This window comes from Emydura macquarii, unplaced genomic scaffold, assembly GCF_026122565.2.
Source record: "Emydura macquarii macquarii isolate MOO-44397 ecotype Brisbane River unplaced genomic scaffold, CSIRO-AGI_Emac_v2 contig_3345, whole genome shotgun sequence".
NCBI classification, from domain to species: Eukaryota; Metazoa; Chordata; order Testudines; family Chelidae; genus Emydura; species Emydura macquarii.
The window spans coordinates 3,642,467-3,700,620 of record NW_027133482.1 but is presented as its reverse complement, the minus strand read 5'-3'; the positions used below and the strand labels follow the sequence as shown (position 1 = coordinate 3,700,620).

Sequence of the window (58,154 nt, the reverse complement as noted above, 5' to 3'; positions counted from 1 at the left end):
TAGGTTGTGTGGGGAGCACAGGGCTGGAATAGTAGGGGGCTGTGGGTCTGGATTGAGGGGTGCTGGCAGAGCGGTGTGTGGGAAATACACAATTTCCTCAAGATAATGAGGCAGTTGTAACCACCATTGCTGAGGATCTGTAAGGAAAGCATCATTTACCAAATTAAATGCTTCTTCCCTTTCGGATGGGGGAGGGAAGGAAGGGAATGTAATCAAGTGTGAAATTGACATCTGCCTTGGGCAAACACAGCAGACCCCCGCCTGATCCTCGTTAACTAACGCTAGGGAAGCCTCAGCGTAGAGACCTATCAGAAACCAGGCAGAACGGATCACGTGCCAGCACTGGAAATGCATTAGTTATTCAGCGTGGCTTTCTTTTGCCTGGCTTCTTATTCTGGGGACTGGTGGGATTTTCTTTGTGACAACAGCCTGGAAATGACCTATTAGATCTCTTAGTCCATCCCCTTCAACTGGATCGTCCCCTGAAATTCTCCTCGAGAGTGCCTTTTCCCAGGCAACTTTGCCCAGTCCGACTTGAAATGTCCCAAACAAATGGGACTTCCGCCTCTTCCACGGCGGGACCATCCCACTGCCTAATAGACGTCAGTCGGGCTGCCCAGCTTCCTGCTACCCAGCCGCAATTTCCCTTTACTTGATTTCCTCACAAGGCGCTTTGCCTCAGCCGGTCTCAATCTTTCCCTTCCCCTTCAGTGGGGTGCACGTAAGCCAGTCATTCTTCCGAGTCGTCTGCTCCTTTAGCTAAGGGCTAGAGAAAAAAAAATAACCCAATGCCCGTGGTGAACACTGACCATTTATTCCTGCTGTTCGCTCTTCTGTCTCAGCTCCTGGGCCCAGCTGACAACGTAAGTGGGGCAAACGCTAGCTAGCTGTAGTTGTTCCATTTCCCTCTTTAGAAATGGGGTGTCCTTGGTCACCTACACAGCCCATGCTATACACCACCTCCCCCGTACCTTAGTCTTCTCCTACGGGAGCTAACACCCTGGCACACAAAGAGGCCGTATTCCCGCACAGTCCAGGAATGACGGGGCATTGTATTATAATGGGGAAGAACCTGATATCTCGGAGCGAAGGGTAACACTCCTGAAAGGTTCTGGAGTAACGGCCCTGGAGACTGGTCTCCTCTGTTTCTGGCACAGCACGGGCAGTGACAATGCAAACGGCCCACGTGCACACACAGAGCCCCTCACCTTGGCGTGGTGGGAACACCTCTAGGCATCAGGGGGACGACTTGACCTCCATGGGTCTTTGAGTCCTCCAGCACCACGCCCAGGTTGAGGTGAGCCTCCTGTCCCCTCATCGACCCCACAGAACGATACCAGCCAGGAGCGTTGATCGTGACACAGACAAACAACCAACACCTGGTAGGCTAATGACATGCTAGACATTTCTCCTTGTTCATCTGAAATCTAGCAGACCCTGACCTGGATCTCCGTGCCCGTCTGAGGGAGATCCTGCAGACAGAGGAACCTGACCTGACTTCCAAAGCTTGTCTGCGGTGGATACGGAGGAGCAGTTCTTCTTCGAGTAATTGCTCATGTCCATTCCATTATAGGTGAGTGCAAGCCACCGTGCTCGGTTCCTGAAACTTTTTTCCCTTTAGCAGATCCCGTAGGGCTGGCTCTGGTGCCCCTTGCAGCCCCACACGCATGCTGCGGTATATGAGGCGCTGCCGATATATAAGGCCCCCTCAGTCCCTTCTTTCTGCCCGTGACGGTTGCTGGAACTAGCCTTGCTCTCTGCAAGTACTATTCCCCATTGTTTGAACTCTTTGTTATTCGTAGTCCTTTAGTTAGTTTAAGTAGTTGTTCAGTAGTGTTGAGTTTAGTTAGATTAGAAGTCCCTGAGGGGCTTAGAGTGGCCGGGCCATGCCCCATCACCTGGATTTAAGCCATGTGCCTCCTGCGGGAAGGTTTTCCCGCTCAGCGACCCCCACAATCGGTGCCTTAAGTGCCTGGGGGAAGAGCACAGGAAAGACAAATGTAAGACACGCAGGGCTTTTAACCCGCGGACCCAGAAGGACCGGGAGATTTGGTTAAAAGCCCTGCTTATGGAGGCAGCGCTCTGCCCGGTGTCCGAGCTGTCCCAATCTACCTCGGTGCCAACCGTATCCTCGGTGCAGAGCGCACCGCCGGCACCGACATCAACTCGGCACCGAGCGACATCGCTGGTGCCGAAGAAGAAGAGGCAGCACTCGGAGCGCAGACACTCCCCTGCACCACCGGTACGGGCAGGGTCAGGTGCGGAGATGCACCAGACCCGGCCTGTTGTGTCTTTTCCAGTGCTGGCATCTCCAGGCAGGGAGCCTCCCCTGACTCCTGGGAGAAGGAGAGTGCCCCTGCCAGTGCCGTCAACACCGGAGGCTTTTCAGGCAGCAAGAGCCTTGTTGGCCTTGCCCACACCATCTCCACCCTGCCTCTGCCGAGGGAGAAGGGGCCGGTGTCCTGGGCCAAACCTGCACTGGGTCCCCCTGAATGGTGGTGGAGACCTCTGGTAAGGGTGGAAAGGTCCCCCGCCTGATGGCCACTGGTGATAGAGCGAGGACACTCCCCTAGCAGTCGCTCCAGGTCGGTGTCATTGAGCTGGTCTGCGTTGACTCAGGACGAGTCCCCCTCTCGGCACTGAAGTTGGTCCCTGACACCGGAGGCAGTGCAGACCAGAAGGCGGCACCAGTAGAGGTCCGCCAGGTGGTGTTTGGACAGCTCCAGTTCCCGATTCCCAGCACCGAGGAGTTCGCCTGCACCAAGGCGGCGCAGAACCCGGTCGCCATCGGAGAGTCCGGCACCGAGGAGTTCGCCCGCACCAATGCGGCGCAGAACCCGGTCGCCTTCAAAGGATCCGGCACCGCGGAGCCCCCGACGTGGAACCCGGTCACCGGAGTCTGGTTCGGCCCCGTGAAGCTCTGAGCGGCACCGATCCTAATCACCGAAGGGCAGAGGGCACCGTAAGTCGTCGGTGCCGAGCTCTTCCGAGAGCACCTCCGTCCGCCGGTACCGATTGTGGAGATGGAGGCTGTCCTCGTTGTCCTCCAAGTCAGAGGCATCGAGAGGGCAGTCCCCGGCACGGAGCGACACCGAAGACATGCTTGGCACCGCCGCTCCAGTGGCTCGGGGTCCCATAAGGGGGGCAGTCGTCGGGACAGCCGTAAGGACAGCCAACGCCCCCACGAGGCACCACAGCCGGTGGCGCAGCCAACTCTTGGTTGGCCACAGGGTCCATGGCTGCAGCAATGGCCTTATTGGGCCCCATTGGGCATCCAGGTGGGACTGGGGCCCCAGTCCGTCCTATCATCGGGGGTTCAGTCTGTGCCTCCCACACTGGACAAAGCCCATAGACACCACTCCTCAGACGAGGAATTGGACCCCATGGAGGGACCCTCCATGGGTGCACCCGACTGCCATGGGGGGGAACAGCCACAGGTTGCACCTTGGTAGTCCTCCTCCTCCGCCCCACACGACGCAGTCTGCAGGGACCACATGGCGCCACTGGAAGATTTCAGGGCGCACCAGGAGCTGCTTAAGAGGGTGGCCTCTAACCTAGGGCTGGAGGTTAAGGAGTTAGAGGAGGACGAGGATACCCTCTTCAACGTGCTGGCGGCAGCTGCCCCAGTAAGAGTGGCTCTCCCAGTCCATCACAGGATCCTCAAAATTGTCAAGGCCTGTGGCAGACCCCCTCCTCGGTTGCCCCTACATCGAGGGTGGACTTGTTTGGGAGGAAGGTTTATTGGACGGCAGCCCTGCAGTTCAGGATTGCCAACCACCAGGCCTTACTGGGCAGGTACAATTTTAATTTGTGGGACTCCCGCAGGCGGTTCGCTGAGACCCTGCTCCAGGACCAGGCCGCAGACTTCGCCACCATCCTGGATGAAGGAATCACAGTGGCTAGGGCGGCGCTACAGACGTCCAGTGACACTGCAGACTTGGTGGGTAGTGCCATGCCTCTGCCATCGCCATGAGGCGGTGCTCGTGGCTGCAATCCTCGGGGCTGTCACAGGAGGTGCAGCAGTCCATTCAGGACCTCCCCTTTGATGGGTCAGGCCTGTTTTCGGGTCAGACCGATGCAAAGCTGCACTGATCTTAAGGACTTCAGGGCCACGCTTCGCTCCCTGGGCCTGTACACGCCCCAGGCTTCCAGGCGGCAGTCACGGCCCCAGGCGCAGCAGCGACCAAGGCCTCCACCTAGGCCCTTCCAGCCGTACAGGACCAGGGACAGAAATAGGGGGTTTAGAAGGTGAAATCAGCCCCCCAGCTCGTCCTCAGCCTCCCAGCAGGGGCCCCCCAAGGGATCAGGCAATCAGAAAAGGCAATTTTAATGGTGCGCCCAAGGGTGGCACCCCTACCGCCTCCCTGGATCTGCCCCGCCCCTTCCTAGACAGGTTAAGGCCCTTCTACGCCAAATGGGTAAACATCACGTCGGATCGTTGGGTCCTCGGGATAGTTCTTCGGGGCTACGCCCTACAATTTACATCTACCCCCCACAACAACCCTCCCCCCCGTCCCCCTTCAGGGACCCTCTCACGAGCAACTCCTCCTGCAGGAGTTCGCCACACTCCTCAACATAGGGGCGGTGGAAATGGTCCCCCAAGACAGAAAGGGGAAGGGGTTCTATGCCAGGTACTTCCTCATCCCAAGGCGAAGGGGGGTCTGAGACCCATATTAGACCTGCCTCGTCTAAACAAATACATCAAACAACTCAGTTTTGCATGGTCTTCCTAGCCTCCATTATCCCTTCCCTGGATCCAGGAGACTGGTATGCTGCCCTCGATCTCAAGGACGCATACTTTCATGTCTCCATCCTCCCCAGACACAGGCGCTTCCTCCGTTTCACAGTGGCTGGCTCCCATTACCAATTTACAGCCCTACCCTTTGGTCTCTTGTCAGCTCCCAGGGTGTTCACCAAATGCATGGCGGTAGCGGCTGCCCACCTGAGACGAAAGGGTATGCAAATCTTCCCTTACCTGGAGGACTGGTTGATCAGGGGCAGGTCCAGCTCCCATGTGTAGGACAGCATAACCCTCACTTGCTCCACGTGCAGCAGGCTGGGACTGCTCATAAATGAGCAGAAGTCCACACTAACCCCAATGCAACACATAGAATTCATTGGGGCCACCCTGGACGCTTCCCAGGCCAGAGCCTTCCTGCCTCAGCCACGTTTCGAGGCGATGGTCTCTATCATCTCCCAGCTGCACCAGTGCCCCACGACAACAGCCGGGCACTGCCTACAGCTGTTAGGCCACATGGCGGCCTGCACGTACGTAGTGAGTCCAGCTCGCCTGAGGCTCAGGCCACTTCAGGCGTGGTTGGCCTTGGTATACGGGCTGAGCAGACACCCAGTGAATTGGGTGCTCACAGTTCCCCTGCCTGTCCTAGCCTCCCTAGACTGGTGGAGGTCTCCCAGGGCAGTGTTGAAGGGCGTTCCGTTCAGGGAGCTGGTTCCATCAGTCACCCTAAACTCCGACGCCTCGAATGTGGGATGGGGAGCCCACGTCAGCACCAACCTGAGCACTCAGGGGCTCTGGGCAGGCGCCTGCACATCAACGTGAAGGAGCTGAGGGCTATTCGCCTAGCGTGCAGGGTGTTCCTCCGATTCCTGATGGGCAGGGTGGTGCTGACGGACAACACCGCAGCCATGTTTTACATAAACAGGCAGGGGGGAGCGCGCTCCTCGGCCCTCTTCCAGGAAGCCATCCGCCTGTGGGACTTTGCCGTGAGGTACAACTTTCACTTGTCTGCCTCTCACCTCCCGGGAGTGAGGAACGACGAGGCGGGATCGCCTCAGCGGGTCATTTCTACCCCGCCACGACTGGTCGCTGCACCCAGAGGTGGTGGCTACGATCTTCCAGAACTGGGGCATTCCCCAACTGGACCTATTCGCGTCGGCCTGGAACACAAAGCATCCCAGGCTCTGCTCGCTCCGGGGTCGCGAGGCCAGATCGATATCCGACGCGTTCCTCATCGACTGGTGGGGACCCTCATGTACACGTTTCCACCCAGCCCGCTCCTGCCCAAAGTTCTCTTGAAAATCAAGAGGGACAGGGCGGATGTGATACTCATCGTCCCGGCCTGGCCGAGGCAGCATTGGTTCAGCGTGCTGCTGGACCTCTCGATCGCCCCGCTCGTGGAGTTCCCAAGGTGGCACGACCTTCTCTCCCAGGACCATGCTCGCCTGTTGCACCTGGACCTGGACTCCCTGCACCTCACAGCCTGGAGGCTCTGTGGCTGACGGAGGAGAGAGAGCCTGCTCGGCGCAGGTCCGACAAGTCCTGCTAGGCAGCAGGAAACCGTCGTGTATTGGGCTCAGTGGAAGTGGTTTACCTGCTGGGCAGAGTCCCGGGGCATTCCGCCCAGCCTCTCTCCTATTCAGGCGATCCTGCAGTACCTGCTTCAGCTAAAGCTCCAGGGTCTGGCGCTGGCCTCGCTGAGGGTTCACCTGGTGGCCATTTTGGTCTTCCACCAGCCACTAGAAGGGAGATCCCTGTTCTCCCACCCCACGTCGGTCAGGTTCCTCAAGGGGGTGGAGAGGCTTTATCCACAGGTCCGCGACCCGGTGCCTCCCTGGGATCTCAACCTGGTCCTCTTGAGACTCACGGGGCCCCCCTTTGAACCCATGGCTTCATGCCCTCTGCTCATGCTTTCATGGAAGGTAGCCTTCCTGGTGGCCATTACCTCAGCTAGGAGGGTCTCCAAGATTAGGGCCTTGATCTCGGAGTCCCCTTATACAGTGTTTTATAAAGATAAGGTCCAGCTGAGGCCGCATCCAGCCTTCCTGCCCAAGGTGGTTTCCCAGTTTCACTGTAACCAAGATATTTTTCTCCTCATGTTCTTTCCCAAACCACACGGGTCAGAGGAGGAGAGGAGATGGCATTCGCTGGACGTGAGACGAGCCCTGGCCTACTACATCGACTGTACAAAGTTGTTCCGGAAATCAACGCAGCTCTTCGTCGCAGTGGCCAACCAGATGAAAGGCTCACCTGTCTGCACCCAGCGCATCTCATGGATTACATCGTGTATCAAGTTCTGCTACAAGCAGGCGTGGGTGCCGCTTCCGGGAACCATCACAGCGCACTCAACCAGAGCTCAAGCTTCGTCTGCAGCCTTCCTGGAGAGAGTGCCCCTGCAGGACATCTGCAAAGCCGCCACCTGATCGTCGGTGCATACCTTCATGTCCTTCTACGCCATCGTCCAGCAGGCGAGAGAGGATGTGGGATTCAGCAGAGCCGTGCTGAGGGCAGCTCACGTAACTCCTACCCACCTCCAAGGTATTGCTTGTTAGTCACTGATTGTGGAGTGGACGTGAGCAAGCACTTGAAGAAGAAAACAAGGTTACTTACCAGTAACTGATGTTCTTCGAGAAATGTTGCTCATGTCCATTCCACAACCCACCCCCCACCCCCGTCCCCGCCGCCGGAGTTGGTGGCAAGAAGGTGTGAAGGGAAAAGAAGATGGGGTCTCTGTTTCTGCTGAGAACTGATTTTAGAAATGGCTGTAAAAAGCCTGAGATGGAAAATGTCTTTTTAGCAGTTATTTAATCTTAGAATGTTTTGAAGTAATGAAATAGTTAAGAGGCCTAGACGCCAGTAGGGATGGAATGCAGAGGAAGACCTTGTAGCTTAGATAAGTACTCAGCTAGAAAATTCCTAGATAATATTTTTTTTAGTATGTATGACCATGGAAACTGTGATGTGTAAAGACTTGTTTATACCACCCTATAAATACAGTCAGTTTTTTGTAAGTAAGTCGTCGTTCCTTACATTTGAAGGGACCACCTTCTTTACGTAAAGAATAAAAATCTGACTTTGCTAATCTGTTGTTTGGCTAATTCTGGACTATCCGCTGGGCAATGGACTTGTAAGTAAGGGCCCCTGAGTTTGGGTTCTTCCACAAAGGGACTGAGGGGGTGTAGGGCCGGCAGCGCCTCATATACCGCAGCATGTATGTGGGGTTTCAGCGGGCACCAGAGCTGACCCTACGGCAGTGTTTTTCAATTGGTGTTCCACGGAACCCTGGGGTTCCGAGGGAACACTGTTAGGGTTCCGCGAGCAGCTGTTCTCCACCACCGAGAGCAGCTGTTCTCCGCGCCGCCGATCAGCTGTTCTCCGCGCTGCTGAAAAAGGGAAGATGTCCCAGATTTTTTGGTGAAGGGTATTGAGTGTAAGTGTCATTTAATTGCTTATTTTGAAATTTTATTTGGCCCCATATGTAAAAATACCGTTAAGAGTTTGGGGGGTTCTGCAATTATTTATCGAGTTCAAAAGGGTTCCGTGGCCAAATTTAATTGAGAAACACTGCCCTACGGGATCTGCTAAGGGGAAAAAGTTCCAGGAACCATGCACTCACCGGTGGCGTGCACACACCTATAGTGGAATGGACATGAGCAACACGTCTCGAAGAACAGCAGTTACTGGTAAGTAACCTTGTTTTCCCCAGGGAAGGAGGTGACCCGAAAGCAGCTCATAGCTGCTGCACGATCCCAGTCGCATCTGAGCTCTGGACACAAAACCCTATGAAATGGCTGAACCTGGCTGGGCCCTCTCGGTTTTGCCCACCTTAGATGCTGCTGGCCATAATTTCAATGGGGCTATTCCTGCCCCAGACTGTATGGGGAACTCCTGTTACTCTGAAGGAGACTGATGTGCATGGAACAAAAAGGCCAGAGGCTGCCCCCTGGTGAACTAACACCAGTAACTCAGCTCCTTGCGTGGTACCGTTCCCATCTACATCAGTGCCCTGGGGTGGCGTGAATGATCACTCTAGCGCTGGGGGGCCGTCTTGTTGGAGGAGAGGTGAAACTGAGGTCCTGACCCCCCCGTGGTCATTAAATATCTCGTAACACCTGGGAGCCACAGGAACTATCAGAACAGGCCAGCATCTGGTTGCGCCTCCTGCCATTATGGCTGCATGCTTCAGAGGAAGGAGCCAAAATATCCATAATGAAATAACCAGCGTGGAGGAGAAGTTTCTTCCTAGTCCCTAGGCACTTGTGGCTTATGCCTTGAAAAAGGAGAGTATGGATACAGGCAGGCGTTAGAATTTGGCTGCTACCTAATCTTCCCTGCAGTTCTAACTGGACCATATTCTCCCTCCCTCCCAGTCAGTATATAGTGTATACTGGTTCTGTGGGCTGTTAAACAGCTGTCGTGTTCTGCTACAGAGGAAGCTGCATTTTGGTGATGAAGTAAATTATTCTGGTCTCTCTCTGTGTCTCTGTGGGTGTATTGCCTGTGTTCTGCAGGACATTGGTAAAGACAAGGATGGTCTAGTGATCAGCATGCTAGTTTGGGAGTTGGGAGACCAGTATTCTTTTCCCTGCTCTGCCACAGACTTCCTGGGTGACCTTTGGCAAGTCACTTAAGGTAAAATTTTCAAAAGGGTTTCAGTCCCATTTAAAACAAACAATCAAACAAACAAACAGGTGCTTAAAGCCCAGATTAAGAGATTCCCAGGTCAGAAGGGACCATTGTGATCATCTAGTCTGACCTCCTGTATAACACAGGCCAGAGAAGTGCCCCACAATAATTCCTGAAGCAGATCCTTTAGAAAACCATCCAATCTGGATTTAAAAATTGTCAGTGATGAAGAATCCACCCCGACCCTTGGCAAGTTGTTCCAATGGTTAATTAGTCTCACCGTTAAAAATGTACCCCTCATTTCCAGTCTGAATTTGTCTAGCTTAAACTTCCAGCCATTGGATTGTGTTAGATCTTGTGTTAGATCTTTCTCTGCTAGATTGCAGAGCCCATTAACAAAGATTAGTTTCCCCCGGAGATACTTTTAGACTGCGACCAAGTCACTCCTTAACTTTCTTTTTGTTAAGCTAAATAAATGGAGCTCCTAGAGTCTGCCACTATAAGGCATGTTTTCTAATTATTCTCATGGCTTTTCTCTGAATCCTCTCCCATTTATTGACATCCTTCTTGAATTGTGGGCACCAGAACGGGACGCACTATTCCAGTAGTGGTTACACCAGTGCCAAATACAGAGATAAAATAACTTCTCTAGTTTTATTCAAGATTCCCCTGTTTATGCATCCCAGGATCGCATAAACAATTTTGGCCACAGCATCACACCGGGAGCTCGGGTTCAGCTGATTGTTCACCACGACCCCCAAATCTTTTTCAGAGTCACAGCTTCCCAGGAGAGAGTTCCCCATCCCATAAGGATGGCCCACATTTTTAGCTCCTAGAGGGATACCTTAACATCAGTCATATTAAAACACATGTTCTTTGCTTGCACCCAAGTTACTACATGCTGCAGGTCACTCTGTATCAGTGGCCTGTCCTCTTCATTATCTACCTTCCCCAAATGCATGTGTCATCTGCAAACTTTATCAGTGATGATTTTATGTTTTCTTCTAAGTCCTTGAAAAAAAAAAAACGTTAAATTGCATAGGGCCAAGAACTGATCCCTCCAGGACTCCCTTGGAATGCACTTGATCCATGACAATTCCCTGTTTACAATGACATTTTGAGACCTATCAGTTAGCCAGTTATTAATCCACTTCATAGGTGCCATGTCACTTCTATAACGTTCTAGTTTTTTTTTTAATCAAAAAGTCATTTGGTACCAACTCCCACTGGGAGTTAGGCACATAAATACGTCTGAGGATCTGGGCGTTTGGGATTTAAGTCCCACAGATTTTAAATAAAACGTAGGCCCATGTCATTGCTGAAAATGGGACTTAGGGTCTTAAATCACTTAGGCACTTCTGAAAATTTCACCTTTAGCCTCTCTCTGCCTCAGTCCCCCCATCTGTACAATGGGGATTGGTGAGATAAATACACTCATGATAGTGAGCTGCTCAGATGCTATGGGGATGACAGTCATATTAATACCTTAGATGATCATAATGATCCTTACGGGGCTTCAAATCCTTGAACCCTTTAAAGTGTGGGAGATGAGCTGATTATTAACAGCAGGGTTCAGTGCACAGGGCCCATGACTGGAAATCAGGACTCCTGGGTTCTATTCCCAGTTCTGTCACTTGCTTGGTATGTGGACCTTGGCTAAGTCACTACCCATCTCAGCTGACCCACATGCAGAACACGCACCCCTTCACAAAGCATTCTGAGTGGGGGATTGCTAAGACTTATACATTTCCCTCCTGATGGTTTTGAACACAGAGATTTTTCTTAGGGGCCATTCAGCCCCGCTCGGATGCATCCACCTGAAGGACTGCGCGCAAGCCCTCCATCTCTTATACGCTCCCCACGCCATCCCCGGCACCAGAAAGCAGCCAGAGACTGTACTGTCTGCGTCTGCAGGCAGGCTTGTTATTAGAGGTGATGGCTGACACGCACAGAAGCAGTAGGTTGATTTGCCTAAGCAGCACTCACCCTGCAGGTCTGGGGAAAGCATAAACCATTCTGACTAGCAGAAAACAACATACACGGGCATGACATGGAAATCTCAGGGGAGAACAGATAGGCCCTGACAGGGAGCCAGCACAAACAGACGCGCAACAAGAGTGGCCCTAACATACAACTCACTTCTCTCCTCTCCCTGCACTTTATTGTCCACTCACTGGGCTTGAGGGAATCTGTGGGTAAGGGCTGCACAAAGGCCTGAAGGGACCATTGTGATCATCTAGTCTGAGCTTCTCCATCACACAGGCCTGAAAACCTCACCCAGAGATTCCAGCATCAAGCCCACAACTCCTGTTTGAGCTATAACAACATTCGTTTCTGCTCGTAGGACTCGAACCCAGGGCCTCTGGCATCACAAGCAAGAGTTCGCTAGGCCCGAACTCGAGCGCAATCAGAGGTGTAATAACGTACACAGCAGATGCTCTCTGGAGCTTGCTGAGGACAGGACTAAAATTCTCAGGCCTTGGTAGTGTTCAGATTCAGTGACAGGAGCACATTGCCCTGACCTGCCTAGTGGCTCTAGTGAGTTATCCACTGATGTCATCAGGGCTGCCGGCCATTGAGGGTTGCCCAATCTATGTTGGCCTATTGAGAAGTATCTTTCTCATCAATCAACCCCATGGGAATTAATACATTAAACAGTAATAAATCCCCAAGACCAGATGGTATCCACCCAAGAGTTCTGAAGGAACTCAAATGTGAAATTGGAGAAATACTATCGCTTAAATCAGATTCTGTACCACATGACTGAAGGACTGCTAAGGTGATACCAATTTTTAAAAAACACTTCAAAGGTGATCCTGGCAATTACAGACTGGTAAGCCTAACTTCAGTACCAGGCAAATCGGTTGAAACTAATACTAAAGAAAAGAATTATCAGAAACAAAACTGAACACAATTTGTTGGGGAAGAGTCTACACAGTTTCTGTAAAGGGAAATCATGCCTCACTAATCTACTACTTTCTTCCTTTTATAGTGTACTTGCACCTGTTGGACCCATGGTACTCTAGCCTGCACTAGGGCTGGATAGAGAATCTGTAGCCAACTCCCTGACTACTCCTCTGTTGTGCTAAGCACACCTTGGCTGCAGCAGAGAATTTGGCCTTTTCTCCTTCCGTCCATGTCCTAAACCCTTATGTAAGACAGCTGCTATGCTCCATCCCAGATGCTGCTGCATTTCTTTGGTGGGCAAATGATTTGTGGTCAGTTTGCAAAGTGCTTTGGCTTTTTTTGAGAAGAAAGGGGCTCTGGAAATAGACGTTGGTGGTCAATTCTTTGTCCTAAGAGGCTGATCAGTTCTTGAAGGTGAGACTTTCCAGATGAGCTCAGTGTCAACAGCAATATAGGTGGCTATGCAAGCTGAGTGTAAACAGCCTGTGTCAAGGCTCTGATGATCATGGCAGGGGTCAAGAAGGAGTCCCCCCTGAATACAGCATCGTACAAGCAGGTAGACACTCACGCTGTGCAATAAAGGATGCACAAAGGACAGAAGGAACCATTGTGATCATCTAGTCTGAGCTCCTGCCTAAGACAGGACAGAGAACCACAGATCAGGACCATCCACCTTCTCAATCCCACTGGAGTTCAAAGTGGGGTAGAGAGAGGGCGTGCTGGGAATTTTTGGATGAACCATGTCGTACCAGATTGTCAACACCAAAACTCTCCGTGAAATAGAGTCACCTTTAACCAATCTCCCAACCCCCCCAAAAATTACTGGGAGGGGAAAAAGTTTCAGAAGCGTTGAACCACGCCCCCTGCTTTACTGTTTTCAAAACTAAACGTTTTGGGGTTTTGAGTCAAAATGGCTTTTTGTTTTGAGCTGTTAGTGAACTTCGACTGGAAAAAAAGGTTTGAAAAAAATCAAAATGAAACGTTTTCATTGACCTTGAATCAAAATTTCTCTCTCTCTCTCTCTTTTTTTTTGTGTGGGGGGGAATGAGGGGAGAGGGAGGGAACTTTTGGTTTGTGAAAATTTTTGAGATTTTTTTTACTTTTTGTCCCGATTCAAGGTGGGAAAATATCTTGAAAAATTTTGGGTGATGAATAAATTGTGTCATGCCCAGCTGTCCGAATGGGCTTGTGTGATTGTCTGCACACGGCGGAGTTTCACCATTGTAGTAGAGGAAGAAGAAAATCTTCTGAAGCATGAGATATCGGCCAGTGCTGGCGGCAGGATACCAGGCGTCCAGGAACCATGGTCTATTGCAAAACCTGCATAAGGAAAACTGCTGGTTGTGACATGGAAACTTAATCTCTGACCTGAGCCTACATGCATTCTAGGCAATGGGAGTTTTGTCACTGATTCAAGTAGTAGTGGGCATTAGCCCTTTAAGCATCTGTTCTACAGCATTAAAGAGTTTGTCCTGGAACAAGATCACCGGGAAACTTCTTTGATTCATAAGAACAGCCAGACCGGGTCAGACCAATGGTCCATCTAGCCCAATATCCGGTCTTCCGATCGAGGCCAGTACAAGGTGCTTCAGAGGGAATGAACAGAACAGGCAATCACTGAGTAATCGATCCGTCCTGTCATCCACTCCCAGCTTCTGGCAGTTAGAGGCGAGGGACACCCAGCGCATGGGGTTGCATCCCGGCCAATCTTGCCTAGTAGCTGTTGATGGACCTGTCCTCCAGGAACGTATCTAGTTCTTTATTGAATCCTATTATAGTTTTGGCCTTCACAATGTCCCCGGAAATAAATTGACAGGCTAAATGTGCATTATGTGAAGAAATGTTTCCTTTTGTTTGTTTTAAACCTGCTGCCTCTTAATTTCATTGGATGACCCCTGGTTCTTGTGGTATGAGAAGGAGTAAATAACACTTCTTTATTTATTTTCTCCTCACCAGTTATGATTTTATAGACCTCTATCATATCCCCCTTTAGTGGTCACTTTTCTAAGATGAAAAGTCCCAGTGTGTATAATCTCTCCTCATATGGAAGCTTTTCCATACCCCTAATCATTTTTGTTGCCCTTTTCTGTACCTTTTCCAATTCCAATACAGCTTTTTTGAGATGGGGCGACCAGATCTGCATGCAGTGTTCAAGATGTGGGTGTACCATGGATTTATAAAGAGGCAATATGATATTTACTGTCTTATTATCTATCCCTTTCATAAAGATTCCCAACATTCTGTTAGCTTTTTTGCATGCCAATGCACATTGAGTGGATGTTTTCAGAGAACTATCCACAAAGACTCCAAGATCTCTTTCTTCAGTGGTAACTGCTAATTTAGACCCCATCATTTTATATGTATAACTGAGATTATGTTTTCCAATGTGAATTACTTTGCATTTATCAACGTTGAATTTCATCTGCCATTTTGTTGCCCAGTCACCCAGTTTTGTGAGATCCCTTTGTAACTCTTTGCAGTCTGCTTTGGATTTAACTATCTTGAGTAGTTTTGTACCATCTGCGAATTTTGCCACCTCACTGTTTACCCCTTTTTCCAGATCATTTATGAATATTTTGAACAGCACTGGTCCCAGTACAGACACCTGGAGGACTCCACTATTTACCTCTCTCCATTCTGAAAGCTGATAATTTATTCCTATCCTTTGTTTCCTTTCTTTTAACCAGTTACTGTTCCAGAAGAGGATCCCTAGATCTCTTATCCCATGACTGCTTACTTTGTTGAAGAGCCTTTGGTGAGGGACCTTGCCAAATGCTTTCAGAAAATCTAAGTAAATTATATGCACTGGATCACCCTTGTCCACATGCTTGTTGACCCCATCAAAGAATTCTAGTAGATTGGTGAGGCATGATTTCCCTTTACAAAAGCCATGTTGACTCTTCCCCAACAAATTGTGTTCAGTTTTGTTTCTGATAATTCTTTTCTTTAGTTACTACAGTTACTATAGTTTCAATTTGCCTGGTACTGAAGTTAGGCTTACCAGCCTGTAATTGCCAGGATCACCTCTGGAGCCTTTTTTTAAAAAATGGCATTGCATTAGCTATCCTCCAGTCATCTGGTACAGAAGCTAGTTTAAATGATAGGTTTCATAGTGCAGTTAGTAGTTCTGCAATTTCACATGTGAGTTCCTTCAGAACTCTTGGGTGGATACCATCTGTTCCTGGAGATTTATTACTGTTTAATTTATCAATTTGTTCCAAAACCTTCTCTAATGACATCTCAATCTGGGACAAGTCCTCAGATTTGTCACCTAAAAAGAAGGGCTCCATTTTGGGAATCTCCCTCACATCCTCAGCTGTGAAGACCAACGCAAAGAATTCATTTAGTTTCTCTGCAATGGCCTTATCTTCCTTGTGTGCTCCTTTAGCATCTCGATGGTCCAGTTCCCACCCTCCTCGCCCCTGTTGTTTAGCCAGTTTCCTGCTTCTGATGTACTTTAAAAAAATGTTGTCGTTGCTTTTTGAGTATTTGGGTCTTTGAGTTGTTCTTCAAATTCTTTTCTTTTCTAATTGTATTTTTACACTTCACTTGCCAGAGTTGATGCTCCTTTCTATTTTCCTCAGTAGGATTTATCTTCCACTTTTTAAAGGATGCCTTCTGTCTCTAACTGCTTATTTTACTTTGTTGTTTAGCCACTGTGGCACCTTTTTGGTCCTCTTACTATGGTTTTTAATTTGGGGTATATATTTAAACTGAGGCTCTGTTGTGGTGTCTTTTAAAAGTTTCCATGCAGCTAGCAGGGATTTCACTTTTGGCACTGAACCTTTTAATTGCTATTTAACTAACTTCCTCATTTTTGTGTAGTTCCCTTTTCTGAAATGAAATGATATCATGGTGGGCTGCTTTGGCAGCCTCCCTCCCCCAAGGATGTTAAATTTTATTATGTTAAGCTCACTGTTACCAAGCGGTTCACCTCTTGGACCAGGTCCTGTGCTAAATCAAGAATTGCCTCTCCTCTTGTGGGTTCCAGGACTAGCTGCTCCAAAAAGCAGTCATTTAAGGTGTCAAGAATCTTTATCTCTGCATCCCCTCCTAACATGACATGTACCCAGTCAATACAGGAATTGTTGAAATCCTCCATTCTTCTTCTTCAGGTTTTTTATATTTTTGGTCTCTCTAATCTCCCTGAGCAGTTCACAGTCACTATCACCATCCTGGTCAGGTGATTGGTAGCATAACCCCACTGCTATAGTCTTATTATTCAAGCATGGAATTACTATCCATAGAGATTCTGTGGCACAGTTTGGTTCATTTAATATTTTTACTTCATTTGATTCTACGCTTTCTTTCACATATAGTGCAACTCCCCCACCAGTATGACCTATTCTGTCCGTCTCATATATTTTGTACCCTGATATTACTGTGTCCCATTGATTATCCTCATACCACCAAGTTTCCATGATGTCTGTTATATCAATAGCCTCATTAAATATGAGGCACGCAAGTTTGCCCATCTTAGTATTTAGACGTCTAGCATTTGTAAATAAACACTTTTAAAAATGGTCACTTTTTAGCTGTCTGCCATTATGAAATGTAATTGAATGGGACTCTTTCATTTGACTGTTCCTCATCAGATGCTACCTGTATTTTATCATCTTCTATCCTCTCCTCCTCACTAAGATATAGAGAATCTCCATGAATAGATCGTCCCCTAAAGGATGTTTCTATCGAACCACATGCTCCTCCGTACCTGTCGGCTTTCCCCCAGCCCTTAGTTTAAAAACTGCTCTACGACCTTTTTAATTGTATGTGCCAGCAATCCAGTTCCATTTCGGTTTAGGTGGAGCCCATCCTTCCTGTATAGGCTCCTCCTTTCCCAAAAGGTTCTCCAGTTCCTAATAAACCTAAACCCCTTCTTCTTACATCATCATCTCATCCACAGATTGAGACCCTGCAGTTCTGCCTGTCTAACTCGCCCTGCGCATGGAATTGGAAGATTTCAGAGAATGCTACCATCCTGGACTTCAGCATCTAACCTAGCAACCTACATTTGGCCTCCAGGACCTCTCTCTGATCCCTCCCTATGTCACTGGTATCTACATGTAACACAACCAACAGCTCCTCCCCAGCACTACACATAAGTCTGTCTAGATGTCTCGAGAGATCCGCAACCTTCGCACCCAGCAGGCAAGTCACCATGCTGTTCTCCTGGTCATTGCAAACCCAGCCATCTGTGCTTCTAATGATTGATTCCCCCGTTACTATTACCTTCTCTTCCTAATAAATCCACCCTCCTGACTGCTGCAGCCATCCAACCCAGATGGGTGCCGCTCGAGATGCAGTTCGGTCAACAGAAAAACGTTTCTGTCAACTTAGCTACTCTCCTTTGGGGAGGTGGCGCTCCTGCAGCGATGGAAAACCCTTCCATCACCGTAGGTTGTGTCCACACTATGAGGTTATGCTGTAGCTATGCTGCTTTAGTCCCTGTAGAGTAGCTCTGGCTTGAGAAAGACTCAGAGGCAGGAAGAAAGCTGGATTGCAGTGTGTAAGCATGGTGTGACCTCAGGGGAGCCTAGGGGAAGATTCTGGGTCTCGTGCTGCATTTGGAGAAGCAGGACTTCAGACATTCCTTGTAAATAAACAAGACTGCATCAAAGAAAACACCAGTCTCGATTAATTTCTACTTCCAACTGCAACAACCTACTAGCCCTCGAATTTTTGGTTAGTCACTCGGCTCAGGCAGAGTAACCCTATTATTAGCTGTAGTATCTAGAAGCCGCTGTGCTACAGGCACATAGAAAGAGAGAATCCCTGCCCTGAGGTGTTCACAAGCGAAATAGATAAGACTAGAAAGAGTGGGACAAAGGAAGCATCATTATCCCCATTTTACAGATGGGGAGCTGAGGCCCAAAGAGAGCCAATGAACGGGCCAAGGTCACACCAGGCTATTGCAGAACTGGACGGCATTCAGAGAGGGGTGACAAGAAGGACTGAGAGCCTGGGAAAACCCTCTTGTGAAGAGAGATGGGAAAGATGGGGAGCTGTTACTTTAGAAAGGAGACAAATAAGAAGGATACAAATAAGCATAGCTAGGTAAGCGTCTATACAATAACAACACTCCGGAGAAGAGAGATCAGGAGCTTCTGTTCTCCCCGTCTCACAAGAATAAGGGGACAGTCAAATGCAATTAAAAGTTGTCACGGTCAAAACCAATGAAACACAATGTGGAATTAGACTGTGGAATTCACGGCCATAAGTTGTCACTGAGGTCAAGAACTTAACCAGATTCACAAAGAGCCTGGACATATATAACAGCTCTGGGTATAGGGAAAAAATAAGTTAAAAATTACTTAGACAAGTTAGATGTCTTCAAGTCACCCGGGCCTGATGAAATACATCCTAGAATACTCAAGGAGCTGAGTGAGGAGATATCTGAGTCATTGGTGATTATCTTTGAAAAGACTTGGAAGACAGGAGAGATCCCAGAAGTGCCCATCTACAAAAAGGGAAATAAGGACAACCCAGGGAATTACAGACCAGTCAGCTTAACTTCTGTACCCGGAAAGATAATGGAGCAAATCATTAAGCAATCAATTTGCAAACATCTAGAAGATAATAAGGTAATAAGTAACAGTCAGCATGGATTTGTTAAGAACAAATCATGTCAAACCAACCTGATAGCTTTCTTTGACAGGGTAACAAGACTTGTGGATAGGAGGGAAGCACTAGGAGGGTGGTGAAGCACTGGGGAGGTGGTGGAATCTCCATCTTTAGAGGTTTTTAAGATACGGCTTGACAAAACCCTCACTGGGATTATTTAGCTGAGGTTAGTTCTGCTCTGAGCAGGGGTTGGACTAGATACCTCCTGAGGTCCCTTCCAACTCTATGATTCTATGTGGTATATCTTGACTTTAGTAAGGCTTTTGATACTGTCCCGCATGACCTTCTCTTAAACAAACTAGGGAAATACAACCTAGATGGAGCTACTACAAGGTGGATGCAAAACTGGTTGGAAAACCGTTCCCAGAGAGTAGTTATCAGTGGTTCACAGTCATGCTGGAAGGGCGTAACGAGTAGGGTTCCGCAGGGATCAGTTCTGGGCCCGGTTCTGTTCAGTATTTTCATCCATGATTTAGATAATGGCATAGAGAGTACTCTTATTAAATTTGCAGACGACACCAACCTGGGAGGGGTTGCAAGTGCTTTGGAGGATAGGATTATAATTCAGAATGATCTGGACAAATTGGAGAATAGGATTATAATTCAGAATGATCTGGACAAACTGGAGACTTGGTCTGAGGCAAACAGGATGAAATTCAATAAGCACAAATGCCAAGTACTCCACTTAGGAAGGAACGATCAGCTGCACAGGTACAAAATGGGAAATGACTGTCTAGGAAGAAGTACTGTGGAAAGGGATCTGGGGTCAGAGTGGATCACAAGCTAAATATGAGTCAACAGTGTAATGCTGTTACAAAAAAAGCTAATGTGATTCTGGGCTGTATTAGCAGGAGTGTTGTTAGACACGAGTAGTAATTCTTCCGCTCTATGCCGTGCTGATTAAGCCTCAGCTGAAATACTGTGTCCAGTTCTGGGTGCCACATTTCAGGAAAGATATGGACAAATTGGAGAAAGGCCAGAGAAGAGCAAAAGAAATGATTAAAGGTCTAGAAAACATGACCTATGAGGCAAGACTGAAAGAACTGGGTTTGCTTAGCCTGGAGAAGAGAAGACTGAGAGGGGACATGGTAACAGCTTTCAAGTACATAAAAGGTTGTTACAAGGAGGAGGAAGAAAAATTGTTCTCCATAACCTCTGAGGACAGGATAGGAAGCAATGGGTTTAAATTGCAGCAAGGGAGGTTTAGGTTGGACATTAGGAAAAACTTCCTAACTGGAATAAATTGCCTAGGGAGGTTGTGAAATCTCCATCACTGGAGATTTTTAAGAGCAGGTTAGACAAACACCTGTCAGGGATGGTCTAGATATTACTTAGTCCTGCCCTGAGTGCAGGGGACTGGACTAGATGGACTCTCGAGGTCCCTTCCAGCCCTATGACTCTTGTTATAATTAACACTAACCATTTTGGTAGAGATATTAGCCCTCATCCTTCTGGATTTAAACCAATCTCTAGCTACTGGAGATCAGGATGAGACCTAATCTGGGGAGGGGATTATTCTGCATCTGCTACTGTGGGGTTCTGAAATCTTCCTTTGAGGCATCAGCCGCCGGCCCCGAACAGAGCTGGGATAGTGAACTAGATGGAGTTTGGCTCTGACCCACGTCAGGACATTCTTCTGCCAAAGCTAGGATTTGGACCCAGACCTTCTGTGTCCCAGTCTTGTGCATGAATCACAAACCCATCCTTCCTATTCAGAGCCTAACGAACGCTGCTCGAGGGACACACGCTGTACAGCACTGAACGTAAACCCAACCAGCAATTAGGGAAGTGCTCCAAGATTAGAAACCAAACACAAGGAGACAAACAAGCCACAGATGACAGCAAAGTCCTGCACTGTCCCCCAGATCCAAATTCCCCCAGAGTTCAGAGTGTCCCAAATACACACCCAGATTTTGTGGCTTGAGCCCCTCTCAACTTAAAAGCTCCCCCTCTGACCACCCAGCCCTGGGGATCTGGATTTTATGATTCATACAAAAGAAAAAAATTACAAGGCACCAGTTTTTCGTCCTAACCCATTTTGGAGCCTTTCTGGGGCATTAACAGTCCTGGCGCAGTTGTTTATTATAGACAGACAATAATATGGTGGAGCTGGACCCAAGAACAATCCATTCCCTTCCTCGGCCCTCCCCCAGATGGGAACGGGACCCTATGTCAACTAACCCGCAGGGCCACCTTGTCACTGATGATGGAGAAATCACACATATCCCGCTCCTGCGGCAGAGCAGGGCATTGCCTTCCCATCTTACACTGAGCCACAAGAGATTTACATCTCCTGTCCATCTTCTGTCACTCAGAGGCCCTGGCCAGACTCACCGCCCGAGTGCAGGAAGGACAACCTCAGCTGGCAGAACCCAGCCTGCTGGGCAGTGGAAGAGATACCTCTTCTAGAGCAGGATATCCAGAGCCAGGGATATGGGCCCCCATGGACTGGTACCCAGGAAAGACACTGATGGTAGCAGTGGTATCTCTCCTGTGGCAAAGCTTTGGTCAGGCACAGCTGCCTCTGGGAGTGTCGGGCAGGGGCGCACAAGCTGTACTCGCAGGGACAAATGATGGCCAGACAATTCCCCCAGGAACAGATACAAGCCTTTAGCTGGCTGCTCAGTTCCACTGCAATGCTGGAACCGCTGGGGGTGCCAGATGGTTTAGCCCGTTTTGCCTTCCTCCGGCATGAGCACCCCCTGCCCTCTGGTTCCAGGATACGCAGGAGTTGCAGCAGAGTTGGTGATTGGGACATGAGTAGCCAGGATCCTGTTCCCCACCCCATGGTCAGTGGAACCTCATTAGCTCCCTGGTGGATGCGAGGGGGAGAAGGTTTTACCACTGTCGAAAGCACTCAGGACACATTGTGAATGGAGGTTACTCCTTGATCTGTCTGTATCTCGGGATGTCCTCTCCAAACTCCTGACCATGATTCTGAGACAATCAAAGCTTCAGGAAGCCCACCCCAGATGTTTCCCAAAGTCCTGGTCTCAGGGTGTTTAGCCAGGACGAGGGCAACTGAAGTTTTCTTACATGCATTTCTCAAGAGCCTGCAAAGCCTATTCCAGACACTGCTGACAACCTGCTATTGCTACGAAAATCCCAAGGCTCTGGGAAAAAAAACCTCCTGGGCCCTGGCTCCATGTTTATTCCCTCTCCATGACTCCAGATCAAATGGGCTCGCTTTCCAAGCCAGACAAGGATTGTTCTAACCACTGGCACCATCCAGCTCGACCGGGGCTCCGCAAACCCCACTGAGCCCCTCTCCACGTCCCGCACCAGCAAGGAAGATTCTGCAACTGGAAACGGGCCAGCCACTGTGCGGAGGATACACCGGCCGGAACAGAATCCACCTCCGGGAGCTGGGCTGACCGGAGCGAAAAGCTCACCTGTGTCAGTCCAGTGAGCAGGTAGTAGAAGTTGCGGACAAGGCCATTTCTTTCCAAACACGACAGCACACTGCAACAGGGGCCCTGAACCCAGCTCTCAACGTCCAACCGGCCAGGGAGCGAGGGTGGGATGAAAACACCCAAGGCACCAAACTCCATTCTGGATAGACACATGCCTCAAGCCCAAGGCCCCCCTTCATCAGTCATCACTGCTGTCTCCCGCCTTCATCTGTGTACACAAGGGACGCCCTGGGAATTCTAGCTCGTTAAATTGCCATAAAAATCTTTCACCGAAAAGCCCCTCAGCTGATTTGAGCTGCTGTCTCTCTCGACCCCCCCATTTCATTAAGACAATTGTTTGAGAACTCCATTAATCTCAGTCTCATTTTATTTATGGGCTCCCTCCGATGTGGTAGACACATTTGCTTCCCGAACAGTTGCCTATGTCGATTGAAAAATACCCAGGTTGGCTACTTACTTGCCTGAGTTTACATGTGACAACTTGAGTTTCATCGTTAATATCGGGAAAGGTGGCACAGGCACAGGCAGGCCCCTTCCAGCCCAGGAGATACTGCGCTCGGTGATTTTACTATGGCTCAGTGAATTCCTTTGGAAACTGGGACCGGATTGCCCACAGAAGCCATGAGACTCGGGAGATCCATTTTTAGTGAAAAGCATCCACAGAAAGAAATACCCCTATAATTTATGCTGGAAGAATTTATGGTGCTCCCTGATATTTGTAACTGTCCATGTTGGACACTTCCATTCTGGTCCTTCACCAGCTTGATTTCATATTTTGGGGTAGTAACACAAATCCGCTAGTCTGCATTTTAGGATATTACTATCACATGAGTTACTGCCTCCTGGAGTCTGCTGATGCGACTCCATCACACACAATACACCGCCTATAACTTTATTTTAATACAGTCGTTCATGCTGATGCATGAGAAAGCGCTGCTCAGATTTAATAACTGAGTTACAGAATTCAGCCTGAGGTTATGAACATTTTACAGCCCCGGTTTCTAATCTCTGCTAGACTAGGGGAACTCCATCAGCACCCATGGGTTGTGCAGGTGTAACTGGGAGCAGAATCTGACCCTTTTTCTGTCTCTTGAGAGACGACAGGAGGCTGAGCGACCATCCTATGGATGCAAGGTGCAGATGGTCATCAGAAACTGAGATTTGCATCTGGATCATACAAAAAATGACTCTTCTGAACGTGAACAAAGCTGGGGACTGAATATAATCATGCCAGGAGTCATTCCTACCGCGAACGGCAGGGAAAATGCATTACAGCATCTCTCTGCAGACGGAAAAGTCTCACCCCACACGGCTTTCAAAAGGAAATTGACCCCAGGATTATTCTCTCGGTCACACCTGAGTTCCACCAGGGAATTCCGCCTTTCAGCCGGGTGGGTTTGTGTTTATGGATTTAAACGAATAACCGGAGAACCAGGCAAACCCTCCACCGCGAACCGCCGGGCTGGTGATTTCTGCAGGCGGAATGAGGGGGGGAGGAAGAAAAGATCTGGGCTCATCCTGCCTCCAGCATGCGGTTGCCGCTGGTTACCCCCCGCTTCTGTTTACCTCCCTGTCTCCCCCCGCCGGGCCCAGGCGGGGTGCGGCGCTGCGCCCCGGAGACGCTGGGGAGGGGGGAAAAGCAGCCCGGGGCTGATCGCAGCTGAGCCTGGCATCCCTCGCTCCGCGGGGCACACGGCGGCCGGACACGTCCCCCCTACACCGCACCCCACAGCCACGGCGGGCCGAGCGCTGCCCCCGGCCGCCCCTTACCTGCCTGCCCGGTGCCTGGCCCGGCCGAGCGCTGCTCCACGCCGCGGCGCGCCGAGATGGAGCGCTCTGCCCCCAGCCCCGGTGGGTGGGTGGGCTCGGCCGGGCGGGGATGCGGCTGCAGACAGACAGACAGCCAGCCAGCCAGCCACGCGCGGGAGGAGGAGGAGGAGGGAGGGAGGCGTGCGCTGCACTCAGCAGCGCCCAGCGGGCTGCACAGACAGAGCATCCGCCTCCATTTCCCAGGCAGCAGCAGCAGCGAGAAGCCGGGGCAGGAATTCAGGAGCAGGGGGGAGGGGAAAGCTGCCTCCCAGCTCTGCATCGCAGCCCCCCCCCCCCCCCCCCCGCCTCGAGATGCTGGGGTGCTCCCCGAGGCAGCGTGGACAAGCCGCGGGGAGCAGCTCCCCTTCTGCAAGGTCCCTGGGCTGTGGGGGGTGCAGAGGTCCCGGGGCGGGGGCCGGGGTGACACCCCCGCTGGCAGCCTCTGCAGCTCGGAGGGGCAGCGCCCGGTGAGTTGGTGCCGGCTTCCAATGCCAGGGTCTGGTTCGTTCACTGCCCGCCTGAGCCGGAGCCAAGCCTGCCCCCAGGAGGGCGCTGGGTTGTGTCGCCGGGAAGGGGTCCAGCAGACAGCACCGCAGCTGCCCGGGGCTGTGGAGGAGGAAGGAGTCAAGGGGCAGGGCTGCCCTGCGATGGATGGGGTCTGCCTGTGCCCTCTGTTGGGAGGGAGTGTGTGTCCTAGGGCCTGTACTGCTGTACCTGTCTGGAGAATCTCCTTTAGAGAGGAAATGACAGCCGTCCCCTGCTGGGCATGGCAAAGTAGCCAGGGCTCAGATCCTGCTGGAGGCACCACAGGAACCCTGCCGCTCGGGCTAAGGAGAATCTTCCTTACCCTTCCTACCGTACAGGCCTATGGCACACAGATCTGGTCCCATCCAGTAGACTGCAGCAACAGGCACACCCACCCACACACACACACACACACACTCACACTCTATTTTCACTGCAGGGATCACCCTTCCCTCTCCAAAGCACTTCACGGACATTCATTTATTTTTGGTGCTTTCGATCCAGGGAAGGGTTTTTAGCACCCCTAGCTAATCCACCCTCCGCCTGCTGCAAAATGCGGCCAGCGCTCTAAGTTCCTCTGGGCAAGTGGCAGGTCTTGTAAAGCATGGAGCACACCTCTGATGTGGTATAAAGAGGGAATGAGGATAATAATGGTCATTTATAACATCCTTGGTGCACACAGGTGAGGCCTAGTGGACCAGGCACCAAGCTGCGAGTCAGGAGACATGGGTTCTAGTCCTGATTCTGCCTCTGTGATCTTAGACAAGTCACTTCTCTCTCTGCTTTGGGGTCCTCTTCCCACCTGTGTCTATTGAGTCTGTGAGCTCTGTGGGGCTAGGTCTGTCTCTCACTGTGTCAGTCCAGCACCTGACACCAAGGGACCTCCATCTCAGCTGGGGTTTCTAGATGCTGCTGTAACACAAATAATCAACAGTGCTAATCCACAGAGGGAGCATGGTGTGAGCAGCCTGCCTGAGAAAGCAGCAGTGGTGAAGGAACTCTTTTCCAGGCAGAGACTGCTACTCAGGTCCCAGTGAGATTTGAACCTGCGGCCCCTGCTTTCCCAGCAGCAAGGGGGAATTGAAGCCACAGACAGTTGCTCTGCTCCCAGTAGGGGGTGTCCCACATCAGCTCTGATCTTGATTTTGTGGGGCCTCTTCTCCAGCTGAAGCTCATGCAGCAACCTGGGGGGTTTGTCAACCCTTATACAAGCTGGGCCCTGACTCTACGTGGTGTATAACTTTCCCACCTGGACCATGTGGTTTTCACCATGTCTGCATCTCTGAGGTCTGCAATGTCCATCGCTAGCCTGATTGCCCTGCTCCAGGCCCTCGGCCTCGGGCTGGCTCTTCTCCTTTTGTGGGATTTAGCCAATAAGCAAACCCACGTCTGGTCCCCAGGCGCTTGGCGGCCAGAGAACCAGCAGGCTGCTCCGGGCGAGACCCCCACCCCACCCACCTCTCTTTCGCAGCGTGACGATCTCCCCATTTGAAAGCGTGTCAGGCCCGATCACTGGCCAGGGTCCCCGACAGAAGCAGGGGCCAAACTCCCCCTGGCTTCAATGTCTTCCAGCTGCCCTTTGCTGACAGCTTCATGCACCACGTCACCCCCTTGTAGGCAGTTTTCGCAGCGAGGCCGAAGACAGAACCCAGAGCCAGCCCTGGAGAGAGAACAGCACAGACCTCCCACCCCGCACAGCCCTAGCCATGGCCCCATGGGAGGAGGCAGGGTGCAGCTCGCACTGTAGAGCCTGCGTTGTGCATAAACAGTGGCCTTTGGCTTGACCAGGGCTGCCACTCATGAGCTGCGAAGCCGGGGGGGGATCCAGCTGGGCCATGGCCCAGCCGCTTTTTGGCCAAGCCAAAGCTGTGCAGCGCTGTGAGCCCACGCACCGGGTGGGAGTGGGGGGACTTTACTTCCCCTGTGCGCCCCGCCTGTAAATAGCCTTCAGCAGCCCCTGCAGGCCAGACATCCCCACAGGGCGCGTGGACGTGGGGTGAAAAGGAGGCCCAGCCTTCTTGTTCCCCCTTAAATCAAAGCACAGAAACAGCAACTCCAAGCACAATCTCTGTCCCTCCTCCCCAGCAACACCAATCACTAGCGTGTCCCACGCTGCAGTCCTACGCTCCCCCGAAGGATGAAGCAGCATTGATTTCCTTGTTACCTTGTCATCCCCAGTTCTCCGTCGTGCATGGGGGAGGCACAGACATCTCTCCACCCCTGCTAAGAGGGAAGGGCCCCAGCCCCAGAGCCTTTGCTAAGGCATTAGAGTGCAGCCTGGCTAAGGGTGAGGAGAGGTAGCCTGTTATCATGAGCCACCCCCCACATACAATCATGGCCACACCCAGCAGCATCTGCCAGGATCCAAGGCAGGCCTCGGGAACAAGGTGAGGTGAAAGACTAGCTCTGCCACAGTAGCAAGCCAGAGGCTATGTGGTCATTCAAACAGCTCTCTAGGGGCCCGCTTCCTGGTTTAAATAGCTGGTGTGGACCAATCAGGAGGCTGCAGGTCTCTGGCACTCCGCCCTTTTCAGGTGGTACTGGTCGGGTCTTCAACGCCTGACCCTCCAGTGATTGATGGGGGATACTTTTTACCTGTGCTCTGCAGTAGCACAGCACTGCAGAGGTGTCTGTTGCTGAGTCCCCCACAACTCCACGTTCTAGCCATGCAGGTCCTTATAGTTCTCTTCTCTGTGCCTGCTTGGGGGGAAAAAAAGGGCAATAGCTATCTTACATCTCTCTAGTACCTTCCATCACAGAAGCCATGCTCCCAAAATGCTTTCCTAGGGGTGTGGATCTCGTTGCCCCAATGCAGCCACTTCTGGGGTGGTGATTCTGAGCCAGAGGCGCTGCACAAGAAGTGGATTTGTTAGGAGGGTCAGCGAAGGACAAGAGCGGGAGGGGTTTTCAGGGAGCGGGAAGTGGGAATTTGACCGTGACACTGAATTTAACAGCCCTGGCTCCTCCTGGAGATATTTGAGTGAACACCAAGGCTCTGATCAACTGTGCTTGTTAAAAGACCGAGGGCAAAGTTGTGCAACCTTTCCAGCTGGGCTGATGGCATTCCGCCTGCCAGAACTCCCTAGTTTGGAGAATTTATCATTCGCTACCCCTCTCTCACAGAGCGACGCTGGCCCTTTAAGAGGGATCAGGGTCCCGTGTAAGTGTGATTTGTCAGCTGCCACCCAAGTAGGTTTAACAGAGAGCACCTGGTAAATCAGAGCTGGCTGGGCTCCCGCAGGATAGGGGGCAAGTGAGCTGTGTTAGAGCGAGGTGACTGTAGCGCCTGGCTGGGTGAAGGCTGAAGGCTGAAGGCAGGAGAGCAGTAAGAGGGGTTGCAGGTTGACCTCTGGGCTGGAGAGGGCTGAAGGCAGCAGAGCAATGTAGCAGAGGGAGTTGCTAAGCTGGAAAGGGGCTTGCCTGGTGAATTCTCTTTGCTGGAGACCTGGGCCCAAGGGAACAGTGAGATGGATGTTTCCCTGGGGAGGCTGTGGGGGTTCCTGCTGGGAAAAGCGGGGTTGTACTCTAGCTGGAAGGGTGGGGGTGGCTGGCCTGCCGGAAGGACAGGAGAGGACGGGTGAAGAGCTCGGAAGACACCAGAGCATCGTACGTGCCATGCTGACTGACTAGATAGCAGAGGACTTCAAGGACCATGTGCACTGGGGTGACAGGTGGGCTGTGTTTGGGGACTTCTGTTATGGCCTCCTTGGGGCCCTGCTATAATAAACCAGCCCCAAGGAGGGGTAGGGCTGGGATAAGAAAGCTTGTGTCAAGTAACTGGGGACTCTGAAGGAGGGAAACTGAGGCAGGTGGGCCATTTGTGCCGCAGCCTGCTGCATGAGGGTGCCTTGGGCAGGGTTGCCGTACTACAATCTCCTAAACCTCAAAATCGTGCTGTGCCGCTGTTAAGTAGCTGCCACATCCCACCCCAGAAGTGGGTGCACTTCAGCAGTGGGTGAGGTGTTCCCTGCACATACAGTGACAGGGAGCCAAACTCTATCTTCTACCTAATAACACCTGCCCGACTGCCCCGGGCCTCTGGCTAAGAAGTGCTATAGAAATAGAAGGGACGATGACAGTTCGCACCGTGCTGTGATGTGAGCTCAGCGTTGCAATGGGAAGGTTCTGGCCGATGGACAAAGAGAGGACGGCTGCATTCTTGGCATGGAGAGGGCGGTTAACAGGGGACAGAAGAAGCTGGGAGGCAAGAGGGAAATGCAATGATCCGAGCCCCTGTGAGATATTGCAACACGTCACGTGCTGTAGGACTAGCTGATGGTTTTGCAGAGCCTTTCAGGTTTGGCATCAATAATGGATGTGCTTTCCGAGGGGTATTAATAAGAGCTCCTGCATCATGCATGAGCGACATCGCAGGGAAAGTGTGATGATGGTTTACTGCTATGAAAGAGACTGATGGTCTGTATCCTGCCAGGGTAGTGGTGGTAGGAACAGCGCAGCCTGACCCATCTCACCTGTGGCTGGGATCTTGTCACCTCACCTAATGGGCCCAGTCAGCACCTGAATGGGAAACCTGGAAGGAAAAACTGCCAGGAGTGACTGACAGAGCAGGTGGTGCTCTTCTCCCTAAACCAGTGCTTCAGCTAGGGGTGGTGCTAAGGGGTGCTGTGCAGCTGGGGGGACCCCTTTCGGGTGAGACATAAAATTCAGGTCCTCACCGGTGCCAGGGACCTTTTTGCAGGACCAAAGAGGCTACCTGGTGTCCTGGCTGAGTTCCATTCCAGCCCCTCATTCCCCTGGCTGTTTGAACTGGACGCAGGATTCTTCGCTCCGGGGTTTAACCTGTTTCTGGAGGGTGACCAGAACATCGGAGGGAAAACTGTGGCAGCATCCTGACACTTCTCAAGGCAAGTGGGTAGGTTCTCTTCTGTTCCGGGTTTTATACTCCCCTGAGTATCAGAGCGTTGTGCGTGGAGCACCCTTGGCAGCATGGCTGGGGGGATTCATTAGGCAGGTCCCCGTGTCTGGAGAGGGGATGGGGTGGGCCCGTGGTCCTTGAGATAGGAGAAGAATTGTGCAGAGCACACACAGCACTGTGGGGTCGAGGGTACGGTTCCATGGGCAACCGGGAAGCATGGGGTGATATTGCACAGCAGTGGAGGCTGCATGTCAGCATTGAGGGGTCCTGGCAGAGCTGTGGGGTGCCCAATGCTGGAACAGCTGGGGGGCTGCATGTCAGCGCTGAGGGGCATTCGACGAGCTGTGCGGGAGCTGTTGCAAGTATTTTGATGGAATGAATGGGCCCAAAGAGTCAAAGGTGTTAACGTTGCAGGCAGAGCAATACAGCGGAGTGCAGACAATCCAGGAAATTTCTGGAGAGGGTTGGGGACAACTTCCTGGTGCAAGAGCTGGAGCAACCAACTAGGGGCCATGCTTCTTTTGACCTGCTGCTCACAAACAGGGAAGATTTGGTGGGGGAAGTAGAAGTGGGTAGTAACCTGGGCAGCAGTGACCATGAGATGGTCGAGTTCAGGATCCTGACAAAAGGAAGAAAGGAGAATGGCAGGACACAGACCCTGGACTTCAGAAAAGCAGAGTTTGACTCCTTCAGGGAGCTGATGGGCAGGATCCCCTGGGAGGCTAAGATGAGGGGGAAAGGAGTTCAAGAGAACTGGCTGTATTTTAAAGAAACCTTATTGAGGGCGCAGGAACAAACCATCCCGATGTGCAGAAAGAATAGCAAATATGGCAGGTGCCCAGCTTAGCTTAACAAAGAAGTCTTCAATGAGCTTAAACACAAAAAGGAAGCTAACAAGACATGGAAGCTTGGTCAGATGACTAGGGAGGAGTATAAAAATACTGCTCAAACATGCAGGAGTGAAATCAGGAAGGCCAAAGCACAATTGGAGTTGTAGCTAGCAAGGGATGTGAAGGGGAACAAGAAGGGTTTCTACAGGTATGTTAGTAACAAGAAGAAGGTCAGGGAAAGTGTGGGCCCCTTACTGAATGCGGGAGGCAACCAAGTGACAGATGATGTGGAAAAAGCTGAAGTACTCAATGCTTTTTTCTGCCTCTGTCTTCACAGACAAGGTCAGCTTTCAGACTACTGCACTGAGCAGCACAGTATGGGGAGGAGGTGAACATCCCGCAGTGCTGAAAGAACAGGTTCAGGACTTTAGAAAGGCTGGACATGCACAAGTCCATGGGGCCAGATGCAATGCATCCGAGGGTGTTGAGGGAGTTGGCTGATGTGATTGCAGAGCCATTGACCATTTATCTTTGAAACTCATGGCGATCGAGGGAGGTCCTGCACGACTGGAAAAAGGCAAATCTAGTGCCCATCTTCAAAAAAGAGAATAAGGAGGATCTGGGGACCTACAGACCGGTCAGCCTCACCTCAGTCCCTGGAAAAATCATGGAGCAGGTCCTCAAGGAATCCATTTTGAGGCACTTGGAAGAGAGGAAGGTGATCAGGCACAGTCAGCATGGATTCACCAAGGGAAAGTCATGCCTGACCAGCCTGATCGCCTTCTACAATGAGGTGACTGGCTCTGTGCATGTGGGGAAATATGTGGACGTGATATCGCTTGACTTTAGCAAAGCTTTTGATACTGTCTCCCACAGTATACGTATCAGCAAGTTAAAGCAGTATGGGTTGGAGGAATGGACTATAAAACGGATAGAGAACTGGCTAGATCATCGGGCTCAACGGATAGTGATCAATGGCTCCATGTCTAGTTGGCACCCAGTCACAAGCATAGTGCCCCAGGGGTCAGTGATTGGGCCGCTTTTGTTCAACATCTTCATCAATGATCTGGAGGATGGGGTAGATTGCACCCTCAGCAAGTTTTGCAGATGACACTAAGCTGGGGGGAGTGGTAGATACCCTGGAGGGTAGGGATAGGATACAGAGTGACCTAGACAAATGGGAGGGTTGGGCCAGAAGAAAGCTGATGAAGTTCAACAAGGACAAGGGCAGAGTCCAACATTTAGGATGGAAGAATCCCATGCACAGCTACAGACTGGGGACCGACGAGCTAGGCAGCAGTTCTTCAGAAAAGGACCTGGGGGTTACAGTGGATAAGAAGCTGGATATGAGTCAGCAGTGTGCCCTGGTTGTCAAGAAGGCTAATAGCATATTGGGCTGCATTAGGAGGGGCATTTCCAGCAGATCGAGGGAAGTGATTATTCCCCTCTATTCGGCATTGGTGAGGCCTCATTTGGAGTATTGTGTCCAGTTTTGGGCCCCCCACTACAAAAAGGATGTGGAGAAGTTGGAGAGAGACCAGCAGAGGGCAACAAAAATGATGAGGGGGCTGGAGCACAGGACTTATGAGGAGAGGCTGAGGGAACTAGGTTTGTTTAGTCTGCAGAAGAGAAGAGTGAGGGGGAATTTAATAGCAGCCTTTAACTACCTGAAAGGGGGTTCCAGGGAGGATGGAGCTAGGCTGTTCTCAGTGGTGGCAGATGACAGGACAAGGAGCAATGGTCTCAAGTTGCAGTGGGGGAGATCTAGGTTGGATATTAGGAAAAGCTTTTTCATAAACGGGTGGTGAAGCACTGGAATGGGTTACCTGGGGAGGTGGTGGAGTCTCCATCCTTAGAGGTTTTTAAGGCCTGGCTTGAGAAAGCCCTGGCTGGGATGATTGAGTTGGGGTTGGTCCTGCTTTGCGCAGGGGGTGGGACTAGATACCTCCTGCGGTCCCTCCCAACCATAATCTTCTATGATTCCTTGACCCTGTAGTGTCCAACATTAAACAGTGTTAAACAATGTTCGGGGTCTGATATACAGAGACCTCCGTCTCTGAGCACCCTGTCAAACATGCCATTAAAATCCTTTAAAACGTTTTATTGAAGATTAAATAAAAAGGATGAATAGTTAAAGTATTTGGACTTTAAAATATTATATATCAAGTAAGGCTTTTGTTTTACGAACATCCTGTGTTCCCTTTAGCTGGAGAGAGTTTTTAGAAAGAAAAAAAAAAAACCTGGCCTGACAGTCTCTGAGATGGTACTAAAGATGGTAATAAATGTCCTTTTGGGCGAAAAGAGAAGTTAGCTGAGAGAGGCTGGAGCTGCTGTTATGGTCTGATCCTGTTTTCTAGAAGACCAAACAAAACAAGCACTCAGTAATGGGCAGAGAGAAGAACAGCCGAGATTAAAAAACACAGCTTCTGCCTCGGGTGTTGACTTTCATTTGCAAACTCACTGCTGGAAAAACCAGGCTGGCAGATGATTTTTCTAAGACCCGGCAGACTTGTAGCAGTGTCCGGCTGTTCAGGGCATTGCTTTTACCTGCCTTTCTGGTCACAGGCTTACAGCGGTGTTGTCAAATATACAGTCTTGGGCAGCTAAGCCAAATTCTTAAACAGAAGGCAAAAGGAGAGAGATGGGAAAGAGAAGAACTAAGGCGGGAAAAGAAAAGGACACTTGGGTCTGGGAGTGGGATGTGTGTGCCGAAGTCTCACCTCCCAGGTGATTGGAATTTAGCCCGTAGAGGTGGCGATGTCACCTGTGTCCCGCTCTTGGTCCTGTCTGATCAGGATCAGGGTGTCAAAGACCCAATAACGTTACGGTAAATCCTGGGGTCCCAGAAGACGGTGGGGATGACAGCAGCTGTTGGAGACAGCTTCTCCTCTTGAGTTCTTCTCTCTCCCTGACCCCAAGGCCTTTTCTTTTAAGGACTCCAAAAGGGGGTGATGGACAGGACAGCTCTGCCCTTTGCTATTTTGTCCAAATTTTCATGCAATTGTGGGGAAATTATGGGGGGGGGGTCAGAGTGTAGGAAGCCCAGTCGATAATTTATTTAATGACTGTAGCTGTTGAGATTAAAAAAGTTAACCCGCTAAAACGCAAACTGTCACAATCACATGTCAAAATATCCCAAGTAAATAGCCTTAACGCAGACTCTGAGCACCATTCTCCTTACTTCGGCTACCTGTGAATTTTGATTATCAGTGGAAATATTTTTTTAGCCTCAGTTTGTGCGTGTTCAGTGAAATCAACATCGACCAACACTTACATGTGTAGGCTTGGAAGGATTTTTATTGGTAACATTCTGGCTTTGTGTGTCTGACACCTTCTAATGGCTTCTACCGCATCTATTGCCATTGGTTAAGAGAGATTTCTTTTAACACCACTATTATTGGGGGTTTTTTGGAGTTGAAAGACCAGGGTTCTAGGCCTGGCTTCACTGATGCATGACCCTGGGATCCAAAAGCTCCTATCCAGGCTCTGTTGCTATTCACCTGTGTGGCTGGGGATAAATCAATTTATGCTGTGCCTCAGTTTCCCCCCTGATATACTTGCACCCATCACAGGGTGTCATTAGTATTAATTAGTTGTTGTTTGCAAAGCCAAAGCCCTGCCTGAGGGTTAAGGATTATTAACCATGCAGTATGACTTGACTTGCTAAATTCCTGGCAGCTTTTAGCTTCTATATGCTCCTCTTTCTCCCTGTGGTCTGAAATCCAAAGGTCAGTTCACAATATAAAAGTTGCTTCCTACCATTAAATGTCCTATGGATATAAAAATTGTATGTGGCTATAGCCTTCTCCCCTCACACTTTGAATGTCACTTGTCATCTTAGATTATTATAGGTGGGGCTGATAGAACTGCCTGTTTGTTAAGGTTGCCTGACGCTGGCCGTTATAAGACCCTGTTTTCAGTTGCTTATAACTTTGCCAAACTTTAACTGTTTGGGCTGAAATCGGCTGTGCTGGGTCTCTGCCTCAGGCTGAACTTTGCTGGAAAACTGCAATCAAAATGGTTCATCCATTTCTGAGAACGCGGCTATGGAAGATTTGGTTTGCCTATGTTCAACTCTGGCGAACTTGTCTTTGAACAGATCTAGCAAGCTCATTCAATGAGTGCTATTTATCCTGTGTGCTGAATGATGCAGAGGTCCTTGGGGGTGGTGTCTGTGATCATGTAATTAAAGACTGCATCATAATGCAACCTTCACTGGGCTCCCTTGTGTGTGTTTATGCAACCTTAATTCTGGCTTTTCCTAATTTTTATGTGTTTGACCTGGCAACTGTAAGTGTGTGTGTGTGTGTGTGTGTGTGTGTGTGTGTGTGTGTAAATTGGTCTGGGTAGGGATAGTGACTCGCACAGCACAATGGGGTCCTGATCTCAGGCCTCTTGGCATTACAGAAGTATCCGTATTAATTAAGAGATGCAATGTGATTGATTGTTTTAAGTGCTAACTTCTCTTTAATGCTTAAATGCTAGTCTATTAAGCATGAAATAAAGATGTATCCTCTGTACTTGGATGTTCTATATAGCAGGTATAAACCATTGGCATCTGGTCAAGCTCGTTAGCCACATTGGCACGGGTATAGCTCTTGGGAACATGATTAATTCACCGAGTGATACAAGGCCAGAAAGCACAGCAGCTGAGTAAAAGGCTGTAGATGCAATAGAGGTCTCCTGCCACTTAGTGTACACAGATACTCATAGCGGGATGTGAGATCCCAGCTGTGGGTACCAGCCCTGCAGTAACTGACTTATCACTAAAGGACCAGGGCTCAGAGGGACAGGCACTGGACATGTTTGAGGAGAGTGAATGGGTGAAACTGGGAAACTATATTCCGCTTCTTTAAATTCCCAGCAGTTTCAGCCGGACACAACATTCTTCTCTCTTTCTTGTCCAATATCATTGTTTCTACACATTCTCACCGATTTGGGTGCAAGAGACTTTTCTTCGGCTCTTGTTTCCTGGAACACCCTCCCAATCTCTCTCTTGATGATCTTCCATCTCACTGGAAAAAAGTAACTCTTTTCTCTGACAGCTCTTCATTTATTTATACGTGAAAGCATGACTGAAGTTGGGAAAAGAGTTTGCCATGAAAGAGATTAGTCAATGTTGCATGGGAGAGAGAGAAGCAGATTTTGGAGGCACGGTAGTGACTCCATAGTTACGCTGGCACTGGGAGTTCTATTGTCAGCCACTTTGACTTCCCGTTTGAGGCCTTGATCCTCAAACCACACATTGGTGGAAGGGCCACTTGCATGAAAGAGATCATGAAATGATAGGTTTCATGGTCCTAAGGAAAGGAAGAAATGAGAGCTGCAGAATGAAGCCCATTAAACTCTGATCTGGTTGGTAAGGTTCCATGGGATGAAAATCTAAGGAGGAAAAATGTGTTCAGGAGAGCTGGCACTTCCTTAGAGACCACTTTAAAGGCAAAACAGCAAACTATCCTGATGTGAAGAAAAGAGAGGAAGAATAGTCAGTGGCCAATATGGCTGCATCAGCAGCTCTTTAATGGTGTGAAAATCAAAAAGGAATCCTACAAGAGGTGGAAATAGGGACAAATTGCTAAGAATGAGTGCAAAAGCTTAGCACACACAGGTAGGGACAAAAATCAGAAAGGCTAAGGCACACTGAGTTATGCCCAGCAAGAGACACAAAAGGTAGTAAGAAAAGGTTCTTTAAATACATTAAGAGCAAGAGAAAGACAAAGGAAAATATAATCCCTCTTCTCAGCAGGGAAGAGCTAATAACGGGTGACCTGCAGAAGGCTGAGGTGTTTGATTTTGCATCAGTCTTCACTAAAAAGGTTAATTGTGACCAGATGCAAAACACAATTAATAGTAACAAGGGGGAGGGAATACAAGCCAGAATAGGGAAAACACAGGCAAAAGAATATTTTAATAAAGTTAGGTGTATTAAATTCATCAGGGCCTGAGGAAAGTCCTCTGAGGTACTTAAGGAACTAGCTGAAGCAATCTTGGAACCATTAGCAATTATCTTTAAGAACTCATGGAGAATCATAGAGTTGGAAGGGACCTCAGGAGGTCATCTAGTCCAACCCCCTGCTCAAAGCAGGACAAACCTCAGTTAAATAATCCCAGCGAGGGTTTTGTCAAACCGCAGCTCAAAAACCTCTAGAGATGGAGATTCCACCACCTCCCTAGGTAACCCATTCCAGTGCTTCACCACCCTCCTAGTGAAAAACTTTTTCCTAATGTCCAACCTAGACCTCCCGCCCTGCAACTTGAGACCGTTGCTCCTTGTTCTGTCATCTGCCACCATTGAGAACTGCCTAGCCCCATCCTCCCTGGAACCCCCTTTCAGGTAGTTAAAGGCCGCTATCAAATCCCCCCTCACTCTTCTCTTCTGCAGACTAAACAAGCCTAGTTCATTCAGCCTCTCCTCGTAAGTCTTGTGCTCCAGCCCCCTAATCATTTTTGTTGCCCTCCGCTGTACTCTCTCCAACTTGTCCACATCCTTCCTGTAGTGGGGGGACCAAAACTGGACACAATACTCCAAATGGGTGAGATCCCAGATGACTGGAGAAGGGGAAACATAATACCGGCCTTTAAAAAGGGGAACAAAGAGGACCTGGGGAATTACAGACCAGTCAGTCTAAACTTTGAGACCTGGAAAGACACTGGAACAAATTATTAAACAATTGATTGGTAAGTACTTAGAGCATAATAGGGTTAAAAGTAATAGCCATTGTGGATTTGTCAAAACAAATCATGCCAAACCAACCTAATTTCTTTCTCTGACAGCGTTACTGACCTAGTGGATAAGGAAGAAGCGGTAGAAGCGATGCATCTTGATTTAGTCAGGCTTCTGACACCGTCTCACACGGCATTCTCATAATCAGAGAAGGGCAATGTGCTCCAGATGAAATTACTGTAAGGTGGGTGCAGAGCTGGTTGAAATACTGTTCTCGGAGAGTAATTATCAATGGCTTGCTGTCAGACTAGGCGGATGTATCTAGTGAGGTCCTGCAGGGGTCTGTCCTGGGCCTGGCACGCGTCAATATTTTCTTTAATGACTTGGCTAATGGAGTGGAAAGTAGTCTTGTAAAATTTGCCAGTGACACCACGCTGGGAAAGGTTGCACGTGTAACCTGTGGGTGGGCTAGAGTTCGCTTCATTGCCCTTCTCCAGTGCCTAAAAAAGCCTCTAACTCCCATGGAAAAGCAGTCTTTAAGGATTTTCAGGAAGGATTGCACCGGGGCAGCTTCCCCACATTCAAGTCCCCAAAAAACCAAAAAGGAATGAACTTTATTAAGTACCAACTTTATAAATCTTACGATAAAGAAACATCATAAATAATAACAGTGTCGCTTTTACAACATAACCTGACTTTTATCATTCACGTACGTTCTCTTTGCAGCTTTACATAAACATAAATCAGGAAAACAAATTAAATTGAAACAGGTCAGTCCGCACAGAAACACAGTGAGAAGAAACTCAGAGTTCCCCAAGCTTAGCCTGAATTCACCTGTGTCTGAATTAGAGTCTTTGATCACCAAGTCTGTACAGTCGGTAATTTAAAAGCAACATTTTCCCTCCACTTGCTTTTAGGAATCTTCAGCTGGAAGCCAGGAAGACTCTTCCTCCTCCTCCGCTGCACTCACTGTTAGCCGGTCAATTAACCGATTAACCAACCGGTTTAAAAGAACCCCGAAGCCCTGTTACAAGAAAATACAAAACCGAGAATAGCAAAATATCAACGACTCCTTTCCCCATTAGTACATTTAAAGAAAGGCTGGTGAATTCTACTAGTTGGGACAATGTAACAAAAACAGTTTGGCTTTTAAAAAAAAAAAAAAAAAAGAGAGAGAGAGAAACCCAACAGCATTCAAAGTATACAATTCACCAGGTTAAAAAAAAAAAAAATTCCCCTTTTTTCTATAATTAACACTGCCAGGGCTTCCCTGCTGGAGAGTTAACAAGATGACTAACTTGCTGCACAATACTTCAGAGTTAGGGAAAACAGGCTGCTCCTGTGGGGTGTTAATATGGTCTAGTGGTGAAGGCTGTAAACTGGTATTCAAGAGATGGAAGTTCTAGGCCTATCTATGCTAGTGACCTTGAACAGTTGCTCTGCCTGCTTGCCCTCATGGAGACTGACCCCAGCAACAGGGAACCTATTAGAGCACACCCAATTCCAAAAAGGTTTGGAGGTAGAGTGCTAAATCAACCTAGCAACAATGACCCAGACACAACTCCCTCCTACTCAGCTTGGGGAGCCAATTAAACTGCAGCGGTTGGAGGATTTAAAGTGCTTGTGCCCACAGAGAGCGCTTGCTTGCTCACCCCAAGGACTCTCATTGGCCGCTGGAATTCCTGGGCCAGGGGGGGTCGTCTATTCAATTTCTGGCTCTTTCTAGGATCGCAGGACCTGCCAGATATTGGATCAGACCCAGGGTCCATCTCGTTCAGAATCCGGACAGTGGCTGGAACCTGATGCATCAGAGGGAGGCCCAACAAACTCTGTTGCAGACAACTATGCACTATCCTGTCCTTAGAGGAGCGATGGGAAGCCATTGGAGACAGCGTGACGTGGTGGTTAGAGCAAGGAAAACGAGTCACCAGATGTGGGGGTCTCTCTCTTGCGCTGCTGATATGACTTTGGGCAAGTCCCTTCACTTCGCCGCCTTCGTTTGCCCAAATAGATTGGATGATCGCTATCCCTTTTTGGGATCCTTGCCTGGAAGGTGTGCGGAGCCTGCTTTAAGTTGATCATTTAAGCCAGGACCACGTTGGCAGAATTTCTCTGCTTTCTTGAGTTATTTTTGTGCCGGGGGTTTTGTGTGAGTGCATGTGGCACATGATGAGCCGCGTTCTGTTGTTATGGGAACGAAGGCTCTAAAAATGTAAAGGGAAAACAAGCAGAACACATGGGGGGGGGAGGGGGGCGGAGAAGGGGATGGGGAAAGCATGTAGTTAACTGCTTTAATAATACAAGTGTCATAATACTTAGCACGTTAGCTGGGCATCACAAAGCTAGGCCAGGTCGGTGTCGTTTTAGAATGGGAAAATCTAACGCTTGGGCTGACTCACCCAGGAAGCCTAGGGCAGGGCCAGGCACCGAATCCAGCGTGTCTGACTCCCAGCCCTTTGGACAGGCCCCGCTTCAGGCTTCAGCCAGTTGCAGGTGGCATCAGGAAGGAATCCGCCCCCGCTCCCCATGATGTACAAATGGCCATGTGGATTGCGGAGGGTTTTTTGCCCTCCTCTAAAGCGTCAGAGGTTGGTCCCAGCATGGACTCCCCCTAGGAAAATCTCCCCCTTTTGTCTCGGGCCGCAGTGTAAACAGATTGCAGAGGATGGTGTCTTCCCCAGTCTGCCTTGCATTGCCCTCCTCTCTGCCTTTGCAGAGCTGCCACAGTTAATATTTTAGAGCAGTGGTTTTCAACCCCTTTTCATTTGCGGACCCCTAAAAAATTTCAGATGGAGGTGCAGACCCCTTTGGAAATCTGGGACATAATCTGCAGACCTCCACGTAGCCATGGACCAACGATTGAAAACCACTGTTGCTAGGGGACCAAGAAGAGTCAATCTGCGAACAGACAGCTCTGCTCAGCCTTCACGCTAGCAAAGCTGGTGAGATGCTCTAATGTAACCATATTGTCACTCATCCGGCTTGTCCATGGCGCTCCGGTACTACCGGCTCCCTTGCCTTATGGGTCAGCAGGGCCAGAGCTGATGGGGTTGTGAGTGTCCCTGGGAAATTCAGTGCAGATACCCCAGGTTAAGGGTTATCAACCTCTGCTTCTCTGAGCTGTTTCTTAAGCCCTTCATTTGACTGTCAGCCTGGTCCCTCCTCTGTACTGCTCACAGCCTCTGAGCCCACCTGCTTGCTTGGATAATTTCACTTGCCAAGTCATCTGACGCACATTACCCTGCCCAGAGCGTTAACACCGCACGAGCGCTAGGGGATGGGGATCCCCACCCGGGAGGGCTGGCGTTTGGGGGATCCTGCTGTCACGTCTCTATGAATGGCAGCCCACTGGGCCTTGGCTGAGTTCAGGGGGTGGAACCTGTCCACCGTAGCTGGCCCTGTCTTTACTTCCTTTCCTTGCTCCGGCATTGTGGCCTGGCTGCGCTAGGCTCATTTAATTTGCTGGTATTTCTGAAGGGTGTTTGCTGTATTTTTCATTGCATTTTATGACCAGCACTACACCATCCTCTAAGGGGCCCAGCTTTGATCGGGCCGGGCACTGCACAGATTGAGAGAGAGAGACAGCCCTGAAGAGATAACAGTCTAAATGGACAAGACTGACAAGCAATGGTGTATTGTCATCCCCACTGTAAAGGTAGGGAAACTGAGGCACAGAGCAGTTTAGTGGCTCGCACAAGGTCTCCAAAGAACTGTACAGCACAGTTGGGACTAGAACCCAGAAGTCCTAGCCCCCAGGCCATCCCTCCTCAACTTTAGCCTCATCACTCAGCTCCCTGAGAGCCTTCTCCAGCTGTGTGTAATAAGTCATTTATTTACCAGCTAGCCAGAGTGACCTGACTAGTGTTACGTCCACAGCCCCCACTCATCGGGGGCCAGGATCAAACCTGGGACCTCTGGAGCTTAATGCAGGAGCTTCAAGATGCATCTCGCTTAACCAAGGCCATAGCAGGCATCTCAGTCTCTACCTGGTCTAGATGCCACTGGCAGGGGACAGAGCGCTGCACCAAGCAGGCCTGGGTTACACTAGGGCTTGGCTAGCTAAGGGCTCGTTAGGGCTATGGATTCTGTCACTGGGGCAGAGGTAGCCCTCAGGCAGGGGATGGGGCGGGGGCTGAGTGTGGCTACCAATTGACAGCTCGTTAGTGGCCCACGTGTGGAATGATCTCTGCACAGCCCACCTTAAAGCGGGTGCTCGTTGGCACCCATCTCCGCAGAGAGGCCGACGTTGCTGTGGAGAGAGAACTGCTGTCAGGGCAGGATGGTTCGCGTAGAAGTGTGCATTCCTTCGTAGACAGCGACCCCCTTACTCTAACCACTAGACCCCACAGTTAGAGCTGGAGCCCGGGACTCCCAAATCCCCGTCCCTAGCCACAGAACCCCCCAGTGACGGCTAGATCCCAGGAACCCTGACTCCCACTAGACCTCACAGCCAGGACTAGAACCTAGGGTCTAGTGGAACCAGACAGCAGGGCTCAGCGGGAACGTGCTGACCGCGCAAGCAGTTCAAACCCCACTCGCGCTAGGGAAGGATTCCACCGTGTGGCTGGTGTCTGAAGCCTCTTTGGCATCTCAGGGAAAGTGTCTCAGAAGAGGCTTCTAAGGCAGGCCTGTGGCCCTGATACTGCCAGATCTTTTATGACGTCTCAGATGCCTTCAAAGGAAGACGGAGTGTGCACGGAAAGTCAGCCGCATCCTTTCCTATTCTCCATGTGCGTGAATGAATCCAGTTGGACTGATGCTTGATATTGGAAATTAGTGAGGAGGAAGCTCATTTTTATTCACACTGCATCAGCTGAGAAGAAAATTGGAAGGGAAATTACAGAGAAGGAAATAATAGGAGCTGCAGTCACCTTTTCCCTCCCTGTGCATTACCTCTTTGAAGGAACAAGTGGCTCAGACTTTCAATCAGAAATGTAGCTACTTCCTCCAAAGCCTGGGTATCTCTGTACTCACAGTACCTGGGCTGGGAGTTTGTTGTATCCCATAAACTAAGCCAGGCTGGCCTTATAACCCACCATCAATGTGGTGCTGGCGATTCTGTGAGCAGCCCTGTGTGACATGGGGGTGAGCATGTACCTCCAGCTTAATGCTAAGGGGTGCTGCCTTTCGGATGAGTCATAAAACAGAAGTCATTATTATCTGCATTATGGTAGCGCCTAGAGTCCCTAACCAGGCTGGAGGCCCTGTTGTGCTGGGTGCTGTACAAACATCGAGCACTACGTAATCCTTGCCCCAAGGAGCAATCTAAGCCAACAAGACCAGGATTTGACTCGGGGTAACTAACACACATGAGATATACCGAGCGACGTGAAAACACAGGGACAACAAGGCACTTCAGTTTCAACACCAGGTAAACTCCCCAAGGCCGACCCGGATGGGGTCCGGGCTGGCTTTGTCTAGCTACTTGATAAAACTCAAGTGCCTTTTTTCAACCGTGTTCTTCCCTCTGGATTGCTCATGCCCCTTCGTTATCCTGAGGTAGAAACACACAGCTTGTTTAGCAGTAAAGGCAAGACCACAGGGCGAGAGAGAGGAAGGGTGACCAGCCTTGTTTCTCTGAGGCACAAAGCGAGCAAGTGATTTGCCCAAGGACATTCAGTTTGTGGCAGAGCAGGGAATTGAACCCACGTCTGCAGTGACTTACCCCAGTGGTTTTCCACCCAGCTGGCCAGTCAAGAGACTATGGCCCTTTTCGCCAGAGTCACAGCATTGGCCTGGGTGTTCTGTCCAACAACTTTCTGCCTAAGTCACTTCCCTATTGACATTCGATCACATTTTCCTTCACTTCCCCCTCTGATAAAAATGTGGTGTGTAGGGCTCTGGGTATCCAGAGAGCTCCCCCATGATTGAATTGGGCCCAGTGCCTCTCTGGGATCCTACCAGGTGAAGGGGGCTGTACGAATGCAATGTGCTGTTAACGATAACCCCGGGCTTTGCACCCACAGGCAGGAGACTCTGAGAAATCTGACGTCAGATAACCCTGGGCAGGGTACGTCTACACTACAAAATTACGTTGACCAAACTGATGTTGGTGTGCAACCAGTGCACTCCCTGAATGGGTTTTACACATCCACACCACGCTCCTTGTGGCGCCAGTGCGTGTCCTCACCGGGAGCGCTTGCACCCATATAACTGCCAGCGCGGGGCTTCTGAAAGGGCGCGGCGGCCAGCATAAGCGAAGTGCTACGCTAGCAGTGCTTCAACCTGCCTATGTTGACCTAAGCGCTATGCTTGTGCTGGGGGCGGAGTTATGCAGCAGGCTAGTTACAGCACCGGGAGTGCCAGTTTAGTGCAGACGCTTACAGAGTCCGCCTGAAAGAAAAGGAGACGGGCAGTGGGGAAAGAAGCCATGGTGGAGGGAAGCCTGGGGCACACAGAACTGGCATGGGGAGGAGAATGGGAGACTCTGATATGGGGGAATGGGAGATGGGGGACACCAGAGCCCCTGGCATTGGGAGGAGAATGGGGCATTCTGTTATAGGGGAATGCGGGATACACAGCGCTGAGGGGGAGAAGAGTAGGGCATCCCTGATCAAGAGGGGGCTGGCTGGGTGGCACGCAGAGAGCCTGTGGTGAGGGAGGAATGGAGAAAGGCTGGGCTTCCCTGGTGTGTGCCATGCTCCAGGCTTACAAAAACCAGGAGGGGACCTGGCTTTCTGCCAGGGTGTTTTCACATCACTGTCGCAATCAATTTTCCTGCCCCCCCTTGTCTCCACGGAGCTTTCCTCTCCTGGCCCAACCTCTTTGCAGCCAACCATCGATGGGCTCCTGGCAGGCTCTGCTGTTTCGGTGGAGTCTGCTAGCTGGGGCAGACTGCGCCCCGTCTGCTCCGAGGGGGAGTTCGCGCTCTCACAACTCTTCCGGCCTCAGCTTCCACAGCTACGTTGGCTCAGCTGCTGGGTCTGCCCCGAGAAACCTTCTCAAACAGACCCTGAACCTGAGAAGCCATTTACATTTAAAAAGTTGGGTAACACGCAGCAGTCGGCTTCCGTGAGCCGTGACGTGCGTGACCCTCTAATGTTTTAAATGAAGAGTGAGATTCTGAAGCCCCAGCCTCCAGCCACCAGGGCAGTTTGCTGAGCTGTCCCCACACCACTCCCACTCAGCGGCAGCCAACTCTGGGTTAGAACAAGGCGTGAAGAAAAATACGATGTCTCGTTGGCACTGCAGGGGCAATGTAATAATAATCCCTAGCTCTTATCTAGCACTCTTCCATCGGTGTATCTCAGACTGGGTTACAACGGAGGCCGGTATCATTCTCCCCATTTTACAGAAGGTGAAACTGAGGCACAGGTCAGAGCCAGGAATGGAAGCAAGGTCTCCTGAGATCCAGTCCTCAATAGGTCACAGACCGCCGCCTCAAACTCCCCCAAATGGCACTAGCTACAATGTTCTGTGTAACACCTCTGCTCTTGGGAAAGGTGCCGGCGATCTGTAATGGTCACACGTCACCTCTACAGTAGTGTGCTCATTTTCCCGGTAGATCAAAGCTTGCCCACAAGACAGGTCTGTTCCCTGGGCCTTAATAGCGGAAACTTGGGGAATTGCTACTGGAAAGAGAAGCCCTATATCCAGCCAAGGATGAAAGGAAGCAAAATGTTAAATCCAACAGGCTTCTTGTAAGGAAGGCTCCAAGGATGAGTCAGAATAGCCCTCCGCGGCAGACAGAAAACAAATGTAATGGCACCAGGAAATTCTTAATACTAGAAAATCCCTGGGGCAGAGATCCGTCACTAGTTCCCTTTGTTGGTCCGGGTTCAAGGCGAGCACCTTGAATCAGTCCCTTAGGGACATTCCATCTCTGCCAGGTGCCTTGGGGGAGGCTGTAGTTGGTTTTCATAAGCCGAGTGCACCACCTGGGGGAAAGCCCCGAGTCTGAGTAACTGGGCTGGGTGCTGGACCTAGGCATGGGGGGAATGCCAGGCTGCAGGGTGGTTCCACAGAGGCTCCGCCAGGTTAATAGGCTCTGCCAGGGAGAGGATGGCAGGCTCCATATCACAGCAGGTTCTCGGCTGTCCCCCTCCCTCTGTGCTCACCCCCTCCTGCCCCCCCCATGCGCTGCTGTGCAGGGAGCTCATGTGGAACGGGGTTCAATGCTCTCTCACCATCCAGCACCTGCCTCCCCTTGTGCCATACAATCGCACCAGTCCCACTGCAAAAGGGGAGGGGGGTGGATTTGACCCCTGGTGCACTGAGCCGCTCCGCCAGCTGCGGGGCCAGTGGCGGTGGTGGTTGTGTGATGTCGATACCTGGCACTGGGCTGAGACGTGGTTTACAGAGGAAGGAAGGCCTGGTGAGGTGAAGCTATTAGCCTGGGTTTGGGAGACCTGCGTGTGACCTCAGTTCCCCAGCTGTACAACGGGGATAATAGCCCTGCCCTACTGTGAGGATAAATGCAGTAAAGATCATGAGGTGCCCAGAGACAACGGTAACAGAGGCTATATAAATACCGAAACAGCCACCAGCTGCTCCTTGCAGGGGCTGACCTGGAGCGGCCAGCCGGGAAGGGAAAGGCCCCGTATCACCATGCCAGGTGGACTGCCTTCCTGGCTTTGGAAGAATGGAAGCCTTTGGTGCAAATGTAGATTGCCGGTTTTTCCCCACGTGAAGATCTAGTGACGAAGAAGCCCACTTCGCACCGAGGGCCAGGCGCTCGCTGGGGGCTCTGCAGCAGGCCTGGGCAGGGTGAGTGTTCAAATGTCCATCCTCCCTCCCTCTGGGTGATTTAAATCAAGATCTGATCAGCCTGGATCTGACAGAAACAGGCAGCGATGGCACATAGCAAACGAGCGGACAGGTGTTTATTCAACGTAGTTCCCACCTGCGCCCGCTCCTGCTGTTTCTCCCCACCCCCTCCCATTTTATTTGCACTCATTCCTCCTGGGCAGCAAGGGGAACTCAGCTGTGCTGGGCCTAGCTAATGCTGGGGCCACTCTTTTGATCAGCAACTGGAGAGGCTGCAAGTGGAACAGGCTGTGTTATCCTGGGGGGGGGGGGGAGGGGGGGGAAGGGGTCTTCTAAATGGAAACCCCCACAGTGGCCTGGCTGCAGCAGCAGGTCTGTCAGCGAGGGGACTTGGCAAGGAGCTGGGGGTCTACGCCAAAGCCCACTGAACTCTACAGAAAGACTCACAGGGCCTTCCTTGGTCTTCAGCTCTGACTGGGGCAGGGGCTGAGGCAGGCCAGTTGTGGCCATCGGAAGCAAACCTTTAATGATGCAATGCGGCCCACTGCTTGCCAGTGCTGAGCGATCCTGGTACGTGCATGCCCTTTGCATTCAGTACTGGCTGACACAGCTGTCGGCCTGCTCATTTCACATTCCCTTCCAGGCCATTCCAATGGGAACCCCACCAGTCTCCTTGTAAAACCACCATCTGGTTTAGCGGTTGCTTTAGGTACAGGAGCTGTAGTGTGGTGAACTCTAGGTTCAGGAAACATGGTTCTATTCTGGACTCTGCCACTGGGTGACCGTGGGTAAGTTTTTAATTTCCCTGGGACAGATTCTGCTAGAACCTTTGGCATGGCTGATTAGTACTTTACTCCTCACTGCTTTCAAGGGGTCAACCTGAGGTGTAAGCTGTACGTACATCGCACCTATCAGAACCTGTGCCCCTGGGATTCAGTTCCCATCTCTGTGAATACTGAGCCATCTTTATAAGGTCATGGGAGATCTAGAGATCCGACATATTAGTGACATGCAACACTATAGGGTTGCAAAAGAAGAACAAATGCAGAACGATTTTGTAGAGTAGAACAAACTTTTTTTAATTGGAAAAATAAATACAGCTTTATAATATTCTTGATAGGTTCTGTTTTTTACAAAGAGAAAAATATTTACTTGGGGGGGGGACAACCCCCCACCCCCAAAAGCCAGTTATATACAAAACATTATAAACCAAAGTTGGTCAAATCATGACAACACTTGTCTTCCATTATTAACATGCCAGTTCATCAAGTTGATCACATCCAGTTTTTTTAAAACAGTCACCGTCAGTCACTTCTGGCGCAGGTTTGAGATGAGAACACGGAGTACGATGGATTGTTCAGGGGGTTCATTTAAAGTTCTTGGCAAGGTAAATTGGATTCAGTTTATTAAAAAAAAAATGCAGCCTTAGCAGATACATCTTGTTCTTCCTATAAAAAGGGGGCGCGATTCCTTTGTACACATTTCTCTCTCTCTTTAAACTGAAGTTAAAAAGGCAGTTTGCAAATGTTCTTTGACCCGCCCAGTTTCTCAGCTGGCTGGAGCTGTCCACGACCGGTGGTGCTGAAACAACCTGACTGTAGCAACCTACAACTCTTCTGTTCCTCCTTCACTTTGAGAGCTGCTGGCTTTCTCTCTCAGGGCAGCAAACAGGCACATAGGACTGGGCATTGCCGCTGGAGCCCAGCAGAACAGGTGTGATCCCTTTCACTTATGTACATCTAAAGCGTCTTCTCCTCTCCTGGGCAGGATGAGTCGAGAGGGGAACAAGCCCTGCCCGCCAACAATTGTCGTGAGCTTTTCTGCTGCCACCCAGGAGCCGGTTGGCTGTGGGCTCTCCAATCTCAGCCCTTCCACACGGTGGGACTGGTCTCACCCCAGAAAAATGACACCAAATCAGGGCTCCGAACTGGGCTTTAAAGCGTCCCAAACGACAGGCCCACCGTGTAGAAACCCAGCCCTTTGAGCTTCTCCTCCGTCCTGGCTTTCTGCTTCAGGTGGACTTTGCTGTGTCGCTTCTTCTCGTCGCTCCGGGCGAACCTGCGGCCGCAGATGTCGCAGGAGAAGGGCTTCTCTCCGGTGTGCGTCCGGATGTGCGTGGTGAGGTGGTCGCTGCGGCTGAAGTTCCGCAGGCAGATGCGGCACTGGAAAGGCTTGTGCCCCGTGTGGATGCGGAGGTGCCTGTTGAGCTCGTCGGACCTGGCGAAGCTCCGGATGCAGTTCTCCACCGGACAGCTGAAGGATTTCTCGTGCGGCTTGGGGCCGAAGCATTTGGAGGGGCCTTTGTTCCGACGGGCTCTCTTCTTTGGCTCGGCCAGGACGTTGGGGTTGGTGGAGATTAAAGTGTTGGCGGAGGACTGGGCCAGAAAGTCCGTGGCGGGGCCCGATGGGGAGTGGTGAGGGTGGAGAAGCTGGCTCGGATTCATCAAGTTTGGAACCACTTCACTTTGAACCAAGGCGGATTCGAATTCCTGGATGAGCTGAGCGGGCAGGCTGTGGATCTTCGCCTCCCTGAAGTTGCTGGGGATTTGCCCCTGGCTGCTCAGATCCTGGAAACTTTCAGGCTCGCAGTTGAAACCTAAGTTGTTGCTGAAGGAGCCCGAGGCCTCAGCCAGGCTGTGGAGTTCCGCCTGGCAGCTGACGGCCAGCACGTTTTCGAGTTTGGCTCCCAGCGGGTGGAACAGGGACTGGCTACTCTCCGTGGGCTGGAAGGACTCGGGGGACTGGTAGCCGGCCGGCAAGTAGTTCTGATGCTGAGCCAGCGGCTCCCATGGGGGGCAGGCAGCCTTAAACTTGTCCAGAGACGGGGAGACGGAGGGGATCTTGAGGTCCTGCTTGTTTTCCAACAGTTTTGCATCAAAGACACACTGCGAGGAGCTTCCTAAGCTCGGGGAGGTCTGGGCTGGGTGCACATTCTCCATGGCGGGGAAGGCGGCGTAGCCCTGCTCAGGGAACGGGGGCTGGACAGAGAGATTCAGGTCCGGCTGGCAGTTGGAGTACAGGTCCAGGTGGCTCTGGATGGCCTCTGGGACAGAGTAAAAAGTGTCCAGCTGTCTCTGGTGGCCTTCGGAGACCGAGAAAGGCGAGATGCCCAGGATCCCCGACATCAAGTTGAAGAGGGATTCCTGGTCGTGGGGATGCTCCGGCACGGCCTTGATGAAAAAGCTGCCGGTGTAGCTGAGGGAGGGGGACGGCTGGCTGCCCGGGAAGTAGTAATCTGCCGTGTCGTTGCTTAGCGTGGAGCCCAGGAATTCACCTGGGAATTGAAAGGAAGGCGGGTTATAGCCCTGGGTCTGAGGGTCGGATGGGGGGCGGGGGACGAGCAGCAGCGGCACAAATAGCGATGCAAGGGCGGCCCAGGCATGCAGAGACTCCCAGCCCAGCTGCAGATCCAGCCAGGACCGAGCGGACAACCCCCCGCTGTTACATAACAAACCGAGCCGGGTCTCCCACGGCCACACGCTGCTTTGCTGGGAAAGCCGGGCAGCCCCGCGCCCACCCTCCGCCCACAGCCCCGCGTCTCTTCCAGCTGCAGGGGGTCAGGGCAGGCTCGCCCCAAAGTCCCCCCCACGTACCTCCCAGCAGGTCGGCGGCCGCCCCCCTCTGCTGCCCCGCCAGGAGCTGCTGCTCCGAGCTCGGGGGCTCGCCCGCTTTCAGCTCGCCGCTCGCCGGGTCCGGGCAGGAGAAATCCATCACGTTCAGCATCGCCGGCCAGCCCGGGCTCGGGGAAGGCAGGGCAGGGGGCTCGCCGGGGCGGGGCGCGGAAAATCCCCCCCTCCCTCCAGCCCCTCCCTCTCGGCCTGACTCCGGATCCCGCTCCGGATCGCCGGTGGCTGGCTGCGCCGGGCCCCGTTCGCACCAGGGCTGTGCGGGAAGAGCCGGCCCCGGCGCCTTTTATACCCGCAGGAGGGCTGCTCCGGTCTTCCGCCGCGCGCGCTGCTTCCTTTTCTGGAGTCCCCCGCGAGGCGGCCGTGACGTAAATGCCCATATAGGGACTCAGGATGTGGACTAGGGAGGCCCAATAAGGAAATCTCTCCTGGTGACGTTTTGCCAGCTCCCTCTCCCCCCCCCCCCCCCCTTCTGTCTCTGCCTTTCAGTGCCCCCGGACAATCCACAGCCCGGGACCCCCTGGACAGCTCCTCTGGGCTGGACAGCTCCTCTGGGCACCCCCAGCCCCCCAGCTGAGCGGCCTGGAGCACAGGCCCCTGGGGGGGGCAGGGCCCCCACATGCATGGGGAACAGGGTCCACTTTACCAGGTCCCCCAGGCCCTGCCCAGGCTGCAACCCCCCTTACCAGGAGGAGAAACATGTCCCTGGCTCTGAGATTGTAGGTGTGGGCTGAGGGATTGTGGTAGGTGTGTGGGAGGCGGCCCCTGTTACAAATCTGTACGGGCCGGAAACAATTCTGCTTGGGCCCTGCAGGAGGGCGCAGGGCGAATTCTCCCTCGCCCTGCCAGCTGGAGCAGACGGAGCTGGGCTTCCCTGACCCAGGCCACTCCCCAGGTGGCCGGGCTCCAGCTGGCAGCTCAGAGCAGGGTAAGCAGAGACAGAGGGGAGCCACCTCTCGGCTCAGTGGGTGTGTTTGTGTGCAGAGAGACTGGAAGGGCGTTATTTATATATTGCTACACACACACACACACACACACACACACACAGTTCTAGCTTTCACAGCCACACAGCGAATTGCATCTTTCAGACACACACACGCACTTGTAACTCATCACAGATGTCATGCACACACAGTCTATGTATTCCTAAACAGGCATGTTCCCAGCATCACACACACACACACACACACACACACACACACACAAAGGTGCCGCCTTTCTTAGGGTTTGATGCTCATCGCCCACTGACTAAAGGTGCTCAACACCTCTCAGGATCAGCCCCTGCATGAATAGACTTTCCACTACATAATTATGCAACTCCTTAAGTGCTTTGGCTTTCCTCCCAATGTGGGGTGCTATTCCAGATTTACGTCTCCCCCGGCTTTTATTCACCGTATGTTATTTTCCCCTCTATATGTATTTTGTTGCTCTTGTTCCTTCTAAATAGGGTTCCAATAGGGTGTGTTATCCCCCTCCCCTTCCCTTTCTGAGGTTGATTTTTACATTAAACTAAGCCTCTGCTGGCATTCTGCATTTGCTTTGATTTGGAGACATCAGAGTGGAGGAAGGATTATGCTTGTTGTATTGTCATTTGATTAACATCTAACAAGCAGATACATAATGAACAAAAACATCTCAATCATTTCCCTAATTGGCTTTCATTCCCCAGAACAGCAAAGAGTTCATTGCTTTCCCCCTGCCTGGTTAGAAATATGTGCACATTTAGGTCAGGGAGGTTTTTGATCAATGTGCACAATCAGAATATACAAAGGAAGGAGAATCGCTTAAAATGGAATCACTGGATTTTAGTGACTCAAAGATTCTGGTAACGTTTCCATCACCTTTGACTTCCTCTCAGCCGCAGACACTGCACAGCTATTTATCTGTGGAGCTTGGAGGGCCTCATTACTGAGTATTCACAGTCTTTAATGTCTTTAGCCTCACACCACAGAGAAATGTTTTAGCTCTGTTTTATAGATGGGGAAGTGCAGCAACTTGACCAAGGTCATACAACCAGTCTGTAGCAGAGCAGGGAGTTGAACTAAGGGCTGACATAGCCTAGACCAATGCTATAACCATACAGAGCACTCTCTCCTCTAGCCCTGATGAGTTTTCCACCAGAAGGACAAGAAGAAGAAAGGATGTGGAGTTTTACTTCACCAGTAGCATTAGGTTATGAAAGGCGCCCATACAGGAATAATAATAATACGTAGCACTTATTTTATTTTTGATCCTGCAGATCCTTGTGCACGCAGCAGGTTGTGCAAGGTTTTTGCACTCCAGTGGAAGCCTAGACACAAGGGACATCTGGGTGAAGTGTGAGGTGTAAGTCCCCAGCATTGATCTTTAGCAGATGACAAGCTGTCCGCCTGCTGTCTCCTTCACTCACAAGGTAAATGGGACAGGGTGTGAGAAAAGATTCTGCTTTGGAGTTGGGCAGCCACGCACAGAAATCTCAGGCCTTGTCTATACTACCACTAACATCGCTCGGCGACAGAAGTTTCACCGGCATAAGTGGCAGTGTGCACAGTGCTATGTCAGTGGGAGAAGGAAGCAATTTTATCATGTCGATGGGAGAGCACAGAGCATCTACACAAGTGATCTTCCAGCAGTGCAGCTGCATCGGTACAACTGTGCCGCCATAAGCTCGCCAGTGTAGACATGGCCTTAGTAACACAGAGGTGCCTGGCATTTCCCATCCTGCTCATACACCCTGCATCCCATGGCAGGGTCAAATCCAGACCGTTTGCCTCTCTGAGGTGTTGTGTGCAGGGTCCGGCCTTACGTCTCCCTCTTCCCTGCTGACTCCCGTGACAGCAGGGTTCTGTGTAGGGCTGAGATGCTGTTGCCAAGTACTGCTGCTGTACTGCAACACTTCACAGGCAGATGTGATGGACACACAGGGCAAAGCAGTGGGGCATTCGACCACATGGGCCACATACGGAGCTGGTTAAAAAATGCAAGTTAAGAGGTCAAATTTTAAAATGATGTATCTTTAGCTAGCATAATAATAAGACAATTAATAATCCCTTGCTCTTGTCTAGTGCTTTACATCAGTGGATTTCAAACCACTTGAAAAAAGAAGGCCGTGTCGTTATCCCTATTTTATAAATGAGGAAACCGAGGCATAGAGCAGTGAGGTGAATTCACCCAACAGGCCGGTGTCAGAGTAAGTTTTCTGGGAGAGGAAGTCTCTACCTGTGCTTGATGTCTGCAGCATGTGCCATGAGTAGCATTTCAGACAGGGCCATATATGGTGCAATGCGCTGTATGCCTTGACGTTATCTGCAAGGTGAAGCAATATTGTAGAATGGTGACACTGGCTCCCAAGTACTATTCCTGGCTCTTCCAGTGACTCGCATTGTTACCCCTGAGCAAGTACCTTTAAATGTGCCTGATCACGCGCCACTTACCCACCTTGCAGGGAGGTTGGAAACAGTCCCATTTGTAAAGTGCATCGAGCTCTTTGGCTGAAAGCAGCTATGAAAGTGCAAAAAAGGGTTACTTTCGAGTGGTCATTCAGTAGGCACTTGGTCCTGGTTCTGGGTCAATTCTCCAGCCTGGTGTTGGACAGCAAGATGTTGTAGGAGGTAACATACTTTAAAGAGCAAAGTCCCAACCACTCATGGCCACTTATATTCACACACGCAGGGATGTTAGCTGCAGAGGCGTGGCCAGTGTTCTGAGTTCTTAATTGTGCCCATTGCATTTATAGCTGGAGACAGCATTCTTTGTCACTTCCTCTACTAAACTGTTGCTCAGGGTTGCCTCACGCTGTTATACAGCTGCCATTTTTCCACCCTAGAGGTGGTGAGCTAAGTGATTTCTTCTTGCCAATGCAAAAGCAACACGATGTTTGTGGATCCTTCAGGATGGAGGAGGCTAGAGAAACTAAAGGCCGAACCTTGCACATTCTAAAATCCAGCTGCGATAAAGGAAATTTGATGGCTTGCCTCAAAAACAGAAGTCCCCCAACCTTTCCAGCCTGTGGCGCATTGCATAGGTTGCATCCTCTCATAGAATCCCCTCCCTGTGCATTCAACCCCATCTCCTTTATGGTGTTTTCTCTCTATTTTTAATGGTTTTGTGGACCAATAGCATGGACTCCACTGGTGATCAACAGACCATATTTTGAGAACCACTGTTCTAGGGGGAAATTGAACAGTTTAACACTAAGACATTCAAAGGTGTAGCGACTGTCTGGTTTTATCCACATAGTTGTTATTGGGCCATTTGATGCACTGTTTTAGGTACACTACATATTGTGACAGGCATGTGTAAGACCCATGGATCTTGAAAATTGCAGTAATGGAGATATGGCTACAGGTTTTGCATCTATTGTTATGGCAGGGTCTGGTGTCGCTTTGAGGAGGTGGGTTCTGGTCTGTGTGGAGTTTTCTTCTTCTTCTGAGTGTGGCGAGGTTGGGGTGTTGTTTGAAGGTCAGAAGAGGAGCTTTGGGAAAGAAACCTATAGAGGTTCCAGCATAGCGTGGCAGGTAACAACTAGGGGTATATGGTCTGTGGGTTTCTTTTCTCTAATAAACTCACACAGAAAAATGATAAAAGACTAAAACACCATATCACCCATGGGCGAACACTTTTCACAAAGCGATCACTCCATATCTGATCTTTCAATACTTGTCCTCGAGGGAAACCTGCACAGCACCGTCAAAAGGTGAGCCTGGAACTTTAAATTCATTATTCAGATATAGACCAAAAGCCATGGAATTAACAGTGGCAGATTCACATCATATCATCACCTAGGGCCTTGTCTATACAGGAAAGTTTTTTCAGTATAATCGAACCTGTGAATTTAAATCAATCTAGTTATACCGGTATTGTCTTCTATGTGGACACTCTTATTCTGGTCTCAGAGGGCCTGGTTATAATTTAGGTTGTTTGGGAAACGGTCCACATGGGAAAGCTATACAGGCATGACTACACCTCTGTAACTACACCTGCATATCTGGTAAACTTTCCCACGCAGTCAAAGCCTACCTAAATGCTAGTCTACACTGAAAATTACAGCAGCATAACTAATCTCTCATGGGTATGGAAAAAGCCACACCCCTGAGAGACATAGTTAAGCCAAACTACCCTCAGTGTAGACAGTGCTAGGTCCATGGAAGAAGTCTTCTGTCAACTTAGCTGCGGAAGGAGAGAACCGCCCAGATAAGGGTATCTGTGTTTGTTTCAGTTTAAAAACCATGACCCCCTTCTTACTTACAGGGACTGGGCACTGATTAGCGCAATCATCATCCAACATGGCTAGAAATCTCTGCAGTGGGAGAGCGGAGGGAGGGGGGAGGAAGGAGCTGTCTCCAGGCTTGCTAAATGAGCTAACCAGAGACACTTGGTGCAGCTGGTCCCTTAAAAGCAAAATGAGGCCATTCCAGGGTGTGGGGAAGGGGCTGATTTTGAGCCGCTGTAAGGGAATTAGCTTGGGGGGAATGGCACTGGCAAGCTGCCAAGAGAGGCTTTGTGAAGGAACTTTGTTCTGCTGCTCTTACCTCCAGGTAAGAGCTGGGACAGATTTCTCGGGCTCTGTGGGTGACGGGGGAAGTCCCTTTTTTGTTTGTGTTTGCTTTTTTTGGAGCTTTGTAAATGAAGAAAAGCAGATGCCAAGATGGGCTGTGATTGACGGAGAAAGACGGGGGAGGGAGGTGGTTTAAGGAGCCTTGAAGAGGGGGGAAAGAGGTGGGGGTGCTTCAGATGCACCCCTGACCCTGAGGGGGTGCTTGGGTGATGGCTATCCTATTACAATTGCCCCTGCTTTACCAGGAGCATGGACAAAGGGTCCCATGGATCACATCGCTACAAATGGCTAAAACAATCCATGTGTGAGGGAATCAGAAGAAAATGTGGACAGGAGGTTTCCTGTTTATCACAGCCAGGATCCACTGCATCAATGGCACGATGCCCAGGTTCCCAGCAGGGGCACTTGGCTTACTAATGCCTGGGGTATCCTTCCAAAGGAGAAACATGTTGTCCTAAAAATAAAAGAAAGAAACTCGCACTCAGGGCTGGATTCTGCCCCCAGTTGCCCCGTGCAACCCCAGGGGAATAACTGAGCCCAGGATTTTGCCCTGGGTTTTTTGTGCTCTCCTTGTCTGTCCTTATAACACTACAGGTCTCTCCATCTGTCACCCTTAAAAACCAAACATGGAAATATAGCTACATTAAGAGATGGCCTGGAAAACCCTCAGTACAGCTCTAGGCATTTCGAACGTGCCCGTCACTGCATTGTCCAGGCCCTGATCCTGCAAACAGAGGCACCAGTGAGCACCGGTGATTTCACAGATCCCAAGGCTGAAAGGGACCATTGTGATCATCTGGTCTGACCTCCTGTATAACGTAGGCCAGAGAACTGCCCCCAGAGGACTTCCCAAGGAGGCAGGAGTCTAGTGCATGGGGGCTGGACCGCGACTAAGACTACATGCGCTGGGGCGTAAGAACCACCCTCTTACATCCCTACATGGGCCAGAAGCACAGGAATCAGGCTGGTTACGCACCACTTAGGCTGTGACTGTACTGCACACTGCTGCCAGTGGCGCATAGGGGATATGCAGCTACACACCAGAGTGATAGCAGGCTGTGACCACCACAGTGCGATGTGTAGCTACATGTGGCAGTGAAAGGCTCTGGCTGGGGGAAGGCTGTGGGGAAAGGCTCTGGCAGCAGGGAGCGCCGGAGCCTTTCCCCACTGCTTCCCCCTGGCCAGAGCCTTTCCCCACTGCGGGAGTCTTTTCCCATGGCAGGGAAAGACTGGCAGTGGGACGCTACACTGCTAAAAAGAGTGTTACAGTGGAGGCGGGGGAGGCACTGCTTGGGTGTGCAGAGCACCTTTTAGGGCAGGTACGGTAAGGGGTCAGGTGTGTCTTCGCTCACCTAAGCTATGCCTCAGCATCTACATGGCATTTATACCCGGAGGGCTGTGCAGTGTATGTATGTCTACACGCGGCCTTAAGGAGTGTGCATTGGAGATGTACTCTGAGCCGCTCCCCAGAGCTGGCGCGGGTGCAGGCTGAGTAGAGCTCTGGCTCCATTCCCGTTTGCTGGCCAGAGTAGCTGAACCCCCGGCGGTGCAGACGGGAAGTGGCTAGTGGTGCATGACTACACTCCAGGAGCAAGGAGGGAGCTGAGACGGACTTGCGAGTGCAAGCGGTGTCTCTGAAGCCTCCCGGTGCTACCCCTGGTTGGTGCAGCTTACGCGCCACCCCTCGCTCGGGCCTGTGCCAAAAGTCACAGGCTAGCCCTCTGTGTGCAGGACTGGGCCCAAGACTGTTGCAATCCCAAATCAGTAACAGGACAGCTGTCCTCTGGATTGGCTCACAAGATCTCAGTCCCTAGGAGTCATGCTGAAGTGTGTGCCCACTCGGTCCAACTACTTTCTGGGCACTTGCCAACCTGTCCAGCTGTTCACATTGCATTGCCAGCATCCTGCTAACGTGGTTGAAGAGTAGGGTGACCAGATGTCCCGATTTTATAGGGACAGTCTCAGTATCTGGGGCTTTGTCTTATATAGGTGCCTATTACTTCCCACCTCTGTCCTGATTGTTCACCCTTGCTATCGGGTCACCCTACTGGAGAAGGTCAGTCCCTTGGAGATGGGGGATTCCCACAAGCCGGAGAATATTAGTTAAGACAGTTTATCTCCTACACTGAAAGAAGGCATTGCATGAGTTCTGCTCATTTCTTCTCTGGTGTGTGTCTGGGCAGCAACTTATGTGAGACCCAGTTGAAGGGGTTTGTCCCTCCGTCTCTATCTATTGAGATGTGGATGGGGCTCCCATTGCGGGAGTATCTGAGCACTGCCCTCCCCTGACATTTCTGCATATAACCTCCTGCTCTGAGAGGAAAGGTGGCCTTGGAATTAAGGCACTGGCCTGGGGCTCAGGAGAGCCGGGTTCAGTTTTTGGCTCTGCCAATCTCCCTGCATGACCTTGGGTAAATCACTTAATCTCTTGGTGGCTTATTGCTTTAAAATGGAAGTGTGTGTGTGTGTGATTTAGAAGTATTAGTCTGTTAACAGCCGCCTGGACTCCACGTTAACAGGCATTCATACTGAATGGCTCGTCTCCATCTGTAAAAGGGGGACATGAATACCCTCTTTCCCCAGCCTTCTTCTGTCTTGTCTACTGAGGCTACAAGCTACAAGGGCAGCGGGACGGTCTCTGGTTAGGTGTCTGTACAGCACCCGGGGCAGTGGGGCCCCAGTCTCACTTGGCACCTGTAGCCACCACCGCAATAATAAGAACAACCATTTACAGTGTTGCCAGCTCTCTCCGTTTCCTCCCGAATCAGGATTTCAGTCGTGGCATGAGAGGCTCCAGCCCGCCCGGGAGTTTCAGCCCTGCCTGGCTACCTGTGGCAGTGTAGGAGGTCGGGGGAGCTGAGATGAAGTGTGGGGGTGGAGAGAAGGGAGCAGAAAGAGCCCGATGTCTCAGGGCATCACCTCTTCTCCTCTTTGCAGTGCCTGGCCTGGGAAGAGGCAGGTGAGGAATCCCAGGAGCTGCAGGGGTGAGGGGGCAGAATTAAGAGCTGGGCTGGGAGATGGGCACATGTGAGGACCGGCAAGGGGGCAGAACTGATGTAGGGAGGTGTCCGTAACTAATGAATTAGGTAATGAATGGGCTGGGGGATGGGCCGACGCAGAATGAATGAGGGAGAACGCTGGGGCTGGGGGAGCGGCTGGAAGCCAACCGCCCTTCCTCCCTCCATGGGGGAGAGCTGGTGACCCCGTCACTCGCCCACCCTGGGGAGGCGGGGAAGGCAGGGGGAGGAGACAAACCAAAAGGGAGAGCAAAAAACAG

General features: G+C 50.8%; 1 protein-coding gene and 1 long non-coding RNA gene across 2 annotated transcripts; one reads left to right on the top strand and one right to left on the bottom strand.

The window, feature by feature from the left end:
* The first annotated feature begins 29,348 nt into the window (after positions 1-29,348).
* On the top strand, positions 29,349-39,126 carry LOC137143668 (uncharacterized). The gene is made up of 3 exons (XR_010917229.1): positions 29,349-29,512; positions 37,120-37,253; positions 37,927-39,126. It is a non-coding gene; the product is annotated as an uncharacterized lncRNA (long non-coding RNA).
* A 7,642-nt stretch (positions 39,127-46,768) lies between these two features.
* On the bottom strand, positions 46,769-49,581 carry EGR4 (early growth response 4). Its single transcript, XM_067533505.1, has 2 exons — positions 49,309-49,581; positions 46,769-48,989 (listed from the first exon to the last, which is right to left on the bottom strand). The coding sequence occupies exons 1-2, from the start codon at positions 49,436-49,438 to the stop codon at positions 47,650-47,652; spliced, it is 1,470 nt and encodes a 489-aa protein (XP_067389606.1). The 5' UTR covers positions 49,439-49,581; the 3' UTR covers positions 46,769-47,649.
* Positions 49,582-58,154: the final 8,573 nt, after the last annotated feature.

Excerpts from the sequence above, each read along its gene's own strand:
- EGR4 (XM_067533505.1), bottom strand. The coding sequence starts at position 49,438 with ATGCTGAACGTGATGGATTTCTCCTGCCCGGACCCGGCGAGCGGCGAG. Across the intron at positions 48,990-49,308 it reads GGCCGCCGACCTGCTGGGAG|GTGAATTCCTGGGCTCCACG; the intron begins GTACGTGGGGGG and ends TTCAATTCCCAG.